At 31.4% G+C, this 67616-nt stretch overlaps 2 protein-coding genes and 1 long non-coding RNA gene across 3 annotated transcripts; 2 read left to right on the top strand and 1 right to left on the bottom strand.

Moving 5' to 3' along the window:
• Window positions 1-9703: 9703 nt before the first annotated feature.
• Window positions 9704-25928, top strand: LOC126551833 (uncharacterized). The gene is made up of 3 exons (XR_007605717.1): window positions 9704-9773; window positions 25357-25592; window positions 25658-25928. It is a non-coding gene; the product is annotated as an uncharacterized LOC126551833 (long non-coding RNA).
• LOC114120548 (uncharacterized) lies at window positions 19472-21138 on the bottom strand. Its single transcript, XM_027982486.2, has 3 exons — window positions 20884-21138; window positions 20630-20731; window positions 19472-20283 (listed from the first exon to the last, which is right to left on the bottom strand). The coding sequence occupies exons 1-3, from the start codon at window positions 20975-20977 to the stop codon at window positions 19889-19891; spliced, it is 591 nt and encodes a 196-aa protein (XP_027838287.1). The 5' UTR covers window positions 20978-21138; the 3' UTR covers window positions 19472-19888.
• A 23081-nt stretch (window positions 25929-49009) lies between the features above and the next one.
• On the top strand, window positions 49010-56488 carry LOC114120546 (short transient receptor potential channel 6-like). The gene is made up of 4 exons (XM_050207735.1): window positions 49010-49150; window positions 49636-49867; window positions 52116-52645; window positions 54393-56488. The coding sequence occupies exons 1-4, from the start codon at window positions 49142-49144 to the stop codon at window positions 55887-55889; spliced, it is 2268 nt and encodes a 755-aa protein (XP_050063692.1). The 5' UTR covers window positions 49010-49141; the 3' UTR covers window positions 55890-56488.
• The last annotated feature ends 11128 nt before the right edge of the window (window positions 56489-67616 follow it).

Here is a 67616-nt window from a genome sequence, read left to right as displayed (position 1 = left end):
TCATATCATACTATTATATTATTTCATATGATACTACTGGCTGACTGCTGTTATTAATTTAAATGTCAATTGAAAACGTTATTGTGTATAGTAAAAAATAATATATCTAGTAGTAAAAATTTTAAAATGCCTACAATAATATTTTTAGAATAACAAAAAACATATAAATTATTAATTTTAGCTTAAACATCCAATTTTGTCAAAATTTAAATGCCTAATGCAAATGCATTTGAATTATTTGAGGTAAACGGGTTTCTGTAAAAACTACGTATTGAACTTTCAAGTCTTGGTCTTGAAAGTCTAAAACTTTTACAAAATCTGACAAAAAAACACCAATCATTGTAATACCTATTTATGCATAGTTATAGTATAGTGTAAAATTATTCAAGTATAAAGTTATAAAACTGATACAACAATTTTAGTACAAAACAATAGTCCACAGGCTTTCATAGCACCCAATATCTGAGCTTAAGTGATATTTATCCGGTATCCGAATATGTAAACACTCGTTTTCGACATCCAATTTAATTTTGAAAACCCTATACCAACACGCGAGTTAATTATTTCGGGTACAAAGCCTTGATAATAAATTATTATTATAGGCTCAGTAGTCATATATGTTATGAAACGTGATGAAAAAAAACACGCATTCACATTGAAACAATAATATATTTCTGTCTTCGTGTCAATGTAGATTTTCATAACTCTTAACGTTTGCTATTTTTACAGAATATCACCAGCACTGGAAATATAATATAAGGAACATTTCATCGCATTCGAATCCTATCCCTTCAGCGTATAATATTATTGTAATATGCGGCAGTGTAGGGCGCACATGCATTTCGAGTACAGACTTTAATTAAGCGCCGTTCTCGAGTGATTTACTGGGCTCCTATACGTTTTTAAATAATTTATGAATTTCTGGGGTCCCACGGAATAGTATATATGTATATAATAAATATATACAATACGAGTATATACATAAAACGTGTACATGTAGTGATTATAACTTACGAGTTCTTTTAATTGTAGGTAACATTTCAGGCAGTTCTCTGACTCTCGGCTAAGAATTTTCCACGGTTCGTAAGGTGTAAGCAGGAAATAAGACAAAGCAGATCAAACGGTAGACCTTATTTTTTTTTTCTAAACCTAATAATCGAACTGATAATTTGTTCTAATTGGAAATTTCAAAAGGTGTGGCTTTTATTACAGGTTTCGAAACGTAAAAGTATATCTGCATATAATATATCGGTCCGGAACATAAAGATCGACATAATGAAACTATATACAGTATTCACCTATAATATTGTATACACACTAAAATATATTAATATACGAATAGCTATTTGAACGTAAGAGACGGTAAAGGTCGGGAAAAATGTGATTATCGACAAATATTTTGGGCACATACACATAAAAAAATGTTTGCGCTACTTAAAAGTAGATAAAAAAAAAGGGTAATTTGCGTTACTTAAAATAATTAATATTAATGTTTTTTAAACTTATCAATATAACAATATGTAGGTATGGATAATTTAAATCATTAAAGTTCATTTTCAAAGATAGATTTCAAGACAATGATGAAAATGTACGTAATAACTATTGAATACATTTAAGCTAATTAGAGTAATTTATTAAAAGTAGGTATACCTTCGTACTTTGTATATAAATAAATAATATGTATAATTTTTGTAGTTGTGTACCTAAAAATTAATTATATGTCATAGAAAAACTAACAAAATGATACGGTTAACACATACATAAATATTATATTATAGGTACATACATATTTCAACTCTATTATATACATACAATATAGTATATACATATTAAAGCATATTTTTGTACGTCATAAAAAATTCGATTTTTGCTTAAATAATAAGAATAGAATTATAATTCCTTATTATTATTTTTTTAACCTCCAAAAAAAGCCCGGTTCCCTGACTATATAACCGAAGCGAGCCCGATAAAATTAACAGGTAAATTGTAGCAATATTGAAATTGAAAGTTGAGCGAACATTTACATTATAATATATATTATGTCATTTAGTTTTCTATTATGGTGTGGATTATCGAAATTAGTATTTAGACGTGATGTAGACGTTGTATTTTTTATACCCTGCCGTTGAAGACACACGAGCTTAAGCCTTAAATGTACGACGCCGTGAATTAGATAGTTACTAAAATTGGTCCAAAATATCGTCTTCCATTTCAATTTGAATACTCGTGTCTGTATTCGTCAAACCAAGTACAATTTAATCACATCACGTCGAATATACATGATATTACTGTCGATGAATTTCGCTAGAATTCTAAGGTCATATCCATATCGGCTATATTATATCATCTGTGTAGCTATGTAGAGCCACAACGGTTATTTGCTAAGAACAGACCTGCTGCAGCTTCAGTGCAAAAGAAAAAGAAGCTGCGATCACTATAGCTATTATGCAACGGACCACGCGGCACGTGTCGTGCACGGTATATTATAATAATAATAATATAACGACATGAGCAGTGTCGTCGACATTATATTATACGTACGAACATAATACTATTATTGTACACACGCTGTGCGCGCGCGGATATAGCGCAATTTCATTTCCAATCCGGAAGCAGCGCGCGGCGATGTACAAGCGCGTTTAATATATTACATAATAATATTATCGTATACGGTTTTATGTCGAAAAGTCAATAATACGAATAAATCACTGTATTATGGTAATCGTCAGAAAAAAAAAAATGTAATAATAATAAAACGATGTCGAAAGCGCGCTATTTGCAGTGTACGCCGCGGAGAGGAGTGAGCGGCGGAGACAGAGAGCTGCGATAAAGAAGAGAAATAAGCGAATCGCGCGTCGTATAATATATGTATATAATTATACGGCGTCATGTCACCAGTTACCGGAATTGATAAAAATCCCGAATCGTTATATCGCCGTATAATAATATAATATATATAATAACAATAATAATAATAATACGTGACCTAGGGGGTAAAAAGCGTATATTATTATGTATATCGTGTTATAGTGCGAGCTCATAATACACTATATACTTACAAAGGGGTTTCGGACCCCTCCTTTCAATCATCCAATCTGCATTTTCTCCGCGTCCTCGACAGAGTATTTTTATTATACGAGTATATACACGCTGTGTATACATACTGGGCGATATACGAGGCGGCGGCGGCGGCAACTCGATTATTTCACACTTCTTACACCGAGAGACCCCATAAATTTGAGCACCGGACTGTACGGTTGTAATGAAATATGGCAATCTGTTTTGATACACGAGGGACCCGGAGAGGTCTCCGCGCGGCGCGCGCCGAGCGAGAGCTCTCGTCCACTTATTCATCCATTTAAAGGCCTATATAGTGCTTGCGTGTGTGTGCTCGTGTTCACCCCAGTGTGTATGATGCACACATATTCATCTCTAGAGATTTCGTCAACAATGACACCCCGTTTGGGTACTTGACCAGAAATGAATATCCATTAAACAAGTAGTTCTTTGACATGTTATTACTGATACGCTGCAGCATCACTACGTATATAATATCGCGTATATATAAAGTTTTGACGGACGTAGCGTTAAATGTGTACTGCACACACGCGTTATATACGATGTGTAATACACACTCGTCGCCCGCGAATCGTTCGGGGAACTGTTCACAGCGGTGCGGTGCGATTTGTCGTCGAAAAAAAAAATTAATGCTCGTACGATGATGATTGTGTATAATGCGCGCGTCGTCGTGATATTAGCAGCTGTTGCTCGCCGTTTCCGGCCGACGACATTTGATGCTGTATGTATCCAAATCTATATCACGATAGCTTCGTATACTCGTAATATGTAGGTACGTCGAGTTTTCGCTATATTTTAATTTTTTAAAACATTACGATTTAACGGTGCATCGTGAATCACTTAAAAATTTAGGTATAGTAACCTTTAAGTTTGATGACAAGTCATTTTTAGATTTTATATAGTAATTATTTTTCAAATATTATTTTATCCGTGGATTTTGTTTTTTCCAACAATACACTTGAAATGTCATTTTTACAATCGAATAATAAAAAAACACCAGGTAATAATATTTACATTTTACTTTTTATTTTTTACTATTTATATTTATTTTTTTAAATTTTGTTTGACAAAATATTAACCCACTTACTCTATAAAATTGATCATAATATTATTCGATACCTACTGTAGATTAGATTGTATAAATAAACAAATAGTATCCGCGGCCGCGGTCTTTTGCAGGTGACACCGCGCTGTACCCTAGTTAAAAGTTGGTGACATGAGTGATATCGCAATTGAGGACGCAGTAAGGGCATAAAACTGATAAATTTTTGTCTAGACATTTTTTATAGAATTTATTGTTTAAGTCACAAGCATAAATAAAATTGTAATACAGCGGTGTTTATGTGCATTTATGAAATTTAAGAATTGCACAATAGAATGTACCTAAATAAATTGTGATGTTGTGTATGGGCACTAGCAGAATTATAATCAAAGATACTGCAATAAGGAGTACAATATTTTGCACAAGATACATAATGGTAATATTATATAGAGGGTGGAAAATTTCATTTTTTCAAAATCACAATGAAGGTTAGATGACGGAAATGACAATTACTTAACGAAAGTCCTGTAGTGATACAAACTTTGTTTTTTTTTTTTTTTTAATGAAAACCGCCCTTCTTTATTGTAAATTATTTATTATTATTCTTTTTTTTTGAAAACAGCAGTTCTTTACGAGACACTTCTCAGAAATATACAAATTTCTAGAATTTGAAAATATGATCTTTAATTATATTTAAAAATTAAAATTTTTAGTAACTTCATTATTGAAGAAAACATAGGGATGAGCGTGCTTGGTACTCTACATAATAATTAATATTATGCATATATTATCTTTTTTACATTAAAGTTCAAATTTAAATATGCCCAGAAGTATTTGAATTTTATTATTAGTGTTTAATTTATGATGGTAGCGATGACGTATTCCACTAACCGCAAAGAACTGCGAAGTCGTAACATATTTTTTGTTTCATTCGTATTTTCTCTTTCTTCCGATAGATACAACTATAGCAATGCTAGTCAAAAAAATAATATTATGATAGTCAACGCACTCTAGTTGTTCCCACATATAACATAAAAACGAGTACAGCAGCGGTTCGTTTGGGTTTTTTATGCGTGAAAGATAAAAAAAATATTACATAGGTACTATTGGGTATTGGCGGCTTTACGAGTATTTTTATTCGATAAACCGGGAAGGGTGCCTCCGATACGTCTTTCTTTCGACACGAAACGAGGGAAATCGCGGCTACGACAAAAACTTATTTGTTTACTGTGATATGATCAAGCGAAGAACTTGAGTACATTAAGTACAAAAAGCAATATCAAATTTGGTTACAAAACGTCCGAATGAATTCTCAGGGTATTACACAGTATGTATAATTCTATTCGAATTGATTCCATAGCACTATTAAAGTGGTGAAAATATTATTAGACAATTCGAATTTTAATATGATAATTTTAATGATAATACATTTTGCAGTTTTCTTTTATAAAAATCGAATTTATAATATTTTGAAATTTACAATTTTGTTGAAAATCTTATTACGCAGGAGCCAATTCATTCGAGTAGGTTGAATATTAACCTACCTACTAGCTATTAAGCTAGTATACGTGGACTTTTATACGGAAATTCCGTTTGTGCGATTAAATGAATATTGTCATGGGCCGGTTCGAGTTGGACTAACTAATCGCCCAGTGTGCATATTATAATACGTAATATTGAAACGCGAACATTGACGGCCAGTTGGGGGTGAGTGAGCTGCAGTTATTTAAAAACAATATTGTTACAAACGGATTACCAAAATCCTACGTCATGGTATAAATCTTGACAAATATTAAAAACGTTTGGGAATCATACCACGCGTCCTCCTCCTATTACTTATATTATACTAATATTTTTAATTGATTTTAAATCCACAAAAACATCTGAACTAAACAACGGAGAATAATTTATAAATATAATATAGTAAATTTGGTGAAACGGTTTATTGTCCGTATAAAATGCATTGTAGCATTTCTCTGTAAACTACACTGGGGAATAAATTGCAATTCCCAAAGATCTATTTAATATACGCAACTACCTTCTATAGAATCGATTATTTCCAATGCGTAATATAATTATCTCTGCCTGCATGAAAAATCGATCAAGTGCAAAAATAATTGGAAAAATAAATACGTTGTAAGACAATATAGTTTTTTAGCTTAACAGAGTGTATAGTATTATGTCTAAAAACATGAACTTATTTCAAAGTGTTTACATTTTTAATATGTTTTATGAAATGAAAGTATTTGAAAATTTTTTTGTATTTTTATTTTTGTTCAAAAATACGTCTGATAAATAGTCTGATTGTGATTTATGTATTTTAAAAACTGATATAAATGTATGTGCATTTTGGCTGTGATAAGTATACTTCTAATGATTTAATAAACCGGTTAACGTAAACCTTTTAATTATTCCTATGCAATTATGCAATGGTTTGATTTTATTCGTAATCAAAATAATGAAAACGATATATCGTACACGATGCATGAACATGTTATAATAATTGTTGGATGATTTCCAAACTCATATATACTATTAAACTCATTAAGATTTACGGTTGTAGTAGTGGAAACATCGACGAGGACGAGAAAAACGACGTCACTCGTTTCTTATACAGTCACTGCAGTACTACACCGCCATCTCACACTCTATACAGCGGTCGACATTATTCAAATAAATCGTAGTTGTCTACAACGGAAGCTGCAGTTTGTATACCTAATTCAACGGTATTTCGTAAAAATAAAGTTTTGGAGAAATGGATTCTGATTGAATTAATATAAAATTCATTGCAGGTGCTAACATCGCTGCAGTCGTGGCGCGATTAGTTCGTCTGCAGCGTAGGCGGACGTCATCGCAGGAAGGGGTTGACGACGAGGGGTCAGTGGAGGTACTGCCGGAGCACTTTAAATATAATAATAGCGTATTATAATATATTATGCACGCAGGACGTCTTATTCGCGAATTCGGAATATTAATGTTTTTAAATCCTCATACATATATGTACATATTATTATGCCGTGAGCTCTGTAATATATAAATTATACACGCACACACTGTACATATACACGTCATATACGGCGTTCATATATACATATGTATGATGAAATATAATAATAAAACGCGAGAGACTTAATTCGTTAATGTGATTTCCGTGTGAAGTAGATTAAACATTTAATACTCTCCCCGGTCTCGCTCACCATCATCACAATAATACGCACACCCACACACCCACACACCCACATACGTACATACATCCATCCATCCATCCATCCATCCATACATACATACATACATACATACATATATTGATAGTCGCTAATGTTTAGGACTGTGGAGCAGTCACTCAGCGGCGACGACGGCGACGGCGGCGGCGGCAGAGGGCTTTGAATATTTTTAACCCTCTTCATTGTACTCGCGTGTACGACAAGAACCCCCTCCGGCGGCTCGGTGTATACATAAATAGGGGACCGTCGGCGGCGGCGGCGGCGGTGGCGGCGATTATTAAATACCAACATTACGTTGTAAAATAATTCGTCACAGTTTCCTGATTATGTAATTTATTACTCTCGAGTTCGTCCCGACTTTGGCAAATATAACTTTGAATCATTCGAATCGACAAATTACATATGGTATGACTACACACGCAGCATATGTACACCGCACACACACGCGTGCAACAGTACTAACGCATTATAATATATTATATACAGCGGAGCGACGTGCAGGGGTAGAAAGAGAGAGAGAGAGAGAGAGTCAGTAACTATTACGTAAAAGCTCGGGGAAGGACCGAAGGAGCTGAGGTCGTATTATTATATTATTGTTATTAGTCGTCGTCGTCGTCGATGGATTTCGGGCGGTGCGGCGCGAGAAAGACGGCGGACGGAGAAGTGAACTAGCGATCGGATGAATAAACGTTCAAATATAATAACTACGTCGTTATGTTATAAATATATGTGTAATACGTAACGGCAAACGTAAGGAAATCCGGCAGTTCTATATATTATTATTATGCGTTTCCTGGCAGAAGCATACGCAGGATTTGCTAAAGAGGGGTAGTTATTTTTATTCCCGGTATTAAGTATATATTTACCAACATACGCATAGAATCTGTATAATATATAGTCTAAATTCTAAAATATATACACAAATAAAAACTTATTACATATTTTAAAATACCCCATCACTATATATAATATATTATTATTTATTATACTTTATAGGTAATAATTTTATTTTACCTTTTGAGTTTTGATTCAATTATTATGCTAATAAAACTGAGCAAATCTATATAGTTTATATTGAATAAAAATAAATGAATTAACGTTTTTAATTATTTTAAAGTTGAAGTATGTGTTCTATAGCGTCTATGTAAGTTGTCACTAGTACCTAAAGTTGCAAATATAGCTTTGCAAAATGTTAAGGTTAGGGTACCGAAATAAGTTTATAAAATTTTGTTTTTTTGTAAATGTTATAAGTTATATCTTATTGTGAATAAATATTTAAAAAAAATAATAATCATAGCCTCGTAGGCGTCGCTGAGACCTTAACTATTTATACTACTATCACTGTTCTGTTGGTCTGGCATTTTTAGTCAACTTTTAGCTATAAAATAAAATATTTTTATGATCTGCTGGTAAAATTTTGAATTTAATACGTGATCACGTTTTATTGTTTTTAATAATATTATTGTTGTAGTTGCAGGAAAACTTTGTGGTTCAAATTACACAGTAGTTCTCAACCTTTTACTCACGATGACACCTTAACTTAAATCCAAATAAATGGAAAAACGCTTAAATCATTAAGACCAAATAAACAATTATAAAATCTAAAATATACATCAATTATATATACACACACATCACCACAGCACCAAGACATGCCAAGGTAGGTTGAGACCATTTAATATACAGCTTTAGTAATTTTATAGTAACTTTAATACTTATAATAATTTTACTAGATCAAAATAATATTGTAAATAAAATATTTATGTAATAATATTATATTATATTAATAACCTTCATCTACCTACATGGTATATTCTTGTGTCATGTATGTATGACGTGACATTCAAATTTTCAAAAATAAATAAATAAAACACAGCAGATATTAGAATTTATCTTATGTGTGGGTGTGGTGTAAAAAAAGAGATAAGGGTGGGCTTCGACGATATTATTTTTTATTTTACGACCGACCGCTGCCGTCGACTAAAACGTCGGATGCGTATAAAAAACAAATATTATCGTTTCGACGTGTATACACAAACACACACACACACACATACAAATACCGAAAAACTAAATTTTATTCGTACACATTTTAATTTACATATTATTATTACTATTATTATTATACGCCATCATTTATCGTCACGTCGGAGTCGTTAAAGTTCTATTATTGCCCAGAGCTTTTTTATTTCGTATACAAATGAGATTACACGCACGCATAGTATACACTGTGCACGACGTTTAGCACGATATATATTATTAAATTATGATATCCTTTAAGTTTATTATTATATAATATAATAAAAATATGTCTATAATACAGTGTAATGGGTAGTAATTATTATATTCGCGTGTTTATAGTGATTTTAATACACACGCGGACAGGAAATCGGTTAATTGATGAGTGAACGTCGAAGAAAATCATGATGGTAAGTTTAATATTTTTACAGAATAATTAGTTGACGATTGTGATACCTTGGAACTTATAATAGGTATTGGGTACATATTGGTATTTACTATTTGGTATATTTAGGTACCATATATTCTATACCAGATAGGTTATACATATAGGGTATAACTGTTTTCTGATATAATATTTATACTGTACAAACAGTACTTACATAAACCCTGCTGTGTAAAACCCTTATAAAAATGGTAAAGAATAACGTTGTAATATAATTATTTAATTATTACTAGTGTATACGGATATAATATTAAAAATACTCCGGTAACGCGTAAAGAAATAATCACAATATAATTAGCGGTGAAAACGAAAATTATTTGCGTATTATTTTTTTACCGTAAACGAATCAATAAACAAACGATTACAATTTAAAATTAAAATGTCAAGGGGAAATTCGACGGAGAGGGCAAACGGTTTGCACCGTCTCGCCGAACCGCCCACGCTCATCCGCCAGTCGTTAGGTGGATTTTATTTTAAATCATCTCGGCGAGCACCGTCGTCGTATAATACAATAAAGATTATTACTATTATTTTTATAATGTAATGAGCACGACAGTAGCTTACGAAAAATCCGCGATAGAGGGGCGCCAGACAAGTTCCGAAATTAAAATGGAATAAATGACTCGGTATATAATATACAGTATAGCGTAAGTTATATATATATATATATATATATAGATAAATAAACGATGATATTATATAAAGAATAATCAAGTCGAAAAAATACATTTATTTCATGTGACACGGCTGTCACGCGTAGTGTAGTAGAGCTATTTTAATGAAAAATTAAATGCGTTTAACTTTCATATTTAACCAGCGACGGGGGAAAAAAAATCCTGTGACAGTGACAGTGGCGTTTAGGGAGTTGAGCTCCCCTTGACATAATATATTATATTATTATAAACTATGTATATATATATTTTTTATTTTATCGTGTTATATATGAATGCGAGTTTTATCAGTTTTTTCTATCTCCGTGCGGCCTATACAGCCGCCGTTGCACTGCTGCCATTAACTTTCTTTGGATCGACGAAATTCCGTCTCTGCGGCAGCGTTGTCTTCGCATAATATTACGCGCGTATAAAATATAATATACGTCGTAGGTATATATGCCGCGATGTCGAACGATTCGATAACACTAGACGATCGCGAGTGTTCATATTCTCTCGTCAGGGTTTTAGTTCAATATAGTGGCAAATTTAAAAAAATTTTAAAACGACATCGTATAGGAGTTCACTGCTTTGCTTCTCCTCATCGACGTTTGATCTTAATTATAAATACGATTTATTATCGACGCAATTGAACAAAAATATGTCTTACGTCGGCCTAGAATCGTCTCGGCGTGAACTACAAGCCTTTCAAAATCCTCTCGTCACGTCGACGTTTACATCACATTATGCATACATATTGTTTGACTGGCAATATTATACATTATATTTACTTATTATACTATTATTATTATTATTATTATATAATTATATAAATTATATACACTGTCGCAATGTTAACGTTTAGATTTTCAAACGAGTCGCGTCCCAACGAACGCGGTTTTTCAGTACACGACTTGTGCAACTGCAGTATCGCGGACTACTGCAGCTGTAATCGTTTTAACCTGCCGTTTTGACGCCAAACGGTTTTGCAGCGGTGTAAAGGTGTGTGTAAAGAAATCTCTGCAAGGCCCACTGCAGCCTTCAAATATGGACATTGCTGCGATGTTTTTAGTAAACGGCGTGGACTTGATATTATGGAGGGGGGGGGGGTGAATTAATTTTTCGCCGCGACAGTGAATTATATACCAATTATTATTATGAGATCCGTTATACGGTTGTGTTATGAAATGGAATTCAGAGATTTTCTAACGTGCCGATTTACCTCATCGGAATGTCAATCAGGTACCTACGTGATGATATCGTGAGAAGTGAAAAACGATTAACGAAATTGACGGTTACGATGCGATTTGCTGTGAGCGACGATATTGTTTTACCATAATATACAATATAAACGCGTTTTACTTATAATACTTACCTATATCATATTGTAGTTGATGTAATATACCTGTTCTGCCGAAGAACAGATTATAATAAAATCGTTTTGCGCAGAAACGTGACGTTGTCTTTCGTATGTATAATATATTGTAGGTATATATAATTGTAAGCAGTCCATACAAACGTTTATACTTTTGCATAGTATGATTGTAGCAGAGGGACCTTGGTCGTTGAACAATAATACTCTCGTAATAATAATATAATAATTGTACGTATATTTAAATTCATGTCCCAGTGCACGACTTCGACATAATTAGTTCGTCAAGTCCACGGGGGGTCGTCTGAGTGTTGCGATTCGAATTATTTATTTCGTTTTGATGAATCTATCAAAAAACGATAAATATCAAGTAGTACACGACCATCGAATAGTATTCGAGTAGGTCCATAATATAGCGTTCGCGACGATACAGACACCTTGAAACAATAATAGTTGAACTGTTTGTTTTTTATAAACTAATAATAAACATTAATTACCTATTGTATAATTTATTATACACTATTTACACATATTTTGTAACCAAAGTTTCGTGTCGTTATAAAAGTTGAATAATCTCGCGATATGCGTAAATAATATTTAAAAGTTTAGCATAATGTATGTGAAGTCTGCAGCTCTGAAGGACTTAAAAATTTCAAAAATCAATTCATAAATATTATACTTACAAATCACATTCTACCGACATAATAAGCATAACAATTTCTCTGTACCTATAGTGTAAGTTATGTAAGGAATAACTATTTGCACACAGCAGTCGTCGTATATGATTGACCCTAACGCGTGATTGTCGTGACCTTTTTCGTGAGCTTTTGATCAATCACTATTCGAATGAATATTGTCACAACAATTTTCTTCATTTTTCAAATGATAGAACGCTTAAGTAGATTTTTAATTTCGAGCAGAATATTTTTCCGAGTATTTCGATAATCGAAATTCAATCGAGTAGTTAATAATTCAGTCATAAGTATTTTATGTTTATGTGAGAGGATTAGAGCCTATGTTATTATAATAGGTCCATAATAAGTGCCTACTCGTGTCAAACTATTCTGCACATCAAAACTTAAACACTAACTTAAAAAAATCTTAAAAAATATTCATCAAATTATGTAAAAATAATTTTTCAAAAAGTTATAACATTTTGAATTAACAAGTTATATAGACTCTTCAATCATCTTATATGACGAGTAGTGTATGAATGAATACTAATAATACACTGCAATATTTTTCGAATACATGTCTGGTATCATCATTCCGATAAAAGTACCAATGGTACTAATCACCACTTACCAATCACGTGTTACGTGTATACCGCGATTATATTTATTTACTTTTAAAGCTATCGTCAATAATTAAATTGAAATCATTTTAGTGTTTAGAGCAATTTGTCTGGCGAATTGTTTGTCGGCGGCTGATTGTTTAATTTGCAGTATTGTGCACGACCGGGCACGTTGCACCACTTACAATTTTAAGTCATTTGCAGAGCATTCATCTGCAATGGTTTTCGTTTAATCATCATTCGCCGAATACAAATACGTGTAACATAAAATATAAAATATATTCAGGTTTAACGTGAATTTTAGATAACAAAAAAAAAAAACAATAGTTGTTTAGTACTGCATAGAGCTGCAGTGTATCTGATTTGAAAGAAAAAATGAAATTATCAACTAAATATTTCAAAAATTAACTTACAAATCAATATTTATTTATTAGTGAAATTGAATGGTATAAATACTAGTGGAGAATTTATATAATATTAAATACTGAATGCATTTTTAAACTAACCTCGATTATATATTGTCAAGCGGCTTACCTAACGACAAACCAATGTCGTATAAATAATATATGTATTCTAATACCGTAGATTGCACTACTGCTAAGTTATAATAATATTAGTCATATGAATTTAAATCATAAAAAATTAGAAAAATTTATTCGTACTCAATTAAATATTAAAATAAAATGTATTAAATAGACACTACAATCTTATATCGTTTAAAAAAATTATCATTTACGTTGTGTGTAGTAATGATACAAATATTTGTAAAAAATAACTTTTTCTCATATCTATTTTCATCAACTTTCTTCGTTTTTCTATACGTTGAATATCAAACGACTTGTATCATATTATTATCATTAGATATAAAAGCAGTCACTGTTTCACGTCGAATAAGTAAGGATGAATTTGGAAGTGGAAATGTTCTTCTTAGTTTAATAACATGAAACTTTATCTATATAATATGACTATGCATTATTTAATTGTTTCGTATATATGACACGTACCTATGATAAATAAATTCTATTCATATTTTTTATAAAAAAAAAACGAGATTTAGTTTTTAATTTTTTAATAAACTGATCATATAGCTATTAGCTACTAATTATTGTTTGATTAGTTTAGGATTCAAACTGAAAATACTAAATAGCATTCCTATAGCACGTTATACAATTTTAAACCTATTTAAATTCATTTTTATAATACACGTAATATTATACGCTACTATATAATTTTAATTATTTTAATTTATAAACATAAAACAAATATGTCAAATAAAATGGTTCTTACGTCATGTGTATACTTGAAAATAATTTCCTAGAAATGTGTGAAGCTTTTCTATCCGAACTTGAGAATGAGTTGAAAGGCTACGAGACACGCATGTCTATAGCGTGATAATTACATTCTGTAATTCGTGTTGATTCGTAGGTATAGGTATAATACATACACAGTGCACACGCGGTGAGCTTCCCAAAACAACGTATAATATTCGCGGAAGTTGTCTGTAATATCCGGTCGTCGAGCTATGGGTAATACATATAATATTAAATGGAGAAACGCGAGCGCGCTGTGAATAAAATACCAAACTAAAGTCCGAACCTGCGAAATCTGTCAATTTTTTCTATTTTAATTTATATGGCATATACAAAAAAAAATAAAATACGTTGCAGTATAATATTATACGCGGAACGGTTTTTACCTCGATTTCAATAGAACGCGCCACGCACGCATATATTAAATATACAATATATACGTATATATGTGTATTATTTTTATATATATTATACCTTTTTACAATTTATTTCAATTGCCGTATACGAGCGGACCAGCAGGAGAATTTTTTTTTCGCTCGCGTACCGTACTACGCGTATATATATTGTGTAGCGTTCGTGGCCGGGGTAAATTGGAAATTAATGTGCGGGCGTATTCGATTATTCAAAACAATTCCACACGATGATATGCTGTCGTCGCGCATATAGAATAAAAGCAGGGGTCGCCACCGCCGCCGCCGAGCGAATAATTTTAAATCGAAGCCGAAAGGGAGACTTTTTTTATATTTATTTTTATTATTTTTTTTTTTTTTTACATTGGCGTTAATGGAAAGTCCTGTAATAATTGATGATCCGGCGAATGTGCGTTTATTCTTCGGCGGCAGTGGCGAAATATAGTCCATATATATATATTGCACTCTTTTGAGTATAATAAATGTTGATTAATTTATTTCGTCACAACTATACACGCGTATAGCGTATAGGGTGAATTTACTTTTGATTCAAACTCTATTACTCATAACATAGTTATTGTTATTAAATAATTTCATGTATAGGTATTGAAGCGATAATTGCAATTTCAATATTATGATAGGTATTTCATTGTACAGCAGGACTCTTTAAAGTGACACTGATCTTGATAATATAATGTCGTGGAGTATTATAATCATTTTAAAGGAAAGGCGAAGTCCTGCCATAACCCATGTGTTTGGTATGTCGATTTTTGTCGGTCATAATAAAGTTTCTATATTGACAATATTATTGATAAAATGACGTTCATTTTTGATAAAGTTAAAAAAAAAATAGTTAATCTATATTATGACCTTAGGTCGTATATCTATGACCTATTGACGATTCACCACAAGCATACTTAATTTTAAATATGAGGCAATATATTTGACAATCAGTGTCAAGTGAGATGGCGAATAAAAATATGACAAGTTCAAAAACAAACTTTGAAAATCTAGTAATTAATTTATATTTTAAAAAGGAATTTTATTACAAACTCAAAAAACAGTTTTTTAGAGACAAATGTATACAATGTATAACACGAAGATAATTTATAAATGTTAATATCAAAATGTAATTTTGATAATATTTGTATACAAGGTATTATCGCTAAAGTAACATAACTGTTGTTAATTACTTTATTTTTCAATGTTGATTGTTATAATTTATTTTTCTTGGTCCATTGACGTCATAACATACGATTTTTTTGCAATTTTGCTTAAATAAATTTGCTCCATAAATTTTTAATGAATTAATGTTCATAAATCGTTTTATGTTTATAATCATATTGCCTGCGAGTTATAAGCAACGTTGCATTTCTACAGGTTGAATTTAACGTATTAAATCACTGCAGGGTAAATTCGATATTGCGTGATCAAGTTGATTAATATATATTATCTCATTAATAATTAATTTTAAATCTTACTTATATAAAATAATACATTTTTTTTTTTTTTTTTAATAAATTGATTTATGAGACGCGACGTCGAGGCAAACCGGAACTCTGGCTGTGTTCTTAAGCATTTTTTACGGCCCTGTTTACTTTTCAATAAACCTCTGCTGCAGGATCCACTTTCTGTAATTTCTTTCAGAGGTTGTTTCACTTGGGGGGCGCTTTCTTGTCATCATTATTATTCGCACAATTGAACGCATAATTTATTGTTTAAATGTATAACAGTTGTAAGAGAAATTTGATAAAAGCTAGGCCTGTTGTTGTGTATATAACGGTTGTGTCATACATAATCAATGACACAAAGTTATACCATCGTCTACCGACCAATATTACATTGCGTGTTCTCCGACATAGTACTCTAATTAATATTACACCGAACACGAATGTATAGGTACTATGATCTAACCACACTTTTGTAGCACTACACATTTACTTTCATCAATAAATAGTACATAAATATATGTGTTAAAAGTTGGATACCAATGTAAGCTATCTAAATAATATACGTATTATAATATGTAAAACGTATGTATTGTATAATGTGGAATAGAGAAAAATTCTTTAAAATTCTTCTTCATTTAAATACTGAACTCAAAAAATATGAAGTTAATTTTTGAAATCGTCGATTTCGTATTTTATAAACATATTGATTTTTGCAGATACGATTGAACTGTACCATATTATGTTTATGGTCGAACAGCAGTTATAAACACGAATCTCATAATATTAATTATTAGCAGTAGTACGTCAATAGTTTGTATATTTTTTAAATGAAATTACACGTTGACTTGTTGTTCACGATTTTTGATCCGCTTAGCAGAAACGTCAATTAATACCAAATTACTACTCGAAAAGTCGAAAACGTAAATTGTTTTCATTTTTTCTCACATTTAATGATTCACCAACATTGCTGCTGCCACCTACATCATAATATACTATATACGTATTATGAATGATATATATGTACTACAAGTTACAACGAACCCCTTAAAAATCATTACTGTTTTGCACTCGGTATAATATATTATATATAAATGACGTCCCGTTGCTGTGCACATTTTTCTAAGAGTGTATTACTTACGACCCTCGGAAGTGTCGAAATGGTCGCGTCATTATATGATCTTGAATTCAGGAGCATTTCGACCGATGGTTGTGTAAAACACCGTGACAGACGTCCAGGGACTGATTTATGATTTGCTACTATTATTTGAGGCAGGAAGTCAACGTTGACCATTTCTTGATCATATAAATATAATAAATATTGTTATATCATATCTATATAAAACGAAGTGTGAATAAATTGGTAGCACGTGCACTTATGAGATGTAAATTTACATTTTTTCTTTCATCGATTCGAATTCCTATAAGTCACTAACTAATATTATGATATGACAACGTAATATTTCGTATTTTTAGATAACTATTTTTGAGTTATAACAAAAAAACTAAAATCGTTCGTCGTTAATTTATGCATGAATACCCTGTTTCACAAAAATTCAAACTTCAAACCACATAAAAAAATATTTGTCAAGTTCTATACTTTTTTGTACAGTTTATGTAAAAAAAAAACTTTAAAATAACTTTGTTTTAAATTTTATAGCTATGAATATTAAGCATTTTATGAATTTAATTTCACAAAATAATTTGCAAATTTTGGTGATTTTGATAAATATCTTAAAATATTTTAAATTTAAAAGCTTATATTATAACTGGTAAATTAATATTCAAACAGTCTACTCGAATTGCCTCTCATCAGAGCATACTTAGATTATCGATAATTTTACATGTACTATCAATTATATCGATTTCCTTGATGTTTAAAAATATGAACTGAAATGACATCTAGTGTACAAAGGTCTACTAACACTTGTGATTCATTTCATAGTAAATATAATTTTAATTTATCATAAACTCACCCTCGTATTTACACATTTTTGGATGTATTAAAATCAATGCAGTTAGCTACGGTAATATTAATTAAATCATCGAAAATGTAAACCAAAATTATTTGGACAGTGACAGTCACAAAAAAGAAAATAAATTTCACTAATAATTCAATTAAAAAATTAAACAGGAATGAAATTGTAAAATTGCAGTACTTAAAAGCATTGGCAAATAAGTTTAAGCCACGAAACTAAGATACGATAATACAATATAACAAACTTAAATTTTTATTTCTATCATTTATTTTATGTAAGTAGTATGTTTTAGCCGATTCTAAAACCACCTCCTGCTCACTCCTTCCTGATATTACCTCCCTGCTCACACTTCCCTGCTATTCTCATTGTCAATTTTTTGTTAGCAATAATAAAAGGTACGTATTGATACTTAATAGCAGACATATTAGCACATCCGCTATCACGACCAAGCAGGCATATTATTAAATGTATAGAATGTATTGATACTTAATAGGAGACATATTAGCACATCCGCTATCACGACCAGGCAGGCATATTATTAAATGTATAGAATATACTGATACTTAATAGGAGACATATTAGCACATCCGCTATCACAACCAGGTAGGCATATTGTTAAATGTAAAGAATATATTGATACTTAATAGCAGACACATTAGCACATAGTTGGGTCTACAGGACACCAGTGCTTAAATTTATTGATAATTCGTACTGTTAATACGTTTATAATAACCTGATTTAAATATTCATTATAATATACATTTATTATTTTTATTATTATTAATTATAATACAATTTCAGCTGTCAGTCTATTTAAATTATTTAATAAAATATTATAATTATATATATATATTATCATTTATTTAATATGTCTATTAGTTTATAATATATTAGGTTATTATACCTAAATCGATTACTTTATTTCGGGAGGCAATTAGAGTATCCCTTTTAAAAAAAATTCATGGGAGGCAATTCGTGAGCGCAACCTATGATAACTCTCTCGAGTATCAACCCCACCCCCCCCAAAAAAAAAAAAAAAATAAATAAATAAATAAATAATAAATCCAATTCTTTTTCATAAATTACATAGCATTTTTATAGCTTCAAAAGGTTACTCACTCGAAAAATAATTTTATTATAAAATCAATACATTTATCGCACTTTTTAGATTTTAAAAATAATTAATCCATGATATTCATATTATATTATAAAATATGCCTTCAACAATGAAGACGTTTATTTTTAAGCTATAATTATAAAAATATGTATAACAAAACACGGTTTGTGAGCCTTGTGTCTGTACACTTGCAACCACCACAAATTCGTGATATGTGGTAAACTGACAACAACCACAAGCTCATTCAAAACGATTAGATCAGAGCAAAATTAGGGCGCCAGGGTATCTTTGGATCACGGTAGCCGAACCTGAGTACCGCGTACGTGTGATCCTACAATGTCTGTCGCAACCGGCATTCACGTTTCACCGAGCAGAAGACGGTTGTACCCATGTATGTTACTTGATTCCCCGACCACCCGGAAGTCGCGTGGAGAGATCCACGCAGCGAAGTTACGCATTTCTGTAGTCGCATTTACGCGTAACTCGGGGTGGGAGACGATTCAGGTGACATTTGAATTCCCACAATCAGCTACCTCCACCCTGAGATATCCCTTTTGATTTGGAGTCAACGTGTACGTGATGGGCCTCGTCCGCTGGTTGCAACGGACGTTATAGGTGCACACGCACGCGGTGCTCAGGTCCGGACATATGGCCGGGTGTGTTTCGTTTGCCGAATGTTGTTCAATAATTGTTGCGCCAGTGTAATCGCAGTTGGCGTTGATCACCTTCACTTTTACTCCTACGTCAAAGATCATAGTGTCTTGGTAACCTTCGCACACGGCCCCGCAAAGTTTGATGGCGTCGGCCGGAAAACTCACGTTCGAAATCTTGTCGGCGTACATGTACACGTCAGCCTTGCACAAATGCTTGATTCTGGTTTCTGGGAATTTTACGCCTGTAACGATGTAAAAATGGATTGACGATATTTAAACACATATAAATGTGCATAGTTTCAAATGATATAGAGCTAGGGGTTAGCTAATATTTTCCATGGCTTTTCTAGCCGACACTTTAAAATCATTAACCGACCAGAGAGTCACACAAAGACGAGTCAAAAAAAAAAAATAGATTCCGGTAGACTTATATTATATATTAGCTGTAAGTCCTCCGATAACAGAGTACTATATTGGTGTTTCCTATATTTTAGTATAATATTTATCTTTTACTTAATATTGAAATAGCACGATGTCTTAAAAAAAAAAAGTAAATACGTATAAATATATCGTATAAATGTGACGAACCTAAGATCTCAAGCGGGTCCCGGAATTTTCCTTCACCACACGCCGGTGGTACATTGTACATTCGGTCTGCATTGTTTTCCTGCGGATACTGACATTCTTCGCCTGAAACGAAGCGTACAATATATAATTTAACCATAATATGCCTAAACAATGAATAATAATCTTTGTGTGGGACATTAAATTTTATAAAAACAGAACGTCTGAGTTGGACACTTATACTATAGTATCAATGCGAATATGTTCTAGAACTTTACTATTTTGCCGGAACGGATGACTGACGACCGGTCGTAGCAGCAATACTAGCGTCAAAAATACTTGGAACACCTCTTCGGTATATTTTGAAAACATAATATCAGCTTTTTAAATACTCAAAGAATTAGAAAAACAGTGATAGAATATTGAGTAACTTGTGTTAACTACATTTAGACAAGAGACTCAGCATGTATAAGAATAACTTGACAATCAATTATTCGAAAATAAATATTATTTGTAATTTGTAAATTTATATTATAACACGCGTTACTATAGTAGGTATCAATAGGTATTTTCAAAAACACAGAATATCGTATTAGCCGTATTAATTGTTATAGGTAATCAGCAATCACTTATGACCATTATATTCTTAAAACAAATAATACGACAATAATTTGTTACCTATAGAAATTTAATTTTATATTAGTATTTTTTAAACATGATATAATTTTGAGTATTTTCGTGCTGTTTAAAATATTTGTAATTTTTAACGGTTTTAGGTTTTTGAAATATTTATGTATTTTTTTTTTTTTTAATTAAAGACTTAAACATACCTATTGTAATACCGTGTTCCTCATCGTTAGTTATTTTATGGAAATTATTATAAATACCGAATAAGTGTTACTCTTTTTTTTTAAATGTCGAATGTTGATAAACTTTGTTAAAATCAAAAATACTTGCGAATAATTATATACAGTTAAAATGAATACAATTTTCAATTTTAATAGTTAAAGTTGGTAAATTCAATGCATGGCAGTAGATTAGGGTAGGTTAACTGATCAAGCAGTTATCACGGACTGTGCATATGGAGTAAGCTTTCAATGAAAGTGCAGGGAAATTGAAACGGATGTAATGTATAGCCAAATCGGAGACAGGATAACGAGGTCATATATGCATTTCCTATGAATAGTATAATGTTGTACAACCAGTGTAATACACTACCAGAGAAATACACTATTTCCAAAATAGTTCTTAACCAAGCTGCGAAATTGTATTATCATTTTCTAGATTATTATAAAAATATAAGACGAAATACGTTCCTCACGTAATTGAAGAATTAGAAATAACATTATAAGTACCTATTATAGTGTAGTATAATATGTTTTATACGACACGTGTACTGTTCAATAAATGGTAAATATATTTCTTGTATTTTAATTTCTAAACGTGATGTCGGTTTTATGGTTAAAAGTTATCAAACTCGGTAAGTATCTTTCTAGGGATATCGATTGCCCTAACACTGGGTCAATTTTGAATACCAAATAGCTATATTTTAATATTGTTCAATCGTACCGCACCACAATAAAGTGACATTCACTATCAAACTGTAGTTGTCACTACTAATAAAATGTAATATTTTATGATAATATATGTTATAATAATATTTAGTTCGTTTAATGATTAAAAACGGAAATGGAAAAATTAGATAGTATGTATAGTAAATTTGATGACTTAACTTATAAAAAAAGCATATAACTAATTTTTTTGAAAACTCTTAAAATTGAAATGAGTTGTTTTTTTTCGATATGTGCGCAAAGTAGTACAACTAACAGTTATCACCGAACTAATTCCCTATGGTGCCCGTGACCTAGGGTTTTTAAACTTGACAAACATATATACAATACGTGTGTGTGTTATACTTAATGCTTTAATTCTCAACACGAATTTATTGTTTGTTACTTGTGTGCAGACATTTTTTTTTATTCAGAACGATTTTATCAGTCTTGGAAGTAGTGACCATAACACTTAAAGTTTTGTGTCTGCATGAACGCAAGAGTTTAACGATTAAAAATTAACAATGCATTCATGCGGACGATTCAATGTTCAGAACAAACTCGCATACACTATTATAAATTAATATACTTGTTATACATTGACAACTGACAAGTCAGCAAAACATCATCATAAAAGTTTGCTTAAATGTTTTTCTTTAATGCACTGTCGGCTACAGAAGTACAGACCCCTAAGGCTCAAGCATAATTTATCAACACGAATAATAAATATTAACACCTGGTATAAATACATTTTTAATGAATTTAGAATAAGATAAACACAGTTTTTTCTTGACTAATATATTTTTAGTATTAATAATATTTCACAATAACTTCAAATCATATACATTTTTTTTCGATTTCGCAAATAAAATTGTTATATACTTTTATTCAATATATTATATAGTTTTAGATGAAATTTTGTCATAAAAAAAATTATAATAAGGTGCATGGCGTTTGTGTGTACTAAAAAAATAATTATTTCAACTCAACATTTTTTCTTGGATTAATAATGAATTACAAATTTTACACATTGTTGAAATTATTTTATTTAATCTTCTGAATTTTAATTAAGGTTATTTCCTTATTATTAGAGATATATTTTAGAGCCAATTCTTAATAACAGATTTTGTAGGAAATTTCATGAGCTTTAATTAAAACTTGCAAAACACCCTGGTTTTCGTATGACGGTAGCATGGGTAGTTAATGTCTGTGGATTTTATTGTACAGACAAATTATAAAATAAATGTAAATTATTTAAAAAATATATATATATATATACTTAATGGATATTATACATGCTATGTTACAGTACTCCTATAAAGTTATTTTCGTACCAAGTTTTAAAATTTAAAGGTGAAATACATTAATCAGTGGATATTGACATAGACCACATAGTATATTGACATCATTATAAGTTTTTTTTTTTTAAATATTGATTGGTTCACTTATACTGTAATTAACTAGTTCCAGTGGCATATTTAGAGAAGGGGTAGTGTTTTCCATATCTTGATACCCACTAAATAAATAAAAAAACAGTCCAATATAGTATTTTATTCGTGTCTCTCTAAATATTCATATCCAAACTATAAAAGTGGAATTCATTTTATTAGAGCCGTCTACACGTTTCGAGATAGTTTTAAGCTAAATTTAAAATTGATCTATAATAACCAGAAGGTATTTGAATTTTACCGAATTATAATACCGGATATTAAAGGATATTTTGGACACCTTTCAAAAAATCATCTCTAACATGCCACTGATTAATTCTGGCATTTATAATAACTAGAGCAAACGAATATTATGGCAACGCCTCAATTAAAAATACAAAAAAATCGGTTATTTATTTAAATGCATTATGCGAAAACGTTCTCTAACTGCTGACAAAATTATAAGCTTCACTCTTGCCACCTACACAGTTTGAACATTTTCACGTACCACCTGACTATTTTTTTCGTTATTTATAATGTATACGTTTATGTTTTTTATAAAGGGAGATTTTCTTCGCTAACCACCTATGAGCTTTCCACATACCACTAGTGATGGTACGCGTACCACAGGTTGAGAACTGCTGCTCTACACTGTTTAATGTAATATGTATAATTTATATATTTATGTCGACATAACAACTTACAATAGTAAATTGAAAAAATGTCACTATAATACTATATAAACGATAACTTTAAAAAGGTTTATTTCTTATGACTTATTTTATAAAAGTGATAATGTTTTATTATTATTAATTTATAAAAATATTCAAAATTATTATATTTAGGTATTATGAATTATTTTTTTGACCGTATATAACACATTTGTTTATTACATATTATAATATATTATACCCGTTTGTATATAGTTTTGGTTTTCAGTTTTTCCGCGTATATATTTATACAATAATTTTCCTAATTTTAAAGATAACAATAGGAAATTTAAAAAAATTTACTAGTTACTGCAGTGGATTAAATTTTAACATAAATACAAAAGTAGGGTTAGAATATTGTAAGAGGAGATGTATGGATAAATGTTAGCCATAGCTGGTGCATCAATTATAGTTATAAGCGAGGTAGGGGCGAAGACATTATAATAATAATTTTGATAACTTTTTTTTTTTTAGCAGAGCACATTTTAGGGCGCTATATTTATTTTAATTTTGTTTTTCCTATTATTTGGATATAATAGAGGTACTTTATCGTTGTACTACCGTTGTATCTGGTATTATTTCGTTTTGCATTTATATTTTATAATATTTAATCACGAGCGTGTTCGCTCAACACCAAATCAATACTTTATCATTCTTATGATTCGTGCACTTATGATATACAACCCATAATTGAAGTGTTTCTATGAAAAACATGAATTAATTCCCAAAACCGCTTTTTATTAGGAGTAATATTTTTTTTACTAAAAGGATCTAAAATAATCTGGATTAACGTGTAATATCTTAAAAATTTAGAATACTTTAACGAAATAAGCAAACAAGATATTTTAATTTTTAATTGACATAAAATGTGTTTTTTAAACATATTTATTTTTCAAACTTCCCACAATTATTTCTAATAAAACCAATACCTAACTTGATTTTTACAAAATATAGCAATAAAAAGTTTTGCATAAAATTACCTAATAATTACTTTAATTACCATTTAGCTATTTAATATACCTATGATTTGACGTTATTCATTTGTATAACTTTTTGTTTTCTAGGAATTCAAAATGAAATCCCTCTGATCCGCGACTAGTAGGGTTTTCGTGTTAAAAAAAAAAATTACCACACGTGGTTGCCGTCGTGGTGTTCTGCCGGTCAACTCCCAACGGACCTAAAAGGTTTTCCGTTGCCTAAGCAGTCTTGTACATTGGAAAAAAAAATGTTTTCAACTTTAAGAATACGCGGTGGAAACTTTTATACAGTATATGTATTATATACATTAACACTGCACACGGTAAACAAACGCGAATTCAATTTGTGCGTAAAAAAAAAAGTACAGGATTTATCAATGATTCACAGGTGCAAATAACCTTAAACATCTAGAGAGGGCGCAGTGCGATGTCCTGCAGAATTTCAAAAAAAAATACAAGACGTAACATTTTTTTTAAATTTAAAATCAGAAGGAACAGATTCATTTTGGGACTGCCTACATATTGTAATGTGTATATATTAATGAATCAAGTGAAACTATAAACCGAAAAAAAAGTTTTTTTTACATTAATGTTAAATTTTAAGTTCAATATTCATATTTGTCTTGGCGTTTTAATTAACGATGCCGCAGAATTGATAATGGCAGTTTGAATTGGTATTGCACTTAAAAATACATAAGATCTTGTAGTTTATTATAATATAACGTTCATTAAAATTATTTTTGTTTTTGATATTTATGTGTCGAATTCAAACAAAAATAAGATGATGACAATCTGGAAAATCGTATTATGTTTATCAATAGTACCTCATCGTTATTCGTCGAGTAAGTCATTATAATGCATGTGTACTAATTCAATTCAATATTAAATATTTTCCTAGGACAACTTTTACATCGCTATTACAGTCGGTTGAAATAATTTTCGCCAAAAACTCGTATATTATTAAATAACTATTTTAATACTGAACCATGTTATTGTATCATCGACTTGTAAATTGTAATAGTAGTTATTCAACACTGACTTAATTAAGTATAATGGTATAAATATTAAATAAAGTCAAGTTAACTAAAATATTGTGAACATTTGCTTGTATATATAAAATAACAATTATTTAAGTATTAGTGGAATGTTCCAGTCATCTACGATGTATTATAAATTGAAAATTATAATGTAAACAATCTTTAGAATACTGTTATACATCAGTGAAGCAGCATTTTATTGTTGATTGAAATTTCGTTTATATATAGTGCAATATCATGGAACGAATCATTCCGATGATATTATTTGTATAGATATCAGGTAAAGTGATCGGATTAAATATCAAATTTATGCATATAAATTTAAACAATTAAATATATAGTATAAATAATATAGTCACAAAAAATTGAATATTTTAACTTTATTGTTTTGACAAAATCTTCTAGTTGTATTTCCTGGAAAATTTCGTTATGAAAATTGTAAACTAGGTGCACGGACCAGAAGGCGAGGCTAAATATGGCACTGTTTAACGGTTGCTGTACACTTAATCGGATATCACTGCAACATAATAAATATTGATGATTGTTATACGTCTAAAATTGTGAACTTATTACGTGAAGTTCAATGATTTATATAGAACGATAAATACGATTTCTATAGTGACATTACTTATATATTATTTATGTCTCAGGTTGACAAGTTTATTGGATTCGGTTAGCCTGGAGATTTATTTGCTTGGGAGGCGTGACCATTTACGTCATGTTTTGGCCCTACATAGATACATATTTCGAGCACAAATATGGCACAAATATAGAAATGTTATATAACTATTAAAATACATTATTCTATACTATAAACAGTAACGCAGACGTAAAACACAAATGATGGTATAGGTTAATCATTTATTTAAAACACGCAGCATTAACCAATATACCTACCCCTTCAGTTAGCAGTCCGCTACAAGTGATGAATTCGCGGGGATGCCCTCCGCCGAGGCCGGCCGAGCGCGATTTCGTTTTCGATTCGACGATGACAATAACACGTGAGCGCGTGTGATGGTATTATATTATTCTCTTTCGAACCGGAAATCGCGGGGAGGAAAAATAAATATCGTCCTATCCTTCCCACCACCGGGCGGCTCGATGAAACACTCGTGCTCGGCCGAACACTCCGTCTCCCCCCAACACCTACCCACTAACTAACCACCCCCTACCCACACCAACCACCCACCCATCCACCCACCAGTCGTCATTCCGCCGTCACTCGCCGCGGTCGGCGGCCAACCGGCACAAGTACGTATACGCACTCGGACATCGGACTCGCGCACGCACGCACACGTGGACGATACTCTCGTACAATAATAATGGACTATACATAAACACACACACACACGCGCATATATATGTGTACCAGCGCGCGCGCCGTACGTGTGTGCGGTGTGCGCGAGCGGATCAATACACCAAACGTTTGCCAGTGTGTAAATATAATAATAAAGTGGTGTCTAGTAGTAGTAGTAGTAGTAGTAAGTATAAGTAGTAGTGGTAACGGTGGTGGTAGTGAAAGTATGGTATACAGTGGTAGTGTATATATGTATACACGGCGTCGCGGCGATTGTCCGGCGGACTGGCGGGCGGCGCGACGACGACGACGAGGACGCGGAAAATGGGAAAAAATAAAAACCGGTGGGCCGGGTGTGTGGGTGGCGGAGGATCGGGGTGGGTGGAGCGCGTCGGCCGGCCGGTGGGCGAAAAAAAACCCCCCCGAGACTGCGGGTGGCGGCGGAGTTTTCGCGAGCGCGAGATGATGTGTTATATACGCCGCGGGGCCGAGGGTTGTGACGGGGCAGCAGTATCGGCGGTGGCGGACGGGGAGGTGGAAAAGTGCGAGATCGAGTCGATATCGGCGACGTGTGTGTGTGTGTGTGCGCGCCCGTGTATAGCTACGGTGGTGGCAGGTTCGTCGTCTCTAGCGCGTTGTTGCCGCCGCCGCGGGGACAATTGAACTTTTCCGATATAACAAGCGCCTCCGCCGTCATCCCCTCAGCCCCCGCCGCCACCCCTAACGCCGCCGCCGCCGCCGCGAGGGGATGACCGGCAGAACAAATATGGCGCCCGTATTACACGCCGCGTATATATAGCTGTTATGATAAGGTGGTACGCGGCGGCGGCGGCGGCGGCGGTGGAGGCGGTAAGAAATACCGAGCGCGGCGTACGTGTACGAACGACGACGACTAGCTGCGACGACTACGACGACGACGACGACGACGATGACGACGACGACGACCGTCGCGCACCGCCGACGCGTCTCACCAGCGACCGTCCGAAAAGCCAAACCGCACACGGCGGCGGTACGGTCGCCATGGTGACGAGTGGCAGCAGCGGCGGCGGGATCGAAGCTTTTGCGCTTCGCACCCCCTCAAGTTGGCCCCCGTTCGCCCACGTCGGTATATATAATAACGGCCACTATATATAATACGCGCGCACACGCACGCACGCACACCTCTGCTGTATAGTGTCCATCGTTCGCCGCACCCGTCCACCCGTATAACTACCACTAACCTAACCACCCACTCGCCGACACCCGCACACCCCACACACCGGCAGGATATTACCGCGCCCGCGCGATCCCGAATACATATAATACACGCGCGAATAGTATACGCCGCCACCGGACCCCGGCAGACTACCGTTCCGGACGGGGTTTTTTTTCCTCACAATAACTGTATTGAAACGTTTTATAATATCGACGAGCATGCAACGACGAATATATACGATTATAATGCGCCGAACAAGTCGTCGTCGGGAGATTGTCTCGAATTCGTGAAAAGAAATAATGTTATCGGCCGAACTGGATGTAATACTGCGTATGTAGCTCGTGTATTGTACGACGACCGCAGCTGCACCGACCGTTCGGGATGACAGACGCGGAAGACGGGTTATAACCCGGCCGGTTCGTGTGATGGGGGCACTCGGAAACCGTCATCGTGTCGTGAAAACGGTGGTCCGAAAGCTTTATACTTTTCAATACGATATAGTGTTTTTGGACCGCAATTGTCGTAACGGTTTGGCGCCGATAGTGATCAATTGACGAAATGGACAGTCTCCGCACAATAATTATTAATAGTGTCGTCTCGTAAAGCGAATAGAAAAAACCGTACCCAGTCATCGCGTACTAAGCGCATATTTGGTTTGGTATGAGTTACAATAATGTGCGAGGGATGAAAATGGGCGTTTTATTTTTACGTCGCATGAGGGTAAAAAGTAACCACGCGTATAGTAGGTTAGATATGTATGATATAATATTCACGTCGCCCGAGCCTCAAGAAACTATCGAGTCCACATTGACATACTGTTCGCTGTATTACCGATAGGAAATATAACACACACACACACACACACCGGTGGTTGGCGACTGGCCAGATATCTTTGTTGATATCGATTGTCCGCGGAGAGGGTCGGACGTATAGGAAAACGAACGTCAATTTAATATATTATATTATTACGTCATATCTATTTTAACGTGTACAAGTGTCCAAAGAATATATTATACGAGATGACGACAAGACTATATTGCAGTACCTATTGGTATTTTGTATTCCTGCAAAGAATGATGTATAATATTATAATGTATAATATATAAAATATACACTGAAAGGCAGGGACCAAGGCATTCCTTCGAGTTATTGAAAATTCGACGTATAGAGGTTCGAGTTATCGAGGTTCCACTGAATATAATTGGACGTATACCTTCGGACACTTTGGATAAAAAAACAAAAATAATTTGCAACGTCGACCAGTGTAGTATACTTTGGTACTTATCATTGTATGGTATATTATACTTGTGTAACCAGCAGTACCTGCCTATAGTTCTCTTGCGAGCATAAAACGTAAATACTAAGACATTGAACAGTATACGTAAGCTGTATTTTGAACAAAAATCAAATCACGAATTATGGGTTGATCTCAAAATCGGACGACAGGACATTTTAAGCTATTAAAATTTGTTAATAAACGGGATTATCCCTTTTTAAATTATAATTTATAATATCGAAGTATTGTTGGAGTTCCTATAGTTATCAATTCTAAAAATTAATTCGACTTTTAACCGCTTTTGTTCAAAACTCACTAAGTCCCCTCGAGTTTTTCTCCATAAGTCACCCATCCTACCTAAAGTACTAACTTAAAAGCGATCATAATATTAAATATTTGATTACCATATGATAAATTTTATCACAATAAGCCATTTAATACAATATGAAAAAAATAAAATATACACATGATTCCCAATCACGGTAAATTTAAATTCAGAATCATATTTTTCTTGTTTGAAGTGGTTCACTGATGTTTTTTCTTTTATCTCATCGTTTCCGTTGACGTCAAATTAAAATCATGAGACATATTTAGTCCTTAATCCCATTATGCACTTTGGTTTGTGGTGATTTTGAATTTCTATTGAACTGCCATCTTAACGTCTTTTTTTCTATAAAATACAAAATGTAATACCAAAATAAATCGAAACGGGGCATTATTGACTGAAAACAAACAAACAAACAAAAAAATAAATAAATAATAAAAAATCCACCAATAACTCAAGATTCTGCGGATCGAGAGTGATATTGGCATTGTGTTATAGGTATAATCCGTGCTTTATTATACACACACACACACACACACCGACATTGATAAATAAATAAATAATGTCGTCGGTAATACATTATACGGAGCGTATAATAATATTATAATGACTACGAAAACAACGAAAAATCTTAAATTAAAATCACTTAGACCAAATGGGTTACATAATTTATTTCTTGAAAATACATTTTGAGCACGGTGAAGCACTATCACGTTCGAGATTTTCAATAAACAATGGTCGAGCTATAAAAATGTCAAAACGAATACAATATTACATCGATTTAATATAATATATATAGGTCACAGTAGCATTGGTAGCAAGCGTAAATTTTAAGATTAAAATTCGACATTTATGAAACCTTTTCGTTTGCATTTAAGCGTATATTGCTAAAGTATTGTATTGGAATATCGTCGATAAAACACGCACGACTATTACATATCATATAATGGTGATATTTAATCGTACAGAGTTTTGATAAACTGATAAATTCACGTCTAACTCCGACGCGTCTACAGTAGTTATTCTCTATCACTGTTGTACCTATTTTTGAAATAAATAAAACCACCATTTCGAAGACTTTTCTAAAAAAACTCTAAAGCGTTATATTATAATGTTTAAGTGACACCTTCTGTAAAACTTTGACCACGCCTGTATTATGTATGGACCCATATACATCACGTCCCCAAGGTCTCTTTTCGTTTGAGATCGTCGCCGACGAAATCGTATTCGAATAATACGCGCACTGTGGGGACGTGTAAAACGCGATACGTATTATAATATATTGTAATATTAATATACATAATATACCTACGATCGTCTTGTCGTCGCGGCTTAAATAAATTGCGCTTTCGCTCGAGTTTCCGAAAACGTTAATCGAGGGTCCCCGTGCCGTATTTTAGAGAATTAGCATAATATTATAATATTGCGCAGTAGCATATACGCATTTACTGCAGGCATTACAGGGAATTCGGGTTGACACCCGAGTCTGAGTCTGTACGCACTGCAGAACATAATATTATAATAGCTGATACATAACAATGATGATATTTTGGTTCGGAAGAGACTGATCTGCATGGAAAGGGTTGGTCCATATTATAATATTATAAATCATCAATACGATACGATACGAATAGTCATCAGTAATGGGTGAAACGATCTTAATAATCGTATCGCGATGTTTTTTAAATTATGTTTATATTATTACAGTCGGTGTTTTAAGTAGACTAGTACGACGCGTTTAAATATAAATGGAAAAACGAAACAAAACTGTCAAACAAAGTGTGATTGTTGCCAAACATTTTACTATTTTTAAAAATGATGATCCGACCCTTATAGTTATACCCAGATAAGTCATCTTTTGTACACGACACGATAATAATAATATAATATGTACGGCGTTTATTTTATTTTTATACCATGTTCGTGTAAAGAAGAATATTTGTTTTGTTTAGGTGCACAAGAATACGAGTGTCATTGACGAATAGATAGCCTCATAAAACTCGAATAATCCAAACGTAGGGAGAATATTATATTATGTAGTATTAAAGTCAAAATATAATATTCAAAAACATACACAATCATTTTCAAAACACTATTCATACTAGATTATGATGTTATATAATATTATATAGTCGAAAAAATTATAAAAATTGTAACTAAAAAATTAATATCAACTAGTAAAAACCTATTGTATCGTGATTTATAAGTGAATAAAAAAAACATACGTTTTACGGCTTACGCGTTAGTAAAGTTCCCCTCGTCTGGTATAGTTAAACATCAATTTTTCATTTTAAAAGTCTCGACCATTGTATCCGGGAGGGAAGTTTCTGGTTCGCCGTTCTAATGTATCGAATTGCTATATTATACGTCATATTATATTTTTAAACATTGTCGTCACTGTATAAGGGTAGGCATAAAGGGGACTGCAGTTATCACACAAAAGATATTGTTAAACTTAATCGACTGACTGCAGTTGACCCGGCAGAGTTTTGATGAGATGGATTTTAATTTTGAAAACGATGTTTGATTTATTAAAAAGTTTGTATAATATGTTAATCGCATAGTGAATTTCGGTGAATGTAAAAACGGTATTTTTAATATTTTTATTATTAAGTGAATAATTTATTGTAACTATTTGACAATACGATAACAAAATATACTTTTGAAACATGAAAATTCACTATGACCATAACACAGTAGATATACCTACCTAAACTTGTTAATGAACCGAAAACTCTAAAAATTAACCGAACCTAAGTCTCGCACAGTCTCACGGGACATAGATATAAATACGTAATATTCAATAAAACGTTAAGAGGATTGGAAAAAATACAATAATATTTATTGACATGTGCCAGCGTGTATTATTACAGGCGTGCACTATGATTTAAAATTAATTAGTCAAACGGACGATAAGCTATTTTCAGTATCGGACATATACATATGTGTTACTTACACGCACTAATAAACACATTTAATATTCGTTTACTTTTTTACATACCTACTGCAAAAATGTCACTAAAATATCATCTTATATAAATTTACTTATATATTTTTGTTCTTAAAACACAGCCGGTTACACAACCAGTCTCCTTAAAGTATGTCTTCAATGACCAAGTCGCGTAAGCACGCATTCTTCGATACGAATATATACGTCATAGGATTGTCTCTACGGAGGAGGCAGGATGGGCAGCTGACTTATAGGAGGGTTTAGTCGTACTGCAACGATGTGAAGATTGGATTAAGTGGTTGGCTGATTCTGGAAGAGATAGGTATACTATATTATATATACAATATACATATTATAGGTAGGTAAAATATAAGTAGATGGATGTAGTACGTAAAAACTAAAATTTTACAATTAACCTCCCCAGCCATACTGGCACGTCTATGATATACGTATAATGCATTTTAACATAATAATAATAATATGTTATTCTACTATAATATAAACTATTCAGTAGTAATTATTAATTATTGTCAATTGACGCACACGTCATTCGAAGCTCCGTGACATTCACTATATAAACGGCGGCTGATTGGAAAATGTCGATGGTGACAATACATTTTAGTAAGTATATGATTTATCGTTTGTTATTGTAAAAAGTACGTTTGCGGGTTTATAACCGCGGTGGCGTGCGGCGTTGTTGCGACACGCTCAACAAACGAAGAAAAGATAAGACCCGGATTGCACTCGACACAAAAGAAGCGTAATACAAACGCCGTAAAATGTACTGAATACCGTGAAAGCGAGGCAATTTCAACACAAACGAACGGTTGTAAAACAAACACCGAAAAAAAGGTTGTGAATGCCGAGATAAATTCCAAGATACACACCGATGCACCTATTATACGAAGCCATGAAAATAAATATTGAAATGTACGGAAACAGTGTGTTGTCGTAGTGTTTGCACGTGTGCCATAATATTATCATAATAAATTGCAAAATTTTAAAACAAGAGAGCGCAAGTCACTGCAGGAAGATATAATATATGCTATCATGCCACACGCCAGATGTAATATTTTCCAAAATCCGCGAGATGATGACAATTTATAATTTGTTATGTTTTTTAATACTTTGTTGTTTAGCCTGTTTAGGTGATACGTAGACAGTAGTTTGGCTTTGCCAAACAATTGTTTTGATGAAATCATTCAATTACTTTTATTTAATCGTATTTTATTTAAATATCTTTCTCTTGTCGATCAACCTGTTTAAAATTTGGTAATATTATACGTATACGTGTATTAATTAATATCTAAAATTGTTTTTTAGGATATTTAATTTTACCACCTAATTATATTATATGAGTTATGATACAGAAATAAACTTAAGATCTATAGGAAAACTACTATAAATTTCGGAGCACGCAAATTTTTGTTTTTCAAGGAAACGAATAGTGCCCTGCACCAACAACGTCAGTAACATATTTTAATAACAATAAATAATATTTTATCGGTATTGCAAATTCAAGGTATGTATTATATATTTTTTTTACGTGAATAACGTGCGACCTCTTTCGTCCGCATGTAAATCAAGACTTGCAGTATAACATATTGGTACAACTTGTACTTATTGTTTTAACCGCGCGCGTAAACATATTGTAAATATTTTTCTTAGACAAAAAACCAAAAAAACCAAAAAAAAAACCGACAAGACGTTGTTAAAAAAAAAAAACTCGCTTTGTTACCCACGTGTTGCCAAATAATCGGTCGTTTGGCGGTGCGGGTGTGCGGAGTAGGGTTAGTTCGTATATAGTCGTCACGCAGGTAGTAGGCGCACGCAATATTAATAGACCGATTAACAATTCAATTGCGGGTAAAATCCGTCACGCGTCACACATGTTCGTTTGGTTTTCGTACATAAAACGTAATTGTCTTAATTTATATGCCCGCTCGTGGCGGCATCGCTGCAGTTAAAATATTCATGTAACGCGGCGAAACCGACGGATTCAACAATATAATATATATGTCGCGCCCTTTGCGCGGCGTAGGGTACGTCCCCGCGTGCACTGCAAGCCGTCAGCGAAAACACCATTACTCGTACGATAAACGTAATTACCTACTTACTATATACGTCTTGCTCGCGTTACGACGTCTTCCGGACCTCGTCGTTCCGATCGAACGTTTCCCCGCGGCACGGAGTTATAGCGGCCTTCGATATCCGCGGACAACGGTGCTCTTACGGTCGCCTAAAAGACCGCGAGACAGCACAGTCGGGTTTTTTTTCCATAGAGTATCCATGCCTGTTGGCTATTATATTATGTAAAATCTATTCGTTTAATTCATTGCTTGGATATTACAATGACACAACCGCGAGGCGCGATATCTCAGAACGAGATAACTAGCATCGTCGTGCAGCTTAGCGTTTAAATAAGCTACAATGATGACGTATCCACATGGTCCAACTCTTCGTCTCGAGATAACTGTTCTGAACTTCAGATTATATCTCTTACGCTGCTCTTAACGCAAACGCTTCTAAACGCCCGTTAGAATATTAGTGATTTCCAATATACGAGAGCGTATAGAAGGAATAAAACATTTATCAACAAGGTATCGTAATAATATGTAAGAACTCACGGTCGCTCGGAACTAAGTCTGGCGATGTCTTACCATAATCCGAGAAGTCGTATTATTGTATGAGTGAATTATATTACAAACGGTATTGATTCACCTAATATTACATGTCCACCCTCGTTTTTTAACGACATCGATATTAATCAAATTTTGATTCATAGAATTTTTAAATATACTATTAAAGACCATATTTTTAAATTATTGAGATATTTTATACTAATATTAAGAAGGATCTTGTGAGGACACAAACTTCTATTTTTTAAATTAGAACTCCATTTTTTTTTTTACTGAAAACTGTTGAGTAGATTTTTTTAATTAGATTTAATTATATTTATTTTAACATTTGAACGAGTAGTTTCTCATAATTGATAAAATGTTTATGTTAAGGAAAATAGTCCTTAAAATCAATAGTCTTTCATAAATATTAGATATATGTATAAAATCGGATCTAATTTTTAATATACTTGTATAATTTTTAAAAATTATTACAAGTGATGATAGATTAATATCAATGACTACAATTTTCAAATCACGATAGTACTATACCTTCAAAAGTCATTATCATGATTATATTATTTTTAGTACACACAATTAAATAACTTACAAACCACTTTCTTGAATTCTATTTTGGAACTTTAACGTTTTAGAAAAATTATTAGTCGAATAATTTATAGTGGAAAAGGGTTTTTTTTTTGAAAATCTTAAGTATACGTCTCCCTGTAGTATACTGTACAATAAAAAAAATAAACTCAAAAATTTGAAAATATTGTCTTTAATTTTGAATAACTATTATTACTGAAAGAAAAAAGAGGGTGAACATGCTTGATAAAACACTCTGTAAATATGTAACAAATTAAAATTTGCGCTTTGTCAACATCATCATTTTGAGAAATTTCTTTGCACCCCTTGAGAAGTGTATCTCGAGAAAAAACTCATCGTTGTAAACTGGTGTATATATATATATATATAATAGCTCCCTCGCTCTAACAGTTAGGAATTGTTTTAACAAATTAGTTTAGTTTTTAATGGTCCTTATAAGTTTTAAACCCCATTTTACCTTTTGCTTAAAATCACACTTATTTATAACCACATCATTACATCGAATTTTTTAGTACCCCAATTTTTCTACTTACATTTTCTGCTGTATTCTTAAGAATTTATGAGACTGCGTTATTAAAATGAACTTTTAAGCAATTACTGTCATCATATATTTTAGAAACAATTCAGCTTTTTTAATTTCAACAGAAATACTGAAAATCATTAATTTTAACAATTTGGTATAACTTTTATGCAATACAATTTATTATAATATTAACTGTTAACGGCATTTAAATTTGAAATTTTTTTAATATATTACAACTCGGCTGTATTGCTGTAATAAACATTTTTTTTTTTTTTGAAATGTAACAATAATTAGTATAAAATATAATATAAATCATAACGTGATTAATACATTGGTTATTTTTATCTCACCTGCACATGAATATTTTTTTACATTCATTTTTTTGATTTGGCGGTATTCATCTGTGTTAACTTTGAAACACTTTTACAGCCCTTGGATACTACGATATACAATTTAATATAATTAAACAATAATTAGCCTCATTTTAAATAGCACGAGAACTCGTCCAGGTACCTATATATAGGTACCTAATCGATATTATGCATTACATAAATTTCGTTGCAACTGTATTTATATTTAATTTTTATTTGAAATAATAAAAATTAAAAATACACATTTACAAACCCCTATAAAATAAGTACCGTTTATTATTATAATGCATAAGTAGCTTACACTATTGTGCTATGTATATATTTCAGTAACTATATTGTACATACTACATTACATAGTAACGTTTTTGGACGTTGTTCGGTAAGAACAGTTAGGATATATTTTATTTTTATATTATCATGCACGCACGGTAGTTTGTCCGAAGAAAACAAAACTAGTCGATTTCCGTTGGATTATACTATACTTTACTCTAAATACCAGGAAATACTTAGGAAATGAATCAAAAGCAATGTAATATAAAATCATTAGCAAGAGAATAAACTAGTTGTTTCCGTGCTAATCATCCTGACACTGCTGCAGTATATGTACTTAGTATAGGTTATAAACAGTAAGACGTTCATTAATAATGAAATAAAAACACGGTTTGTGTAGGTATATATATATATAGGTAGTACACATCCCTATTCCCATTCAAACTACAGTCGTTAGAAAATATTACGTTTAGCTCCGTCAGTTTTAACATTACAGTGAATCGACCTACTATCAAACTTAAATGAAACAGAACTGCCTGTGTTTTATTGAAGGCTCTGAACACTTACATTTTAAACTCGGGTTAAATATTTATAAATTTATTTTTAAAAAAAATTATAATTAGTTCTAATATTAAAACACAGACTTTTAATTTTGATAATAGAACGATTCATTGTATAGTAAATGAGCATTTTTTGGAGTGGCTCTATGTCATTTAACACAGCTCAACTTGTCGTTATATAATATACTTATGACTATATAATTTTAATTATTAATTACTCGTTGAAAATTCGATTTTCATCCATTAAAATATTTTGGATAAAATTTAAGTTATAATAGAATTAAATTGCAAAAATTTTAGTTTTTTAAACGTGTTATTTGTAAATGACATAAAATAATATTTTCAAAAAAAAAAAAAAAATACATAGATTTATTTCCAAATAATGAGTGTAGATAATTGAGTGGATCACCTACGTTAAAGCATACACAGTGCACACTGCTGTAGACTGCAGAGTTTTGATATTACAAAAATATATTGCACAACTCGAATAATATTATTTTCTCTGATTATATAATAATTTATTATAATAATATTTTAATGACATGAAAAAAATCTCAGCGAATAATTTTTTTTTTTTGTCTCTCGTCGTTTCAAACAAATTTCACCGCCGACGTTTGTCTAATTTATTTTTACGCCTTTTACAAACTGTATTATAATAATATAGTGGGAGATAAATATCAAACAAAAATAAAAACACTCGTTATGCATAATGATTTACGGTTGACAATATTATTTGCATATATTATGATCAGACTATCAGCGTCGAACGCTAATGAAATTTATGTACCAAGGTACGAAAACACTATAATATATATAGACATTATATAGACATATTATATAGTAAATACTTTTATTAAATAAACGCACCGTACACAATGTTGTGAGATGTGATTGTACGAGTAATACTATGTATTATACAGGCAACAGACGCTTAGGACTCGGATGCTGTGGTGGACGACCGGTTTTCGACTGTCCGTCCATTTTTTATAATATATCGGCTACTTAATTACCGCGCAGGTCAGTCAAAACGCGGGCTGTACACACACCAACACGTCTCAATCTTGGTAGCTGGCCATTTTCGATTATTCGTCGTGATATTTTTTTTCTTTCTCGTATATTTTTATTCGGCGCACAGAATCCGGTTGCTGTCCCAGTGTTATTATATTCTGCGATTTATCGAAAATATTAGCGCCAAAACTTTGAAAAATAATTTTGTACTGAAAATAGAGTGTCGAAACTAATTATTAAGTTCTCCTACCACAGCGTTATCGAACTGTTGTGTACTTATTATACTCGTACATATAAACAAGTTGATCGCAGAAAAATTGTTAGTATTATTGTCATCTCCGAATCTATGATCATAGCTAAGTTAGATATAAACACATTAGTATACTATTTTATGATCAACAATCTTTTCAATTACTTATTGGTTTATAAAACCAAATGTAAAATATTATGCGTTTTACATACAGCTGGCCGTACATTGTTATCATCATCATTACAAAAATTGAAGCTACCGAATAAACTCTAATTTTATTAGAATTTTACTAATTTTAGGAATCTTTAAGATCAAATGAATTAAATACCACGTTTTTTTAAAAAAATTTTAAATTATCCTAATCGTGTTTTAAAACTTAGATTGTGTAATAAAACATGGTAGATAATAATTATTCGAAAATAATAATTTTTTTTAACCTTGTAAAGTGTTTATTGGTTTTAACATGAACATTCATAATTATAGTTTTTTGACAACCAATTATAGATTTTTTTTGTCAAAAATTACAGATTTATTGTTTAAAAACTACTTATACATCACTTACAAAAACCTTTAAATTTGATTTCTGAGCATGCAGTGTATGCAAACCACTTTTATACACTTACAGACAATAATATAGAAATTTGAGACTCATACACATCTTCCCGTATTTTTATATCAAAAAAGCGATACACATTTTATGTGTTTGATAGAACCACAAATTTGTTTAAATCTTGAATTTAACCTCCACCAGTATCATTAGACATTGAGTACACCCACAGTAGTAATGAGGGACTAACTTATTACGTCGACCACATTCAGTTAAAAAACTTTATGACATACAAACATTTATAAGACCAGTAACGATTACCAAAGGACACGATGCGTAAAGTGTATGCAATTATAAATTATCGTGTACCTACTATTGAAGTTATTGTAAAACGAAGACGATAAATCGTCATCGGAGAAGATAAAATTAATCATTTTCAATGCATAGGAATACATTTACGGAAGCGAAAAAATCTCGGTTTGGTTTAATTATGTTTTGGTCAAGTTAAATATTCGCAATACACACCAATATTAAAAAAAAAAATTATCTTGTAATAAAAAACACAAATTTAGATGTAGGGCAGCTGAGGAACCAAAACACATTATATTAAAATATCTATAGAACTTTTATGTAGGTATGTTATATGATTTCAATCATATTTTTTTAAAACAAAGTTTATTTGTCTTGACAAATTCTTAATTTTGATGTTCTATAGTTTAAGACTTAAAGAGAGTGCTGCATTTCTGAAAAAAAAAAAATATTCGTATACACTTCTAAATTTTCACCACTATGAAATATCATTATATTATTATTATTATTATATATTATATATTATAATATTATTTTATCTATTATACTCGTTTTATTATAATAGCGAAAAGTTTAGGTATATAATTAATAATATAATAATTTTATACAAAAGTTGTTTTTTCGAAAAAGCTAACTTTATTTCATAACTTTTAAAAACTATAATTTATAATTTCCACCTAAATTGTTATTTAAATATTTATGACAGGTTATGCAATCATTATATTTTATTATGCTTTATTATTCATTCTTAGTGTGTTGGAAAAACAATAATAATTAATTTTATATTATTAATACCACTACTCATTCATAGAATATTTTAATATATCTATGTACTATATAACTATTAGGTATATTCTGTGTTTCGTTGTTAAAAAAAAAAACATATTATACGAAAATAATATTAATATATCAAGAAAAATTTAAAATATATTAAGATTCTATATCAGATATTTATATATTATAATAATATTATATTGAACGAAATGAGTTTCAAAACTACTCAAATTTATAAGTGTTTGCTGTTTAAATAATCACTCTGTATGTAACATATCGTAAAAAATGATAAATACTAATTTACAATAATTTCTATTTTGGTAGTCTAAACATGGACGCCATAAAATCGATTAGTTATTATAGCATAATGTAATGAGTGATGATTGGGCGGAGAGCAAAGTTCCCTTCAATTACAGTTTACACTCGAGTACGTAGCTTCCGAACGTTATTGTGAATAAACGTTGTAAATATGTAAAACGATCAATAAAAAGTATGCACCTTTTTTTTTCCAGTCACCGTATAATATAAATAATGTATTTTTGTGTTGATTTTTATTTTTGTATACGGGGGAGAGTCGGATAGAGTATCATTAATAGTTGAAACACTATACACAGAGTGATCCTCGAATTATTCAATTACAAATATTACACAATAATATTATACACCATTACTGTATATAAATATATTAAATTTCCAATAAAACGGTTTGAAAAAACGTGTACTATTCTTTATTATAGGTTCCTGTTGTACGCTAAGAGTGGAATATTCTCAATAAAAAAAAACCAAAAAAACCTCAGTTGTCCACTGTCGGTCAGAAGATTCTCGAAGAAAAAAGAAAAATTAATTTTTGATATTCCTCTCGTCTGCCAGACTTTACACGACGAATGTTGTTCAATCGATTAAAAAACAGAGTTGGCCATACTGATCAGGTTGTGTTTTACGTATACTTTATGAATTAAGTACGGCATTATACGTCACATGTATTTACTATATAGTGTGTGTGTATGGTTCGTGTTCACGTAAATAGTTTTGTGGCCTGTGCGTTATGTTTTTTACTTATTAGTGTCGATGTACACATTAATATGTAATGTTTACGCTTCATGTTATGAAATGCGTTTTAAAATATGAAAGAATCCAAAACGCAATCGACTTAAACGGTCTTTGTTTATTTCCATTAAAACTGCACTGCCATATATAAACAAATGTTTTTATCGTTACTACTTTAATCTGTTATTTACACACAACATTATAATATTAATATTTAACGGTTTAGATTCTTTAATGATTTTGAAAATCTATGAATGTGTTTTATTATATTGTGGTATTTGAACCTCGAGTGCATAAATAATTATTATATCGGTCTATTTGTAAAAAATTATCATAAAATACTAATAGATCATCACTGTGATTTCCTTAATAATATTAAACTGATTTTGAGACTAATTGATACCAGTCTCGTTTAAATTTTGACTTCAATACGTCGTGTAGTAATACCAAAAATAGTTTTGAAAAAAATCATCGACTCGCAACAATTTACAGTAAAAAAAAAAAGGAGGAGTACTCTGTGGAAGATAAAAAAACTTTTGGGATCACCCCAAGACACTCCTTTAACGCAATAAAAAAGGACTGAAAATATGTTTTTTTTTTTAAACATGCCTACTTAAAAATTCAAGAGTCTTGAATTTTATACATAAATGCGTTGTTATAATAATATAATAAAACGGGGTCGAGCGCGCTTAGTACCCGGTGGTATATATGTATACATAGTGCAAAAAATATAAACGTCCATGTTTCCAGTCAAAGTTAACTTGGTGAGTTATCGTGGCGTACACGTTTATTATAAATTATAATAATATACGGGATGGCACTATTTTATTTATTTTTTTTATAGTGCGTAATAACTCTTTATCTTATTAATGACCGGCGATCGGTTTGTTGTGCAGCTAAAGGATAAAATACGAATTGTACCAAACTGCCAATATTACAGTAGTGGACAATTTATTATTCCAGTAAACAGCAGTGTGTAGTAGTAGTAGTAGTAGTAATAAAAAAATACTCTGATGGCACTTAATAATAACAATGTAACCTATATATTATACTTATAATAATAAATCTATTCGAATACATTTTTTCGTTATTCGTCGTTTAACAGGTCTTTATTTTTTATAATTGTTAATTATTGATTTATTTTATTTTTCAAAATAAAAAAATAAGATTTGTTGTTGTCGTTTAAAAAAGAAAAGAACTTAAGATGTTACCACGATTCGAAATGCGTGGTAATGAAACGTTAAAATGTTTTTCAATACTACACAGCTTTCCGCAACTAAGTACAAACACGAAAAATAAATTGAAATAATGAATGTTATCAATAAAAAGTACTACCGCACAACATAAATATATTTGTTTTTTAAAGCACCGTCAGACTGTCTTTTTTACTATTCACTGTTGTTATTTATTGTAATAATTGTCCACCACAATGGGCTCAATCGTCTTTTATTTTTCAACAAATCGATCGATTGATGATGGTCATTAGACTGGTGTAAAAGGTTAAGTATTACGTAAAGGGTGATGAGTTTTTTATACTTACATTTAACTTATACTTCATATAACCTATAAATGTTGTTTTAAAATACCAAAGTTGGTATTTTGAAATTGATTTTTTTTTTGCAATTTCTTCGAGTCGAGTAAAATATTATTTGTATATTTTTTGAAGACACGAAATTATACTTGATAAAATATTGAACGAATATAACTGACTTTTAACTGAATTAAGTCAATAAAAAAACTTTCCACTTTTAAATTAACTTGTTTTTTTCTGTATATATTTACTTAACTTAACGAGTTGAAAAAACTGATTAACAAGCGCCTGTCTTGATTTTAGTTTTGTTATCAGACGAAAGTTTATTTTAATTTAAATACTGAACACACAACATCGTCACGAATAAAGTTTTATAATATTAATAATATTCTGTCTAGCTACGCGTTGCCTGTAAAGAAGTTGTAACGCACAAAAATGCCATTTAAATTTATACTACATAATATTGTATATCTTAGAGTCGCATATAAATATTTTAAGAAATGAATAAAACTCCTAAGATTCCTTAAAATTAACTAAAATATCACGCACGTTAATATAAAAATGATTACGAAAACAAACTCTGTGAATAAACTCTCAATGATCGAATGATGAGCAATCAATTTATGGATAACTGCGCATTACAATATTTAAACAATATTATTGTTCATATCATATACAGTAAACACCGGTTGAAATAACATATTGGGTGTAATGACCTTAAATTGAAGGTCCCTGCAAAACTCCTATATTGTATGTACTAATTTGTATCGATTATTATGAAGTCTGTCTAATGATTATATGGATGTAATGGTGGTTATTTTTGGTAATATTGGAGAAATCTTGTCCAAAAACAAATTTTGAAGAGCTAGAAAAAAAAATAGGGTGTGATTCTTATACTATAAAGTTCAATCTAAAATCACAGATTTTTTAACAAAATGCAAATTTAATTAATTAATTAAAATAAATAAATGTTTTATCTTTACTTTTTTCTGTATGTATTGAAGTTACAATTTCTTTTTTCGTCATCTCGGTTATATAATGACATATTTTCGTTGGTTCTTTGACCGTTATTAATCTTTATAAACTATTTCTACTATAATTTACTTTTTATATATATATATATATGATTGTACTTGCATTATACTTATATTAATTAAAGTGTATAACTGTTGTGTCTGATTCTTTGTTTTTCGATCTTTGAGTAACCGAACTACGTACTACTACAACAGTCGTATAATATGCAACATTTATTAGATCTTACGCATATGTATATGGGTTGAAAAAAATTACTATCGTTCTACAAAAATTGTCTTTTTTTTCGGTAATATAGGAACATTTGTTATGCTTGAAAAGTGTCCGATATAATAGCAATGTGTCACTTTACAAATAATATAGTACAGTACAGGGTAGCAAAGTACGAACATATGTATATGCAAATTATGAAATTGCATTATAATACCCTTCATATATATATAAGTGGTTATTAATTACCGTATTAGTTATGCGTAAGTATAATACAATTATTACATTGTAACGAAATGATTATCGCGAATTACAGTCGTAATGCAGTCGTGTCGTAAATCATAATAATATTATGTTAATAATAATCATTACGATATGATTTGGGTATTGTGCAGGGTGAATAACACGCGAGGGTTGGACGGAGCTAGGGGTTGAATCACTGGTGCAGGTTTACATGTGTATATAATTCCGCATCGCAGTGAACTCGTGTTTAATTTTTAAGTGGGGACAGTGAGCTTTGACGTCTAAACGAAATTTTATGATTTTATTTTAATTTCCCTTATATCGATATTTGTTTTTTTCTAATTTTAATAAAAAAAAAATTAAATATTTTTATAATTCTTAATTAAATTTGAAGAACAATATATTTTTTTTTTACTTCAAAGTATCAGTTTAACATTTTTGCAATTTTAATTTTGATTTACACTAACGAGTCGTATACGTGCATTCTTACGCCTCATAACGCACACCTGTGAAATAGACTTAAAAAACGGAATATTTAAAATATCATTTATTTATGTTTATTTTTATATTACTTGATAATTCAAGTATTTATAGTACTTAATATATGTAAGAACTTTCAACTTTTGCATTTAAAAGATATGAAATATGAAATTATATTTTAATTATTTTTAATAAGAACTTTGGAAAATTAATCATTCATCATATCTTATTCTTTAAAGTCTGCTTTTTCGTCGTAAAATAATATGCAAATGTTTTCTAAAATCATTTCAGCACATGGGTTTGTATTATTATAAAACTAAATTTTTTATTACTTTTATTATCATTGCATTGAAGAACAAAATATATTTCTTTATATTTTTAAAATGAAATGATTTATTGTTAGACTGTCTCTGTTATTGCTTTTGCTAATAATATTTTACAGATTATTGTATTAAATATTTAATGATATTACCTAGTATCAACATTTTCTAAATGTATACTTATGTCTTATATTATGCTATTAATTATTTATCAAGTAAACAAAATACAATAAATTAAGAAACACGACCTATTGGTAGTATAAGCATATTTGTGCATCGTTCATATTATTCTGTGACTACTTTTCTAAACGAATATGAAAACAACTAAAATTTCTCAGACATTTATGAATTTAAAATTGTAGTTATTATTTTTTTTAATTTTTCATTAGATTAGTGCTTACATGCACAATTTATAAAATAATTATTATTTTGGTAGATTATATAATATTTATAGTATTGGTTTTAATTTTTTTTCAATTCCAATGTAATAAATATTAAAAAAAAAAAATAGATTTTGATGTCTTATACTATGGTTTCTTAGGAATTTTTTACCGATATCTGTATTAAAATCAATTTCAAGCCTTCAAATGTAGGTACCTATTTCTTCTATATATTTACTATATGTATACGTAGGTACCTACATCTCAGATTCGGCCATAAACCGTTAACGGATATTATATTATAACGACGACACATCACCGCACGGTGTGTTCCTTATTAAATTTATACAAAACAGAAATTATTATTATCATGTCCTTTGGCCACACGTCGATGGGGCGGAAGCGACGGTGTCGAATTAAAAGCGTACATTGCGCTGTACACGGTAATATATATATATACACATTTATGCTTATTTTATATATATACATGCGTATCGAGTTCGGACCCGAATTACCCGGCCGGGCCGGCGGCGGGCGAATTCCCTCGCGCGGTGGTTCCCAGAAAACGCAGTTATGTGTATATATACCTAACCTAACATATAATATATACCAATACGACTATGGTACTACTACTACTACGGCGATGACGGTGACGAGGGGTCGGTCGAGGGCTGGGGTGCAGTGTTTCGGTCGAAATCGCGCATTGTGCGCCCGGCGAGATATTAAGACACTGCGGCAAGCAGCAGTGACGGCGCGCGAGGGCGGTCGCGCGGGGATATAAATGTAGAAAGTTTCCGGGAGACAATAATTAATGTTTACCCGCCGCCGCGGTGTCCGTGAAGAATAGCGCCGCCGCCGCCGCCACCGCCTCTCGGAGAGTGTGACTTGTTGAGGAACGCGCACACACAACTACTATACGGACCGACGACGACGTGTACGGCGGGTGTGGGTATAGTTTTTCCCTTTCGGGGGGGTGTTGGTGGCGGCGGCGGTGACTGGTGAGTATCGGGCCGGGTGGCGGAAGTTGCGGCGACCGTCGCATTATATAATATTGTTTGTAGCGTGTCCTCGGCGCGAAATCGGCGATTCTCGTCTCCTCGTCCTTCGCTTCTTCTCCTCCTCCTTCTTCTTCTATATCCTGCTATTTTACCGCAGCAGATCGTCTTCGCAGATTATATTATACATACTTTTCGTTCACGTTTTACTCGCGCGAACAATTGCGCATCGCTCGTATACAGTGCTCACGCGGCGCAATGTATATACTACTCGTCTGGCAAACGATGTATTAAATAATATATGTATATATATATATTAAGGTACCCCGAGTAATCCGTTTAACGTAAGACGCACTCGTTATTTCCAAAAAAAAAAAAAAAATATTAATGTTTTTGAAAATATTTTTACTACAGCTTTACTGTGTTCGTGGGGACACCTCGTCATTGACCCAACTATTACACCGGATGTGATTTATTTGCAGAATATAATGAATAATTATAAATAATGATTGCGCACCGCGCGGTTTTTAATGGTTTTAGTTTTTATATTTATAACGATAATTATATTACTAATATTAATACAGCATCTTTGACTATTTTTTACCAAGTTATCTCCTCGAACAAATATTATTATAATTAATTACTAGAGAACGACCGATGTATCGTATGACCCCACGAACCAAAAGTCGCCCTATTTTGCATTTTTTTGAAATCAATATTTCTCTCTCTATAATTATTATTTTTATAAATATTTTTAATTTTTTCTTTTTCTGATATCTTTACTTAACGTTTTTTTAAAGTTTCTTTTGACGCTCAGGTTTTGCTGTATAACTTTACTTTTTGTCATATAAACTTAAGCCATCGTTTTCCATAACAATAAAGTTCTGCATGATAATCTATAAATCTTATAAAAATTAGTTAACATATAATAAACTATACCTTAGTTAACCTATACAAAACTTTTTTCAAACGTAACTATAGTCTATAATATATAAAGCATAAAATGAAATGGTAGTTATATTTTAAGTATTATTATTATTAATTTCATATGAGTCAATTCCACGTACCACGGAAGGGTAAGAATATTATATTCATAATAGTAATGGTTTAAAACGAATACAAGTATTTTAAAAACTTTATTCAATAAAAAAATTATAATAGAAAGTTAATAATAATAATGTTTGAGGTTAAACCTTTGTTCGGTATACGTTTAAATATCCAATGTCATCAACAATTTAATTTGAATGAAATCTATATAAATATTAAAATATATATTAATACGATCACAGATTTATATATTATAATGATTGAGAACATTTACGATTATTATATTAATATTGTTCTCATACTGTATTAAAAAGTAAATTTGTTTATTTGTGTTATTATATTTTAGTTGCAAAATGTTTTTTTTCACTCGTTCTGATTTTTTAAAAAAAATAAAAAAATAAAAATTACATCATAATAGTTTGTTAATAAAATCATTGCCCATGTATTATTATGGTTCTATTCTAATTATCTGGTAAGTGTTACTATAGGTGCATTCAGCATACTTCTAATATACATTTATTGTTAAATAAGATGAAAAAATGGTTACTGTGGTTATATTAAAATAAATACGCATGTTTAGTTTACGATTATAAAAAAAATGTATTTGTAGACCATGATTATATTATAGCTGTTATACTTATAATATCTCTAAAGAGATTAATTAATTCACGATGAGTAAAGTAAGTATTACAATTTGAATACAAATAACAGATTTAAATAATTGTTTAATTTATCTAATTACTGTATGATGACAAAAATGTTTATTTACTTGCTCACACATTAAATCTTAAGATTTTATGACTAACTAAAATTGGAAAAAAATACGTTCTAACGTGACTTATACATTGCAGTAACAACATGTGAATAGCATCATAAAGTTATAACTGAACATGGTTACTGCTCGTGCTATAAACACAAAAAATAAAATTAGTTTTATATTTGTACATAATATGTAGTATGTTATAGTAGTAATATATATTACTATTAATTATTATTACACCTATTTTATTATGATATATGATACATTTTTTTTCAAATTATACAATTTAACATAACGCAGTTGTATCTAAATATTTAAGATGTTTAAGATTGATTTTTGTTTATTATGCTCAATTTATGTCCTTTCGGTATCTATATTTAGTAATTAATATTATTGTCCACGCAGAAAGAAACCAAGATAAACATGTCTGGGCAGTTGTATTCGTTCACGGACGAGTTGACGCCTCAAGAACAACAATTCTTCGCATTAGTGGAGAGTTGCGACGTGCCGGCGATCGAAAACTATTTGGAAACCAACAGGATAAATATCAACATGAAAAAACATGGATACACACCATTGCATCTAGCTGTACAGAACCAATGCGAACCCCTACTGGATTTACTCCTACGACAAAAAGGCGAGTATCTATACACTTTAACCACAAACTCAACTAGTTAAACTTATACTTAGACAACCCATAAAAAATATATATGTATAATAATATAACTGTCTATAAAAATAACAGTTGAGAAGTACACCAATAGCTTTACTTTAATTGTAAATTAATAGACCATTTAATTTATATAGGTATTAAGAAAATAATTCCAAATTTTATTTCTCATTGCACTATTAATATTTAAAATAAAATTTCAATCATTTTATGTTCTACTTTTTTTTAAATATTTTTAAAGCTGTTCTCAACAATGGTAAAGTCAAAAATTATAGCAGTATCAAAATTATTCAATATAGTTTGATCTTCATTTTGAAATTGATGACGACAATGGTGGTCAAAAATCAGACAACACTATTTTTATTAGTTATTTTAAGTTGCACAATTGTTTGGAATAAGTTAATTAAGTTATAGGTACAAATTATTTTAATTAATTTGCCAATTATAGTCTACGAGTACTGCATACTTCAAATTAGTTATTTTTGAATTTAAGGCTAGAGTTATTTTTTCAACTACGAATCATATTACCGTGTTCTATAAAGAGCACCTAATACAGGTATAAATATATGCATTAGTTTTTTTGATTTTACATACGTATAACTTTTCATTTCAATTATAAGTTCTACTCAATATACAATACAAAAATATGTAGTTGTTCATCGATTTATTATTGTTTACATTTAGGTTTTTAGAATAAAATATTTCGATTTTGATTTATATCTTTCATCAAATGTATTAATACATATTACCCCCTAAAAAAGAACATAGTATAAAAACTGAATTAATTTTTTTTTTTTAATTTTTAAACGACATCATACTCGTATCTTTACTTATAAATTAATACAATATGATTATATAAAGTAACTGTAGAGCAACAATGAGAATAGGTTCGTAATTCGTGTAATAACAACTTAAGATTATTCTAAATCATTTTTAAATTTCATTGTGCAAAGGAAATAATATTTGTGTGTCGTAAATGTAAAAGTTTTAAGATAATTTCAATATTATTTTTAATATTTTTTGATTTTTATAACAAAAATATTTGAATCGTTATTTATTTGATTAAAAATTAAAAATTAGGTCTAAATTTCCAAATTAAAATTACTAAAAGAAAAAAAAACAAAAAATAGAGGACGTTTACTGTTAATTTATTATATTCAAGGATTTTTAAACGATAATGTACCATTGGTGTATATTATAAAGTTAATATGTTTGTCAATAAATTATTTGAAACACATGAATTACTTACTTATATATAGATGTATAAACAATATTGTATTATATGTTACCGGTAATGGTGATTATTTATAACTACCTACTTTTCTTATAAAATGTTTAAAATGTCTAGAGATAGTAAATTACCTACCTACTTTAAAATGTGCCATTTATTACAAAATAGTTTTTGCAGTTTATTTGTAATTATTTTATAGTCATTTTTACTAACGTGCTTTTCTATAAAGGTCTAATACTATTTTAAACGTCAATGATACAGAGCAGTGGTTCTCTGTTTTTTTTTTTTAAATTCATACATCGTCCTTATTAGAATTCAACACTACGTCGCTCTAACACCATTAAACAATCTAAACTGTACGTTATAGAAAAAAAAACATGAATGCTTTAAAAAAATACAGTACGTAGAAAAATAATTTATTTTTATAATTTTTTTATTTTTATTGGAGTGTTGAATGGGCATTGATAGGTATTTCGGGACCAAAGAATAAATATAAATAATATAAATCATAAATATAATATTAATATAATATAAACTGTAGTTCATAAACTTTTTGGTATGACGTATAGTGTGAACAACTATTTCTTTTACTATGTTTTTTTGACATTGGCTGTGATTACACTAAGATGGTAGCAATAATACTATTTTATCGAAAAAATGAATAATAATTTTCTTTTTTTCTCCGTGTATATTTTATGTCACTTTTTGGTTACCTACTTGTCACCCCAATTTAAAACCATTGATATAGAGTATCAGTCATTGATCATAATGTCTAAGTACTCAATATTCAAAATTTTAGAAAACGATTATAGTTTAAATGTCTCCTGAATTTATTAGGCATTGTCAAAAATTTAAATGTTAAAAGAAATTAATGTGTCCATTCCTACGTAATTCATAAGCGATTTTATTATTTTCTAATCATTCTTGACAGTGCCTAACCGCTATGACCATTGCCGGTAACGTGTGTACCTATATAAACCGCAGACGTGAAAATCGGCGACTTGATACTGTTGGCCATCACGTACGACAACCTCAAGATGTTGGACCGGCTGCTGGAATTCGACGAGACCAACGACAGACCCGGAAACCGGGGAAAGGGCTGTGGCTGGAATCGGGTACGGTCGGACGACGACGTTAAGATGGACGAACCGGAAGACGACGGCGATTCGGAAGAGTTTCCGCGATTCATGACGCCGCTGATGTTGGCCACACAGTGCGGCCTTTACGAGACGGTTGAATACCTGGTGAACCGCGGCCACAAGCTGGATAGGCCGCATCCGCCGCAGTGCACTTGCAGTGAACGGTGCATGGTCTCGGCCTTGAGTGCCGACGTGGTGTCCGACAGCTGCAAGCGACTGAACGGGTATTGGGCCATCAGCAATCCGACGTTCATATGCACCACGTCTTCTAGTTCCGATCCGGTGCTCGAGTGCTTCCGGTTGCATGAGGAACTGTTGCGGTGCGGATCCGCCGAACAGGTGCACAACGCTACGTACACGTATATGGCCGCACAGGTGATCTAACTGCAAAAAAATAACAGTCGCAATAATGGACACTGATAATGCTCATTACACAGGTGACATAGGGGAAATAGGGACGATAATTTGTACTATGTTCAGTGCTAAAAAATACAAACTTAAATACTCTACATAGTGCAAGGGCGTCTCTAGCCTTTTTTCGCCCCGACTTTGATACAATTTAAAAAAAAAACCAATAATATTGGTAAAATCAAATTATTAAATTCTCATTAATTATAAGAGAAAATAGTAACTCCTTGCTGGTTAAATTATTTTACTTTATTAGAAGTATTTGAAGTACACTTTGTGTATCATAAGTACATATTATAACGAACATAATGGTTTCATAATGGTCATAAAACAGTTCGATAATCCTCACAGAGAAATATATGAAAAATTAACCGACAGTTTTGTATAATAAATAGTATTTTATTGTATTTAAAGTATTATAATACATCTAGTTTTAAAAGTAAATAATTAATTTTTTTATAAAAAATTAATTTAATATCATCATTAAAATTGTTAGGTTTAAATCGTTCTACAATTTAAAAAAAAAATTCACACAAATTATGTGAATATAAATACTATAATAGGTTCATGCTTACCTAATTTGTTAATAATAAAAATACAAAAATGAAATAAAAATATTATGTACATTGTCTGTATATCTTTTATTTGAATTTCTATTAAACCTGTGTTGTCCGTTTTAATGTCTGACTTTAAAAGGTCTTTAAACTTTTTTTTCGTATTACACACATTACACATACGTTTATTACAGATCAGTGGCACAATATAGCATATTATCTCTGTTTCCTTATTATTATAATAGTTTTTTTATGTTTTTTTTTTTATATGTAATATACATTATTTATCAAAAAAAACTTTTATTTTTTGTTCGACAGTTTCGTTGTTATTTGTTTAGTATCGTATTTTAATTCGACAATTGTAGGTAATATTGATTATAATGTTATTAATGTTATATTGTCTATATAAGAATTGCACTTACTGTTATTAGCTAAACTAAATAATCTACGTTCCCATAAATATATTTATTATATAGATACCAGGAAAGGCAAACCTTTTACGAGTCACGTGCCAAAATTTTGCAATCAATGTTTTAAAAAAAAAATTCACGTGCCAGTAATATGTCATAGGTGTACTTATATACAATTTATTCTCATAGTAATGGGGGATGTTTTAAAAAAATTGGGAACGTGCTACCTCTGGCACGGGTGCCCTCGGTTCACCATCCCAGGTATTTAAAGTTTTGTTGGTGGCGAGGTGTATAAGTATTCTAAGTACAATTAATATATTTTAATATATAGCAATGTAAATTATAAATTAATATGATAATAAGATGTTGTAAATTTACTTTATTATATTTTATATAGGTCAAATACCTATAGCTTGAACTATTTTTATAAGCTTTTTTTTTCAGTGAAGTTGTTAACTTTTTATTTAGTTTATCTATATTTTTTTAAGGGGGACTTTATTTTTTTTTTATTATCAAATGAAGTAACAAGGGTAAGCATGCTACCTAAATCACCTTATACAGTAATACGGTCCATGTCAAATTATTTTATCGAAATAACTGATAATAGTATATAAGTTGTAAAGTAAGAATTGAAATAAATACGATTATTAGTATTGTACTTCGTTTATAACTTCAAATTCGATTCTTGAATCTCAACCGTGATCTGTCATCGACACGAGCGTGATAATAAAACCGACTTTTGGACTTCAGGTGAGACAATTCGCGGTGGAAATGATAGTGAACTGCAGGACGTCGGACGAAGTGAAGATCATGTTGCGGAATCGGGACGGATGCAAGTTCAGAGGTCAGTTCCCGTACCCGAGACTGATCACGGCAATGGACTACAAGCAAAAGGAATTCGTGGCGCACACTAACATCCAACAGGTACTGGAAACCGCGTGGCTGGGTGATTGGATCGAGTGGAAGTCGTACACGGGGCCGCAGAAGCTCATGTACTTGGTGTGGCGGTTCTGCATGCTACCGGTCACGGTGGCGTTGGGAGTGTTGGCGCCCAACTCGGGGCTGAACCGGTCCAACCGGTTGCCCATAAACCGAATGTTCAACAGCCTGGTCACCTATCTGGTGTTCCTCGGGCTGCTGTTCGCCCACTCGAACGCCGACAAGTTCAAGGTGCGCAGGGGAGCCCCGAAACTGAGCACGTGGCTGCCGATCGCCGTGTTCGTGCTGGGCCACGCGGTGGAGAAGACCAAGCTCCGGCTGCAGCAGGGCCCCGAACGGTTCTTCCGGAACATGTGGAACGTGTTCGACACGGTCAAGCTGACGCTGTTCGCCATGGCGTTCCTGTGCTGGGCGCTGGCCGGCGCCCAGGCCGGCTGGGTGTCCGACGACCTGGACCGCAAGTACTGGCACTGGTCCGACCCGCAGCTGGTGGCCGAGGGCCTGTTCACCGTGGCCACCGTGATGGCGTACCTGCGGCTGTTGTTCCTGTGCCAGCTCAACTACTACATCGGGCCCATGCAGGTGTCCCTGGGCAAGGTGCTTCACGACTTCGGCAAGTTTGCCACGTTCCTGGCCATCATCATGGTGGCGTTCACGTGCGGCCTGGGCACGTATTACTCGTACTACGCGGGCATGGTGCGCAAGGACCCGGAGACGGGCGAGACCGTCCGGCAGGAGGACTCGTTCGTCACCGTGCCGGACACGTTCAAAACGCTGTTCTGGGGCATATTCTGCATGACGTCGCTGGAAGCTCCCAACGTGGTGGTCGGAAACGAGGCCCACCGGCCCGGAGGCGACGGCGGCGGCGGGCCGGTGGACGCGGAAACGCAGTCCCACCGGTTCACGCAACTGGTGGGCTTCGGGCTGTTCGCCGCGTTCGAGGTGCTCATGGTCGTTGTCATGATGAACATGCTCATCGCCGCCATGTCGGACACGTTCCAGGGCGTCACCGAAAACGCCGAGTACGAGTGGCTGTTCGGCAGGACCAAGGTGTACGTCAGCTACATGTTGCAGGACGACATGCCGCCGCCGTTCAACCTGTTGCCCACCACGGGGCTGCTGTTCTGCGCCAAGCGGTTCGCGTCCAAGTCGTGGCGGGGCTACGGCCGCTTGCCGGGCGACGACGGCTGCGGTGTCGACTCGGACTTGGACAGCCGGTCCACGGCCGCCGCCCCCGAGTTCCGCGAACTCATGGCCCAAATCGTCAAGCGGTATTTCACGATGCACAGACCACTCGTCGAACACTGAACGCCGCCGCCGTCGTCCTCGCGATCCTCATTATTATTATTTGTCCTGCGCTGCACGTTCGTCGTCGTTTTATCGCTTATCCTCCTCACACCCTCCAACACGCTCGCTTTCACGAACCCTTCTCAACCCGTTTTGTCGTCGTTATTGCATATATTATTATTTCATTGCTGTTTATAATATTCATCTCATATCTGTAAACCGCTTTAAATATTTGTTATTATAATGTCATATTTTCCTGTAACAATGATGAAAACATAATAATATCCTCGATATATTGATCACTGTAGCGGCGATAGGTTTTGGTGTGTTCACTTTAAACACGATGATGTATTATGTTGCATAATAAGTCGCAGTAGAGGTGGTGTTATAAAAATGAAAAATATAATAGTAATAGATATTATTATAACTGACAATGATCTCCCCACTCTTCCTCCCACGAAAAATTAGACCATGCGTACGTCACTGGAGTATATTATGTTCTTATATATATATATATACGTATAATTATGATATTCTATTTTTTTTTATATATTTTTGAATTCATTGAGCTTTGTAATATTTCGTGTTCACTTATAATATACTATAATATGTATTATGTATATATTTTACCTATTAATTATATTCGATGTTTTGTTTTTTTACTTGTTAAGTTATGTGTATTCAATTATTTAAATCGATGTGATGGCTTTTAACATAATATCTTGATTTCTAACTCAAATAAGTCTATATAAATATGACAATCAGTACTGACCAGCTGATACTTGGTTTAATTTATAGTTGCATAGATTTATATAAAAATATAATATTTTATTAATTAATAGATTTTAAGAAAACATTTAGACATTGTTAAAAAAAAAAAAGTAGAAAATTCTACAATATGTGTGATCCAGATAGCCATACACAGGTAATTAAAAACAAATAACTTCTTTTGAACTGAATTAAACTAATATTATTCTCTTGTATTAAATTTAAATTTTCAGCGTTCAATAACATGTATTGTTTGTTAGCCATCATCTTATATATGAGAATATAACTAAACGTTATTAGCGTCGGATTTAACCAAAGCAAGGAACTCCAGTTATTTATTTATTTTTTCATTATTTTCCCCCTTTTGAACATATTTTTAACGACTAGGCTAATTTAATAGAAATAAATCGTTTATTATTGTCCGGGACAGGCACAGTAAAACTCTTTGTATATCATTAAGTACGACATTTATTTACATGTTTATATTTATAGATTTTCATCGTATACGTCTTATGGGATGAGTATTGTATATTATTATGCATTGTGTTACGGCCGCATAATGTGACACGGTTTTAAATCATTTGAATTAGGTACTGTCGCGGTGATTGACGGTGACCCGTGTACATAACCTATAACCAGTCTATAAAATATACGCATTGGTATATAATTTATTATACTATACGCGCTACTACACGATTTCGAAGCGAAATACTTGATTTATACTTTTGTGTGTAACTATATTATTATGTACGTGTTTCGATGCGATTTAATGCGTCGACTATTATAATAGCCGGCCGTAATGTACAAGCCGACTTTTGGTTCAACATGTATTGATAAATGACGACAGCAGACAGTCTCCGTGACTCGACAACGTCAACCGACTTAAATAAACGGCTAATTATGATGGAAATTATTGCTAATAATCGTAATTCTAATAATCATCTACATCTCTACCCGGCCAACGATTAATAAATTCAATTGCGAAGTGTTGATATCGTTATTCGGTATGCACGCATGCTCTGAGTGATTGTGTGGAAAATATATGGAACTGAGGCTGACTATTTTGACTAAAGGAACTGATAACTAAAAAAAAATCTAGATAAAGATAAAAGATTATTTTTAAACTTATTTATGTATCATTTTACCAAGTTCCGTATGATTTCGTATAATTAAGATATTATCATATTATGAGACTTAGAAAATTGTAAAAAATATGTTTTACTGTGCATAAAAAAAAAAATTAAAAATTAATTAGTTTAAAGATTCAAATTTTGTTTAAAATTAGCGTGTTATTAAGTCCTTTAAAAACTGAATGAAATTCAAGGCTATGCTTTCAAAATAGTTTACTTTGTATTAACTTTATTGTTACATACTGTAATATCTAGAAAAATTACAGTTAATGACTGAAGATTTTATCTAAGAATAAATAAATAGATAATTTTGAAATTGTATTTAGTACACGAATCACTTTACATCGATTATTGGTATTATAATATTAAATATCAAACTGTAAATTAATCATTGACGATGAACTAGATCGTGTCTTTCACGATACTACCAGTACAAACATATTAGATAATAATATTATAGGTACACTAAAGTACTGTTGTCATTTGTGTTGTTACAGTTTAATTATTTTTTTCAGACAGGGGAACCGTTAAGTTTTTACAATACAGTATTATCATTACTACGGTCCATATACCACTCGAAAATATCAGAACAATACAACTTATATAGTATTATAACATACAACAGAGACATAATAATATTATTGTAAACTACGTACCATTGAAGAGGTTGAACGCGTCTATATAATATTTTATGGTATTGTTATACTCATGACATATTGTTAAGGAACAAGCTAAATTGTATGAAGGGTTTTCGGGGTATGAAAAATACATTATAAATATTTATGAATTTTATCAAGCAAAAAAACTGGTATTATAAACCATAGAGTTATAAAAATTTTCAAATATAATTAGGTGATAATACTTTGATTTAATTTTTTTCAACTATGTTGATGTACTAAACATTTGATAAAATAAAAAAAAAATAATTTTTTAATTTATAATAATTTATTAACTAATCATAAATCGTTGCAGTTAATACGAGATTTGTCTTTTTTTTGTATTTATGAGGGTAAAATTATTATTACCCAAATATGTTTAATAAAACTAAAATTTATTATAATACGTTAAATATTAATAAATCATATAGCAGAAGGATTGCTAAGAATTAATTACTAGGAGCATTATTATTTATTTATTTTGTTTATTTATAAGCTTATTACAATATACTTGTTTAAAAAATTCCTAAATTATATTTTTGTTGCAGTTTTATGATGCAATTGTATATTATTTTTTCTAAGTTACCTGTTACCTACATATTTTTTCTCTAAAAAACTGTGACTGCATAGATAATTAAGTACCTATCTACAATATTCTGTTAAAACTTTTTTTAATTAAATCATATAATTTGATGGTTTTTTTTAGGAATAATAAAATATTTTGATTTTGACTCCATAGGTTTCGTATACAACTTAATTTTTTTTCGGCATTATAGTAATCAAAATTGTACACTACAATCGTAAAAATGAAGTATTTGAATGCGGCGCATTTATTCCATGATTTAGACTTTAAAACCTTATAGAATTACGTATATATATATATATAATATAAATTAAATTTCAATTTGACTTAAAAAAATATAAGTTAATTGTTTTATTTTCCATGTTATTGTTGTGGTCTTTAATATAATTATTTTAATCGTGTATAAGGTTTAACTATCTTACTTTTATTTCTCAAATGCCTTTAATTTTTAGTGTTATTTTGGTAGAAAATGAACTAGTAAAACGATTTCAATAATATCATATATAAAAAATTCCAATGAATATAATTAAAATCCGATCTTTCTAAGTAAACATAATTTGCACAAATACTTAATTATTTTAAATTAGCAATTTTAGTTTCTCATTATTAGAACAAAATTAAAAATAGTTGCTTGATTTTTTTGAATATCATGAACATTAATTAGTATATAGGAGGGGTTAGCGATACCAAAGACTCGAGCAACAACAGTTTCACGTGTTGAAGCAATTGCCTATCGAGTGTTCCTCGGAAAAATCGTGCTTATTCCAACTACATTTTTGTATTTTAGAAATTAGAAATCTTAGTACTTTAACATCTTGTTTTATAATTTATTTTACCTTTACTTGTTATGGGTGCAGAGTTTTATTACTTCGATATTATAAAAAGTAATATCGTTATTAATGAATTATCTTGTACCTATGTAGTCATACAATATAATAATGGTGTACATTTATTTAAAATAGAGACTCTATTATTATTAATAAACTCTTTAAAATATGATTTTCTATATTATATGCTCGTTTTAGTTTTTAAAATTTCTATAGAACTTTTACGCACACAACTGTCAGTATAATATAAATAAATATTTAAATAATATAAAAACATAAAGAACCATAGAATAATCGTAAACTAATAATAATTTATATATGTCATATGTATACAATATGTATTATATATAATATAATATGGTAAGTGGGACGATTTCAGAAAAAAATAAACGAAACCGTTTGTTTGATTTCTGTCAAACAGATCGAGTTTTGTGTTATACTTGGCATTGTGAATTCGAATTTGACATTCTAAGAAGTCAAAAATGTAATAGTTGTTTGTATTTTTATCAATAGCATAATATTCAGTTTACAAATAAGTATGACAACTAAGATTTAAGATGAATTTTGATTATTTTTTAGAACATAACATTTATTGTATTTATCACAATATAATAATAAAACGTATAGTGAATTTTATTCAAAATATCGTACACCAAGAATAAAGGGTTACAGCGAATGTTTGTTTTAAAACTGAATTTCTAGTCTATACTTAAATGTTTTTTTTTTGTTTTTTTTTTATACATATTATTTTACACAGCAGTTGAAATAATAATAATAATAATATCAAAAGGGATATCACAATTTACTATTAATATCCCCAACCATCTGTCAATGATACTACTACTATTATTATTATTATTCGTCGGTTGTATAGCAGCGTTATATTGTGATTGTGAACGCATGTGTTTAATCTGTTATACATGTAATAGATAAGTACGTTTATTTTTTTTTATGCGTGTGACGACGCACCGATATGGAAACAAAAAAAATATTGCTCGGTACATCGTTTATGTATATATCGCAATATAATAATATTATAATGTACGCGTAATACGATGATGGACGATAAAGCCTTTACGAATGTCATTTATGCCATTGCAATTATATTATACTACAATACAATGTAATTTTACGCTCTGCGTTTTTAATGTTAGTACCTAAACGTTTTTTAACGATTTACACAAATACATTTTGCATTCGTTCACAATAATATATTATGACACGACTATATTATAATTTATAACCAATAACGCACGTTACAGTTATCCCCAAAACAGCTACAACTCGTGTTGCGACCCAACACAGATTTATTTATCTGTTCTTCAATAATATTATATTGTGATTCGTGGTATTCACTTGATTAGTTTATGTGACATCCCGCGGGTTTTAAGCTCGCGATGAAGTAAAATATCGATTTTTTTAACGTACCTATTAAAACTGAAAATATAGTTAAATGAAAGCTACGTATTAATAATATGCGATTAAACATATTAATAAAACATATTATATAACACCTTGCGCTTTTGGTTATTTGTCAGAATATCAATATCACCAATACGATTAATATTTTGTTCTGAATTGAATGCCTTATATGACGTGTCTTCGTCAGAACTATCACAAATGAATCATCTTCAAGCGTATGTTTTGCAGCATCGAACATATAGTTAAGTATTAAAATTGAATATTTATAATTAAAATATCTATTTAATTATTTATTTATACGATCCAATCCCTACAAACAGACTTTATGTTGTACACAGTGATGCACCTCCTTCTCCAAAATGGTTATGTTAGGATACACTGCAGATTGATCCATTGGTTGTATGTTAAAAATAAGTTAGTTAGTCAGTTAGATTGTTTTGAAATTTAGTTTAGTTATTAATTATTACGCATCTGATTCTAGAATCGACTTGCAGAGTTTCCTATCTATTCAATGGATAATTAAATAAAACCAGAAATTTCCAACATGGGGTATTAGTGGTATTACTGAATGTTAAAAATGTCTTAATGTCACACCCAGATTCGGCGTAGGTACATTCAATGGAGTGTTCAGAATCTAAAATGGAAATACATTCCTTAAATTGATTACCGATCCAACCACAACATTTTTGTTGTACAACTGCGATTTAATAATTAGTTCAATAAAAATTTTGATATTGTTCAAAAGTGTGGTGTACTTGGTTAAGTAACATCAATAATGTCTTTATGTAAAATAAACTTTAAACGTAATAATTTAATATTATTAATATTACGATTTAATAATAGTATTTATATTATAACGTTAAGGCTGTCAGAACCGTCTAATTATCTATTGCACGACTGACATTATATTTGGCAACAAAGGATTGTATAAATGTATACCCCTCTCCTCTACCAATAAGTTGGTTTTTATTAAAATAATAATGTTTCACTAAAATTAATACTTGTTTCAAAAATATAATGTGAACAAACTTTATAAAAATGCATAAAAAGTTAAATTTGTCAAAAAAAGCAAACTAAAAGTATCATAAAAATGAACTGCCGGATTCCCTGAAACAAACTTTTAATTTAGAGAACTACACTTTGAAAAATTAGAAAAAAATGACATAGTATATAAACCAAACAATTATTTAAGTTTAAGTTATAACTAATATCTAATAAGTAATAAGCTGCGAATACACGACCTGTTCACATTCACGGAGTTCCGTTCGATTTGTTGTTACTTTTTTTTTCAGTATTATGTCGAAAACTTAGTCCGCCAAAGTCAATTAAAAAGTTTTGTGTTCGAATAGCAGTACAAAAATGTTTAATCCGGGTTTCACTTAATACAATTTAACATGTTAAGAATTTTGTATACAATTAAATACACGCAAACGGTTTTATATATTTATATTTTATCGATGATATAATTTGTATTTTTTTTTTTTAAGAACGCATGCAAATTCGAAATAGATATTTTGGGATTAACTCTAGAAACAGTAGAAATATACAGTGTACAGTAGTAGTACATTTTTAGTGATTAAAACTTATTATTTCCACTTATCACTAATAACTAATAAGTATAAGTTATTCGTTAAGTGTATTCCACGTTTTTATAGAATACTGTATTGTAAATCACATGATCTAAAAAATATTACTTTTAATGCTGTAATCAATGATTTTAATTACCAGCTGCCTGAAACACTCAATCGTGTCCTATTATGTTATGATATTTTGTTTGTATATAAGTATATAAAAAAATCGTAAAGTATAGAGGAACAAAAATTGGAAATTATTTCTAAATATATTATATTATTCAAAAAATAATATTAACAAAATAGAATAATATACCTGTTCTCTTATGAAGAAATTAGTGTGCACCATTCAATTTTGTCGTCGATATTTCAAATTGATAATGGTAAATATATATATATATATATTATATAGTATTTATATTATCTAAGTATATTATGTGTAATTAATAAGTCCTTAATAACCTTAATAAATAAAATATTTTTCTTGTTCACTGAAGTTATAAATTTATAAAACTCGATTAATATAAGACGAATTTACTCTCATCGAGTTTTGAGTTACCAATATTCTTACTATTATATAGACACCGACGCGAAAATAGTAAATACACGTTTGTCACAAATCATTCATTGGTAGGAATTTGCGGATAATTGGTCAAATGTTTGGGAGATTGGGGATTAAAAATGTTTATCTTTTGCCTAACAATAATAAGCACGTTTTAACCATCAACTTGGTGCTTTAATGTTGATCTTGAAAATTGTAAAGGAATAATAGGTATACAAATAAAGTGGATAAATTAATAATTAATAAATAATAATCCGCGTTTGTTTTAGTTTTCTAAAACATATTATATTTTTTATGTTTTTATTTTATTTTATATCTTTTAAAATTATAATTATTGTATACTTCATAATATAAGTCCCATCATATAATAAACGTCTATGCTGTTCGGTTATAATGCGACCGATGGTTATAATGTGATTATTTATATACAATAAATTAAGCATCTAAAAGGTTTCAACAAAAGAAATGAAAAAAAAGTTATGTAACTCGCCGTTTATTCATTTATTGGAATCAAAAAATAAAAACCCATACTAAATCATATGTTTTCATTGACTTTTTATTCCGATCATCGTGTACCGGATAATTGAATTACATTTATAAATATTTTTTTTCGTTTTTATGGCTTTACACATTCATAACCTAAGCTCATTATGGTATACGTCTGCAACGATTTTATTTTTATTATTATTAGTATGTCTATCGCATATAATATATTCGTGTAGTACCTATGTGACCATGTCGTTAAGTCATTTAGTAAGAACGAAATAAAATATTGTAGTTAAATTGTTCTACAAAAATTCGAAGATTTTCAAAAGTACACTGATACTGAAAATTTTCAATTATTAGCTACTCTAATAAAACTATTAGAAACATTATTTAATATCATCTTGATGACATGATTTTCAAATAAGTTATTACTTATTGTCTTATTGTATAATGCATGTGTCTTAATTTTAGGTAAGCTACTGTGTAAAATAAATTATGATACGTTTAAGTTTAAATAGTTATAGCAAAAATAATAAAAAATATAATTATTGTTTTGTTGAATTCACGTGCTCAGATTATTGTGGATTTGCATATTTTTCTTGATCGATTTAAATTAATTAAGAAAATCAAATTAAGTTCGCTTGATTAACATTTTTCCAATTTCAGCCATTTTTTCCAGCCACTTTTTAACCTTTTTAAAATATTTATATTTTTTAAATAGGAAACGTATGAGTTTTTAGAGCAAGCTTATACTTCAGTGTTCAATTAATTTTGGTATTGTTATGACATATTGCACTAAGTAGGTAACTAAAACTTGTATTTTTATGTATAAAATAATAAATTATTACCCACATTTAGTTTCGTGAAAATAAAATTAAAATACGGTTCCTTTGACGGTTATTGCCTGACTTCAGTATGCGTGACAGAATATCAATTTTTATATTATTATAAAAATGCAAAGCTATTGTCCGAATCACTGCCATGACAATCACTGTCAATTCGTACAACAAAGCACCTACTCATATTATATTTTATTAATTTTACTGATGTCATTTATATCACGATACGTATATCGTATTTTTTGTATAGTATATATTATGTAATCTATATGTAAATTAATATCTGAAAATCACTCCAACACTCCATTTGTTCACTGTTGCTGAATGTAAAGAATGATATTGACTTTTGATATCTCTTGAATTATAGGATTGTGTAGTAGATTAAAAATGTAAATCTATAACATAATATCTTATAACCCCGATAGCCGTGAGTTGGTATTGACATAAATTCATATTCGAATTCAACATAATGTCTTTAATATTATTATTAGTATTTTTACATTTTTTACTTGAATATTTATACCTAATAAATTGAAATATAATTGCCGTAACCTATTTTATATAATTAATAAAAAAAAAAAAAACCAAATTCATATTTTTTTTTTAGATATGAATTTTCCGGGAATTCCCGCAGTATACAATTTCATCGCATGTCTGGCGAATACGTGTTTCGTGATTTTTAAGTGCATAAAAGTATCACATTACATAAAAGTATGGGAATCCCGCCTTAGAAGAATCCCGGGAAGTGCACTCTGCGTTTCCACAAAAATAACTCTGCGTGACTATGAAAATAATTGTGTAGGTATTGCAATATCGTATAATTTTGTTCGACTAAAACGGAAAATATCGCGCACCAGCTGCAGCAGCGGTAGCACATAAACACTACTATGACAAGGTGATATCATATTATTATTTATTGTATTATAATCATACCTACTCGTTCGACTACTGTTGTTACACGCACGGACAATATTGTGCCGTTCGGGTGACAGCCGAACGGTTTAATTTCAATTTAATAACTACTCGTCGTGTACACTTTCGGCGTGTTAGTCTACCGCCGCCGCTACAATATAAAATACATATTATATATATATACATATACATATAATACGTATAATATGCTGCGTGTGTAATGTGTATATTATATGCCGCGCGCACGCGTGTTTATACAAAAGGGGTCGTTTTTCGGCGGCGGCGAATCGACTGCGACACATATTATATTATATTATTCTGTACCATAGATATAGGTACGGGCGCGTGTGTGTGTGTGTATATACGTATCATATAATGTATATATTATCGGCGACGAAGAGTGACGACGACTATACGATTCCGGTGGTGCGGAGGGAGTGTGAGAGAGAGATAGATAGAGAGAGGGTTGCCCGATATTGTGCCCGCTCGTCCTTTGTGAAATCTGCAGTAGTGCGAAGATAATTTTCCGACCGAACGGGCGGCGACGCGGGGTGACAACGGCCCGGAATATAATACTCGCACACAAGCTCACGCGTATACGCATCATATAATATATATATATATAATATTATGCGTGCGTGTGTGTGTGTGCACGCCGCTTGTGTAAACACGACCGGTGGCGGTACGGTGGAGGTAAATAGTGGTGTGACGGTGGAGGTTCCCCTTCAAAACCCCCTCGATGATGATGATACGCCCGCGTGACGCCACCGACGCCGCCGACATTAAACCAAACCGAGACCCGCTCGGCTGGTAGGTACCCATATACCTCCCTATCTGCAGCAGTATACGTCACTATATTATTATTATGTACCGGCAGATGACGATTATGCGTGCTCGTAATTATCGTAGGTACTGTCAAAACTCACGAATGAGACTATTGCGGACTAGAAAATATGGTATCGATTTATGTTTATGAATTATTACGATATTGTTTAGTACATATAGTCATTGTGATAATGCCCATATAACTGTAAACAAATACCTAATATGTTGAGTGTATGGGTTTTTAAAAAACACGAAAAGTGTCACACATTATACGTGTTATTATGAACCGTAACCCTAGGCTATATGATAACGATGGACAGTTTAGACGATTTGCATAATTTGCAGGCAGCGTATGCATGTATTTATAAAAAATCCGATTTGTAAAAAATGTATCTTAGTCGTCGGCCGGCAACTCGAGGTATTTTTTATATTTCCTGATAGTTACCATCATTTTTTTGGTAGGTACCAAACCTAACCTATTTTTGGTACACGATCCAGCTTTTGCAATAATATTGCATCGGTATAAAACGTCGTCGGAAAGTGTTGAAAACCTCGATACCTGTAGCTAGGTAATCTGTAAGGCCGATTAAATTTTATTCGAAAACAAAATCATGTTAGGTTTTTGTCACGATTTCGTTTTTTGTTTGGTTTATCCGAGTAAAGTACATTCGGCCGAGTGCTGTCTATGTACTCGTACTTTTCTCGACGACAAAGGATTTGTCACGTTCGACGAGACTCGTAGAGCACTGTATCATTCTTGTCCACATTCCATTGTAATAATCGTCGAAAATTAATCGATATTCCTTTATTCCGTCGGAAACTTTTAAAACGATGTGAATCGCTGTTAATATCACTATTATCATAATGTTTTAAGTGCAGAATAAATGGTCTTATTTTTTTATTTCTCGTCATAATACTCGTAGTAAGGAGATAGAACAATCACGAACAGAAAAAAAAACTTTTATACGCATATTACTGTATATTTTTATATGATAACGATTTTGGTGTAACTATCAGAATAAAGGGCTATATTATATATGCTTAAATAAAGTTTTTTTCGGGGGAAGGGTGGTTTTTGTCACTTTAAATTCAATATCCCCACGATAACGCTATTGGGCGGTATAAGATAAGTCATACAAAATAAGAATTACGACAAATAATATTTTA

This window comes from Aphis gossypii, chromosome X (genome assembly GCF_020184175.1).
Source record: "Aphis gossypii isolate Hap1 chromosome X, ASM2018417v2, whole genome shotgun sequence".
Taxonomy (NCBI): domain Eukaryota; kingdom Metazoa; phylum Arthropoda; class Insecta; order Hemiptera; family Aphididae; genus Aphis; species Aphis gossypii.
This window is presented reverse-complemented; position numbering and strand designations above follow the sequence as displayed.

Bases quoted from the DNA above. Each gene is read 5' to 3' on its own strand.
- LOC114120548 (XM_027982486.2), bottom strand. From the start codon at position 20,977: ATGTTTTCAAAATATACCGAAGAGGTGTTCCAAGTATTTTTGACGCTA. The intron at 20,732-20,883 runs GTAAAGTTCTAG...GCTTCGTTTCAG, and splicing joins TCATCCGTTCCGGCAAAATA to GCGAAGAATGTCAGTATCCG. The intron at 20,284-20,629 runs GTTCGTCACATT...ACATCGTTACAG, and splicing joins GGACCCGCTTGAGATCTTAG to GCGTAAAATTCCCAGAAACC.
- LOC114120546 (XM_050207735.1), top strand. The intron at 49,868-52,115 runs GCGAGTATCTAT...TATAAACCGCAG, and splicing joins TTTACTCCTACGACAAAAAG to ACGTGAAAATCGGCGACTTG. The intron at 52,646-54,392 runs GTGATCTAACTG...TTTGGACTTCAG, and splicing joins ACACGTATATGGCCGCACAG to GTGAGACAATTCGCGGTGGA.